This window comes from Aphelocoma coerulescens, chromosome 1, assembly GCF_041296385.1.
Source record: "Aphelocoma coerulescens isolate FSJ_1873_10779 chromosome 1, UR_Acoe_1.0, whole genome shotgun sequence".
Classification (NCBI taxonomy): domain Eukaryota; kingdom Metazoa; phylum Chordata; class Aves; order Passeriformes; family Corvidae; genus Aphelocoma; species Aphelocoma coerulescens.
This window is the reverse complement of record NC_091013.1, coordinates 82821865-82882812: the sequence shown is the minus strand read 5'-3', so window position 1 is coordinate 82882812 and position 60948 is coordinate 82821865. Positions and strand designations below refer to the sequence as shown.

The 60948-nt window shown below is 42.5% G+C and overlaps 1 protein-coding gene across 1 annotated transcript; it reads right to left on the bottom strand.

The window, feature by feature from the left end:
* Positions 1-258: 258 nt before the first annotated feature.
* Positions 259-43665, bottom strand: SESN3 (sestrin 3). Its single transcript, XM_069015071.1, has 10 exons — positions 43494-43665; positions 20243-20308; positions 17709-17906; positions 16842-17024; positions 16223-16459; positions 14524-14671; positions 12181-12296; positions 9617-9807; positions 8194-8338; positions 259-7326 (listed from the first exon to the last, which is right to left on the bottom strand). The coding sequence occupies exons 1-10, from the start codon at positions 43593-43595 to the stop codon at positions 7240-7242; spliced, it is 1473 nt and encodes a 490-aa protein (XP_068871172.1). The 5' UTR covers positions 43596-43665; the 3' UTR covers positions 259-7239.
* Positions 43666-60948: the final 17283 nt, after the last annotated feature.

Genomic DNA, 60948 nt, shown 5'->3' with positions numbered 1-60948 from the left:
AAGTTTGCTACTTTATGAATTAAAAAAACAAAACAAAACAACAAAACAAAAAACCAAACCCCAACAACTATAAATACAAAGACTCTCACACACCAGACACTTGCAGCCTGTGTGACTCATAAACTGCATCAATATTCTGTTAAAAAGCTTATTCTACTTAGAACTATACATAGTACAAGAGACCGAAAAGTGGCAGTCGTGTACGAGCACGCTACCTGCCCCAGGGTGGCCCACAGTCAGGTGCTTCCTAAAAAATCAAGGAGTTACAGTAACATGGCACAGGACTGCAAAGCCGATCACAGCTTCTGCTTACACTGCATACGAAGTACCAAGGGGAACACAAAAAAGAACTGGTGTTAATACTGATGGATTAAAGAGTAACTATAAAGATCAAAACAGACGTTCACAGCATGCTACATATATTGCTCACAAACTTTTTTTTTTAAAGGAAAAAAAAGGCTAATACAAAACAAGGAGTTGGCAGTCTGATTTTCAGTTATGTTGGATAGAAAGATAAAGCATATACATTCATCGTGTGGCTTTCCAGCAAAAGGAGAACAGGGTAAAACCGAGAGATTTCAAGTTTACCAAATTCCTATTTTTTTAAGCTACAGTTCATATCCAGTTCTGGTCACAGTCGTGAAAAGACCTCTGACTGCATTGCCTTGCAGAGTCCAAGGGCTGTAGCCTAAATATTATTATTTTCCCCCTAAAAATGGCCACATCACCCACCACCATGAGCGGGCTGCTCCGGCAGCCACCTGGGCATGTGGCAGCTGGGGTGGAGGGAAGAGGTTTGGGTCTGGTGGCACGACATGAGCATGAAGTGAGGAATGAGACACAGTTTTGGACTGTTGGTGTTTGGACCTGCTGCTGTTGCTGCCCCCAGACTCCTCAGCCGGAGACACAATGCTTAGTGATTGACCCATTTTGCCTCAAAACTCCCTTCAAACGGCTGATGGGGATGGGAAAATGCAATTCAACAGCAGCAAGTTTTTCTTGGGCAGAGCAGTTCCCTTCCCCTGCTCCATCTCTGGAGTAAGGAAAGGGTCCCAGCTCTTTTCCCAAAGAAACCCTCTGGACACCTTGGAAGGAGGCATCCTCCACCACCTCCCCTATGCACAGGCATACAAAAGAACCTCTCAGACACATCAGTGAAGTTGCTTCAACTGACCAACACCTCAACTCCTCCTGCTCTGGCTCCCTGGGAGCACCTGTGGTCTGTACCTCCTGATGCTGACAGCGTGGCTTGCTCCCCAAAATTACTGTAACAATTGGCATCTCCAGTACCTCTAACTACTGTCAGGAACAAGGTTTCTATTTTCCACAAGCCCTGATGATACTCAGTACCCACAGGAACATCCAACTCTGCCTCTGTCTCCAGCAGCCACTCCACAATGTGCATTTGGATTTTTTCCCATAGACAAATGAAAAACCCACATCCACTTATTCCAGAGGCTGGATGCACTCTGCCTGGCTGCAAAGTATCCAAGGGGCTGCCAACCTGATGGCCCTGTAAGCCTGCCTGGCAGAAGGGGACCTCAAATTCCCTGTTAGATGTCCCTCTGAGAAACCTGCACAGCTGAATAGCTCAAGCATGGGGTGTCTCACCAAAGAAAGCATTTCCTTAGTGGATCCACTGGATTTTTACTGTAACTCCAGAGATAGGTTTTGACACGCTACTGGCAAATGTTACCTAAATGTAACCAAATACTGAATTTCATCCTTTTGAACCACATTTAGAATTTTCCTGTCCAGAAATAACCTACTACGGCAAACAAGTGTTTCTAAATGTGAGAAAGAGCCTCTGCACTTAACAACAAGCAGTGATAGAGAAACCTTGTTTTCAAGGTTGAGGCTGGGAGGTTGTCCCTGCATGGCTGCTTGGGGTCAGGAACTGGGAAGACAGGAAGCACTTGATGAAAGACAGGGGTGATGGCAGGTTGGAAAATGACAATTTTTCCCCTGATGAGCAGCAAAGGATTAAATATCTGCAAGAGAGACCTGATGTGTATTGGGGGAGCAGCAGCACGACCACCTGCCAGGAAATGTGCTCTAAGGAATAAATTAACACTGATCAAGATGCTCCTAAAGTTTCCTCATACTACTGTGCTCTCTCCATCTCCTACACCTGTAATCTGTCCAGTAGGAATGAAATACTAAATTAGTTTTCATTTGGAGATAAAATGTTTCACTTACAATTTCCAAAAATAGAAAAGCTGGTGGATGCATCTCTTCAGACAAACACAGTGCTGGGGGACATGACAAACAGTAAATCTGAAGTTCAGGTAATGAAAACTGACATTTTGTCCAGCTCTTGGAATGATTGCTAACAGCCAACTATTTCTTACAGCTTTATAATCAGATCCGCTCTGGGAAAGTTCATTTACAATGAATCCACTCGCCTCTTCCTTTATTTTGGGCTACATCACCCCTTATTTATGGGAGAAGGATCCAAATATCTACAGAAAGTAACTGAAAGAACATCACTTGAGATCAAGAAGATTTGGATCCAAAAAGTTTTAGTTCAGGCCCATGCTATCCACTTACTACCACCAATGAATGTTTTCTGCAAGTGGAGGTTAAATAACCCAGCTCTTCTGAAAGGGATTCCAAATTCTGGATCATGAGCCTGAAATGCATGCCTATGTTCATGGAAAACACACATGAGAAACAGTGAGAACCTGTTCTGCAAGAGCAGTGACTTACAGTTTAACTGCTTTAGGAGAGATTTCTCTAAGTCTACATTAAGTCCCCAAAACAATCCATTTCATTAAGGATCACTACAAATCACATGGATCTGGTACATATTACTCCTTTAGTCTCTATGAAAATTAGTTTTATTCTATTTTATGTAGGTGACTCAGTTTCTTTAAAAATCTGACTCAAAAATTCAAGTGGGCACCTTCTAGGATTTTGCTGAGTGCCTGAGTGCTTAAATTCCCAATGAAGTTTAGGCAGCTAGCTGCTTTTTCCAAATCCTATGGAAATATCTATCAGTATCACTACAAACAAAAATACACTTGAAAAATCTGGTGCTTTGATTTTCTGCACTCAAGTAAGAGAGCAGCAAAATGTTTTCCTTTTTGTTCTCTTCTGATCTCTTCTAAATTTATACTTAAATTTATAATTGTTTACAAGCACTGATTTTCCTATCCTTAAAGCTTTTTTTTTTTTTTTAATACATAGGAAGAGCTGATAAGTGGCAATTCTTTAACTCTTACAGCTGAAGTATATCCTTTTCAAGGACCAAGGTGTTGGGCAAGGGAGGGATTGTCCCACTCTGCTCTGCTCTGGGGTGGCCTCACCTTGAGTCCTGTGTGCTGCTTTGGACACCACAATTTAAGAAAGATATTAAACTATTAGAGAGTGTCCAAAGGAGGGCAACAAAAGTGGTGCAGGGCCCTGAGGGGAAGCTGTACGAGGAGTGGCTGAGGTCACCTGGTCTGTTCAGCGTGGAGGAGACTGAGGGGCGACCTCACTGCAGTTACAACTTCCCGGTGAGGGGAAGAGGAGGGGCAGGCACTGATCTCTTCTCTGTGGTGACCAGTGGCAGGACCTGAGGCAGTGGCCTGAAGTTGAGTTAGGAATGGTTTAGATTGGATATTAGGAAAAGGTTCTTCCCCCCAGAGAGGAGCACTGGAACAGGCTCCCCAGGGCAGTGGTCACAGCACCAGCCTGACAGAGTTCAAGGAGCATTTAGACAATGCTGTCAGGCACATGGTGTGACTCTTGGGGATGTCCTGTGCAGGGTCAGGAGTTGGACTTGATGATTCTTGTGGGCCCCTTCCAACTCAGCAAATTCTGTGATTCTGTGATTGTCATTTTAATGAATGCTTTAGGACAAAGGATATATGTTTCAATTCAGCCTTGATGAAAATAAATCCATCTACAGCTCACCAAAATTCTCATAGGATACCACAGCACTAGCTGTAGTAGCTATAACTGCACCCGAATTCAAAATATTTATTTCTGTTTTAACAATTATTTCTGTTCTTGTATGATGACACTCTCATGAAGTTCAGCTGTGGGTAGAGTGTTCTGGGAAATGCAAATGCTTTCTCCAGTTGGCACCTTTTTCACTTCTCTTCATTACCAAAAAAACCAGAGCGATCTCAGCAAGGACATACTCTATCACAACACACATTTTAAGTGACTCTGCAATGATAAGAAGCTGTTCATGCTCAAAAGCTCTGTTCCCTACTCACAGTGTTCCCTGTGCTAGCTGCTTAATTTGTACCTACCAAGCTTTCTCTTCAGTAGTCAGGAGACTGTACACTTTGTTTTTATGTTGGTCACAGCTGGGATTTTGTAGACTAACATGAATGCTGGTAATTACCAATTCTAATGAAGGAACACAGAGGGAGAGGACCTACACTTCCGATGATTATGCTATTCTTAAGAAAAATATTAATGAACAAAGTGTGAAGATTCACATTCATGAGTGCTTTAAGAATGCAAAAAAATCCAAGTACACTTGCACATTAAAATTTGGCACAGTGTGAACCTAAAGCGTGCATAAAGTGTGTGGTAGCGCTGTCTGACTTTAAACACCTATTCTGAACAAACATCTACTAAAAATCCCAAATTTGTGTATAAAAACTAGGCTATAAATTGTTGCACTGTATATGCAGTACTTTGAAAAAAAATGCCACGTGGAAAACATTTCCAGATGTTTCAAGTTTGTGTTTAATGTTAAAGAAAAAAAAAAAGAGAGAAATAGCAAACTAGTTGTACAGTGACATTTCCTATGAATGGAATGTCTTGCAGGCCATATGGGACTTGATATGGCACTTAAAAAAAACCAAAACAAAACACTGGTTTACTACAAGTTTTATGAAGCAATCTATTTATGGTTTCTCTATTTCAAATCTGCTCATGTACTTTGCTCACGAAGGCATTTGAGCTGGCAAGTATATTTCATAAGGAAAGAAGTAAAGGCACTCATGTTTCCAAATGTAAAACTCAACCTACTCCAGAAGTCTTTGCATTTCTGAGGGGAAACGAAGCCATCATATTAGTTACCCAAATCTAGTTTCACCTCCTTTCCAGAGCTCAGCTGTGCTTCTTGAGAACTACTTGACTTTTCAATGCAAAGAAATTTAAAGTAGTACTGAACAGTTCCCATCACTTGAAAAAACAAAAGTATTGCATGAAAACTTCTCTCAGCAGAACTGCTTTATGCACAAAAGCCATTAGGTATGGCCACTACAATCACAAGAGGGGGGGAAAAAGGATCATAACAATTTGGAAAGTAAATCTAAGTTCATACATAGGAACATCTCAATATTTCTGAGAAATCTTTGCAGTTAGCTATACAAGATAAATAAATCTGATGTTCTACCCAATGCTCTCTAGAAGACAGACCAGTGCTGTCTGTTGGGTAGTTTTCTAAATAGCCAACATGACATTTAAAAAAATAATTACTGATTTCTTCCTCAAAAGGTTTTCACATGCAGAGTCTGCAGTCTGAAAGTGCAGAAAAGTGTACAATCATTGGGCTTTCCAATCTGGAACAGACAGATAAAGCAGAAAAAACCAACATGCAAAGTCAAAGCAAGGATCAGAAAAAGGGAAGAAAAGAGAAAACTAACTTTAGTAGAGTACTGGTCCATGGTTTTATAAATGAAAAGTGTCAAACTATGACTGGTAATATTTTTTCTAACTATTCTGCAATCACCAATGTAAAAAAAGTCCTGCATTAACTTCTACAATCCAACAGAACATTAAAAATAAACCTGTCCAGTTAGTTCTGAATGTATACCACAGAAATAAAGGTCACCCTCCTCAAAAGAAATATGAAAAGTCCAAACCAACAGACTAAAGTTGAAGCAGTTAACTTGTGTTCTACTGGGTAAGTTTAAGCATCTCTTTAGGCACTTCACTGGTTCATTAAATGCAATACAAAATAAAGCTATAAATATCAACATTTTGTGCTCTCAAAAATTAGTCAAAAGCAACAGAAAACAGCACAAAAGTGTGACATTTTTGGCAGCTTATTTCTTCCCTTCCCCAATATTACTGGTTGTCCAAAAATGCTTTGTTTTGGGGATGCTTTGGCATCTCAGTATCAGGTTGTCTTAAGCCGCAAAAGCTAAAACAAAACTGCTAGGCCTTAGACAATAAAGAAATTTGGTTTTAAAATTTCTTTATGGCTATATAAGAAGGACACTTTAGCAGTGGCATGTCAGGGAAAAAAGCTTGCTTTCTTTTTAAATATTGCACTTTTTTTTTTGTTCACTCACACTAATGCATAGAAACTTTTAAAACTTTGAATATTACAATTTCATGCTATGAAAAAGTTATGGGAAATAATTTCTATACATCCAATATGAAAGAGTAGATATACTAGCCTTCCTTTACTTTCCTTAGTTAAAACATTGACAAAGAAGAGAGTGCAAAAAACCCCACAACCCTGTTTTTGGTCAGCCTGTGTATTAATTTTGTAGGTGCCAACTAAACAAATTGCAACACGTGATGAGCATGGATATTGTCAGGACAACTGAGGGTGACTGTCAGTAAAACAAGACTATGCATGATTGAAACACAGTAAGTGTGGCTGAAATGGCAAATCGTGAGGCCTCTTCTCTTTGTGAAGGGGCACGACAAAGCGGATGAATTTCGCACTTCAGTAGCATGCTATAGGATTTACCAAGATTAATTTCACATTAAAGTGTGCTCGATGTTTGCATCCACATCTTGCATCACCTCCAATTGCTGTAGTAAGACAATGACTGGCAGCAGTCTCCAGGACACACAGGAGAATCCAGTGGGCAATTCAATGCAGCACAGCCCGCGCGTCTCTGTCACGAGTCACGATGTGGTGGTACATTCTCAGGACAGGCAGAACTGATCTTCTGCTGGACTCCACTAATCTGGAAAATGATTGCTTGGAAAAAGAAGTCTCTAAGCACTTCACTCCAGTGCTTAAAGAACAAAGCGCTAGGATTGGATACAGTAAAACCAGTTTCAGGATCCTGACCACTGCGCAGAAATCCAGCCGGAAACAATGCAGAGTAGTACTCCTCAGTGTTACTTTTGTTATCATTAGTAATGTTAAGCATCAAGAAAATAAAACACGTCATTGCACATTACAGCCGCCAAGAAGCACGGCTAAACTTTGACACTAGAGAATTGAATAAGCTGATGCTACAACACAAACAGCTTCTGGTGTGTATCTATTTCAAAAGGTCTTTACATACTCAGTAAAAGCTCCTGTACTCCTGGCCAGTGAGTGCTTCAGGTTAAGTGACGAGTTATGGCACGAAGGGCATACAGAAGTTCAGCTTGCATCCGAGCTTCCATTAGAAGTAGATTGACGTGAACCTGTGAAAAATTACGTCAGTCATTTAGCTCACCTCTGAATGGAACATGGTTTATTCATCCAGGCTGAAATTTCTAACCTTTAGTAAAGTATCGCTGCAAGAAAACTTTGTTTCTTCTCCCTGTACCCTGCTGCAGGACTACAGTTCCTCTAGAGACAGCTGTGTAGTGATGCCAACATGGACAACATCCCAGGACTGCAATGAGCTAGCCTCAACTGCTGCTTTAAGCAATCTTCCATCTGAGAAGTCCCCTTTAAACCTTTTTTCGTATCCTAATGGCATTTGTTCTTTCTGAATTATGTTTGGTTTTCTTTACCACTACCTGTGACCATTATATAGGAGCACAGAATAAGGGACAGTTTCCATGCCAGACAGGCTAGCAGGCACACGTGCTGAACCCTTCTCAGGAAGCACTTAATGTGATATCTGAAGGCCTGTTGGCATTTTTATTGCTGAAAAACACCATAAAGATTATACATATATATATATGAGTTTAGGTATTTCTTGATCTCCAAATCCCAAGTATTGGCATAGTTGACCACTTCTGCATTCTCAAGTTTATCCACTTTTCTTTTACAGTTGTCCATTCAATTTTATGGAGAACTCACTCAAAATAATAATAATAATAATAATAATAATAATAATAATAATAATAATAATAATAATAATAATAATAAAGTATTTCCAGCACAACTAAGAAGTATTTTTGTCAAATTGGTATCTAACACTCAAGGAATGAATCTCATTTGTTTTTCTCTGATTCAGAACAGTTCATTTGACAGATACTGCCATTTTAGGTGTCCCCATACTTTAATATTCAAGCAGCACAGGGGTCTCTGTGAAGCCACCTTGGCTTTGGAACACATACCTTCTCCGAGTGCTTGAACTGACGCCAGTAACTGTCGTACATGCGCTTGGTAGTTCTCTCTGGGTAGCAGGTCACTGTCTTTATGTAAACCTTCAGGCTGCGTTCAAGTAGCTGATTAACTTCTCCATAGTCATAGTCATCATACCTACACAACACGAGCAATCATTCTGTTTGATCTAAGTTTCTAAAAGCATTCTCTTCTGCAGCATTATGTTCTGAAGCTTGGGAACTGGAACATGGATCATACGTGACCAAAACCCACACGTTAAGAGAGGATCTGAAAGGCTTAGTAGGATCACAGAATTGACAAGGTTGGAAAAGACCTCTAAGATCATCAAATCCAATGGGTAACCCTGAACCACCACCATGTTCCCTATTAAACCACGTGCTCTATCCACATGTTTTTTGAACACTTCCAGGAATGGTGACTCCACCACTTCTGTGGGCTGTTCCAACACTTAACAAACCTTTCTGCAAAGAAATTTTTCCTAATATCCACACTAAACCTCCCCCGGTGCAGCCTGAAGCCATTTGTCCTCATCCTGTCACTGGTTACCTGGGAGAAGAGGCTGACCTCCACCTGGCGACAATCTCCTCTCAGGTTGTTGCAGACAGTGATAAGGTGCCCCTTCAGCCTCCAGACTAAACACTCCCAGCTCCCTCAGCTGCTCCTCACAGGACTTGTGCTCCAGCCCCTTCCCCAGCTCTGTTGCCCTTCTCTGGACACTCTCCAGCCCCTCAATGTCTTTCTGGAAATGAAGGGCCCAGAACTGAGCACAGGATTGGAGGTGTGGCCTCACCAGTGCTGAGTACAGGGGGACAATCACTGCCCTGGTCCTGCTGGCCACACCACTGCTGATCCAGGCCAGGTGCCATTGGCCTTCTTGGCCACCTGGGTACAGCTGGATCATGTTCAGCTGCTGTTGTCCAGCACTCCCAGAGCCTTTTCACCGAGCAGCTTCCCAGCCACTGCCCCCAGCCTGTAGCACTGCCTGGGGTTGTTGTGACTCAAGTGCAAAACCCAGCCCTTGGCATCATGGAACCTCGTATAATTGGCCTCGGCCCATTGATCCAGCCTGTCCAGAGCCCTCTGTAGGGCCTTCCTACCTCCTTCCAGCAAATCAACACTCCAGCCCAACTTGGTGTTGTCTGTGAACTTGTTTAGGGATGTTGTCTTTCCTGAATGAAGGATACAGGCTGGCTTCAGAGAAGACATTCCTGTAAAAATTTCCATCCTGACTCATTTTCTGCACTGCAAGGAAAAGTTATACTGACATGCCAGCAAAACCACTCTAACTTCCAGACAGAGGTACCATCTCCACTTTAAACACCCACAGTCTAAAATCATGCTTTACATATGGTTTATTTTTCTGTTCACATAGTTTTAAAATGTACTCCTAAGCCAGTGAATTTTTGTCCATACCTGATTCCATACATACAGTGGACATAGTTAAATAAAGCTCTTCTTAGTGTAGTTGTATCAACATCTTCATGTGTTGCCATAGTGTTATATGTGAGGTTATACACCATCCGAAACTTCTCATCCAGGAGATGTCCAATATCAGAATAAAGCCTGTTTACAAGGGAAAAGCCATGATTTTCCCAAGTATAGTCCTGCAGGAAGAGAAGGAAATATATAAAAGCACAAATGAAGTGAATTCCCTATGTCATCTTCTCTACAAGTCACCATTTTTGTTGTCTGATAGTTATGACTTTATTCCCTCCCAAAAGTTTGTATTTTGAATCCTTCATCCACATCACTTGCTCCATTCCCCCAGAATTCTTGACAATGTGTATCATGTTGCGACACCCCAATCCTGGATATCATTAGCCTACAGGAGAAAAAACCCCAAGCTTCTCCTGAAGTGCTGAGGGAATCTTCTTCTGCTTTGCCACTCTGACCAGTATCATTCCATGTGGGATTGGCCTGTAAGTTTAAAAACTTTTTCCTCTTGGAGGCTTTGATGCTTAGCTCCGAGCAGAGATGGAATCTTTACTTCCAGTCAGGATGTACAGTCATTGGGTAAAGTGCTGAACCACCCCTGAAAAATCTGATAAAATCCAGGCTGCTTTGGTCTTAGACAAGCACCTGGACTGCAAGATAAAAGCCTGCCTGCTTATATGAGGAATGGGAAATCTTTTCAGAGTGGTGGCACAGCAGGAAGAATCATCCTGCTCTGGAGCAGGGTGCAAGGGCGCTCTGCACTGCCATCACACTGAAGGTGAGAGTGTGCCCACATCCTTGTCAAGTGCTCAGTCATCCCATCAATGATGGCATCTTTACAATTGAGGGCATCATCTCCATGCCCTTCCTGTGTCTGGCTGTTTTCCAAAGGTACTGCTTGGCCAAGGTCCTCACCTGGGCACCTTGGAGCATGTCTACTGTCCTGTCCCCCTGAGTAGGACAGCAGGGAAGAGCACGACAGTGCTCCGTTGTCGTAGAGAGGCATCAGTGACACCTGAAACATGTCACAACATCACGTTCAGCCTCTGGCTGCCAGTACAAAAGACTGTAAGGCTCGTGAGAAATATGCCATACCCATCCAGCCCTGGAAAGGTGTCCAGGACATCACAAAAGCCTCTGAAAGCCAGAAGGTCCAGAGAGAGGAAAGTGTTGTTGACTAACAGCAATTGATCCATATTATCAGTGAAACCCCCCACCAAAAACAAGATTAAGGACATTCTGCTGTGCATAGAATACCTTTTTTCTATTAATAAATTTAAAACCATACAGATAAAGGTAGTTTTGTTTTATCAGGATAAGGATTAGATTTATTTCAGGTGTTTGGGATGCTACTGCAATTTAAGTATCATTAATAGCAGAGCATTTGGGAGGCTGTGGGTATATACATCCAACTGTTAAGAGTAGGACATAATAAAGTTAAATTATCAAGGTGACTCCTTTGAATGTAGGCCAGAAGCTGTCCTGCTTATTTAAGAGCAGAGATGTTTTAGTTCCAATTTCAACTTCTTTTGGAGCTTTTTTCCAAGGAAGCCTGCTGCTCCTAAAGTAGTTAGGCAGATTGTTTGATTTATAGGCACTGACTATGCCTTATTCTTTTTGGCAGTAATAACCTCAGGCTCATATAAAGACCACAGAGTAAATTATCCAGTTCAGCAGAGACTGCTATACAGCTAAATACATTTTCTGAGAGTGATCATGGATTCTTTATTTTACAGTCTTAGATACATCTTCTGACCATGGAGTTTTCCTGCACCCACTGTCATTTTAATTGAAGCTCTCTGATTTGGTTGAAGATTTCTTCCATTACTTTCCATTTATTTCTAGGCTGCTTATTAATGTACTCTGTAAGGTAGAACAGAACCACCTAGAATGTCCCTCCTGTTATACATAATACGAAGTTCATGATTCTGGTCATGGCAAAGGATGTCATTATATAAGACAATGTACAGGTAAAATGCATATTCTGTTCTTTCAACAGCACTGAGAAAAATATATTAAAATATAGCAAAAACTTCAGTAATCATATTTAGGAATTCCTTTTCTTTCCCAGCATTCCAGCTCCAGAGATTTGGTGCACATATGAGAACAATACTCCCAAATCATTTTCACAGACCTATATGTATGCACATATTGACAGCCACTGGACAGAGAGTACTTGGTAAAATGACAGGAATAAAGAGTTGCTCTGGTAGATTTTTTTTCTACAACATCTGGAGAGATGGGAAATAAATTCTTGCTTTTCTACCTCTCACTTTTATTTCAGATATGCTTTACAGGGTTCAAACATTAATACTGCTAATAACTGAAGTAAGATGGAAAGCCAAGTATTACCTTGCCAGTGACTGACAAATAGTAAAAGACTCCATCTCAGGGAGGTTTATGGAGTTATTTAATGTGAGTTATTTAATGAACCGGGACAAGAAAAGGAGCATGCACCAAACATGCCCCACTATAACCACTTTATGCCCTGTAGTGAGATATATAAACATTCTTTGAGTGAATGTGCTTTAAAGAGATGATACCTGAGCTCTGAATGTTGGCAGATGGTCTTCTCCTCGCCTTGCAAAATCTTTGTACCCAAACCCAGGATCTTCAATATAACGGGAGACGTCTGTAGAAACTATTTCATCATCAAACGCTGTGAATAAAACAGCAAAAAGCTTTGCTTTAGGCAAGAACATGAGTTAATGCCAACTTCCAAATACCACTCTACTATAGGACTAGAGGACAATTTTAGAAGTTATGCAAAAGAGAAGAGCGGTACAAAGGAAAGAAACATTTCAATTCTCTTCTGCTTGTATGGGATACATTGCTTTCATTGAGCCCATTAAATTCCAGCCTATATCAGATATCTAATATACTTCTACCAAAAGGGAAGAGATGGGCTACACTTCTGTCTGCAGGTTTGCTTTTCTCTCTGTTGACTTCTGAGGGAGGCTGGGTATCTTAAGTCAGGAAGAAGAACATCATTAGCAAAATCACTGTGTTGGCATAAGAAGCGAAAAAATGGATCCTTGACAGCAGGATTGTACTGAGCAGCCTTTGTGTCAGAAATCACACCAGCTCTGTTCTCTAAGCTGGAGTATGAGCACCAGAAACCAACGTAACACTCCACTTGTAAACATCAGCTGAAGATTATGTGAAAGCAAAGAGCTCTACAGTACAGCAGGGTGAAATTCTGCCAGAAGCTCTAGTAACTAAGCATCTTCCAAGAGCTCCAAAACATATCACTAAGCACACGCAGGTTCTCTATCAGGAATCAATCTTTCCCTCCCGAATAAACAGGTGGCTTGATTGTGTAACTACCTCTGCAGAAGGTGACTACTGCATAGCTGACTGCATTTGACCCTGATGATAAAATCATGGCTCGCTTACACATGCATTGACAGAACAGTTGCCATATGTCCACTGTTAGCACCTTGAAAAGTCAGTTAATCTAAGAATTGCAGAAGTGCTTTATCTCCTCTTTGCCTCATTAAACAATCAAAACATAACTGTGTAGGAAGAAGATTGAACAACATCTGCTACAGTAAATCCTCAGTGAAGAATAAAAAACCTGTACACATACACTCTTCTCCCCTGTCAAGGACTGGACTTCATGAAAGGGTAAAAGCCAACACACACAGACTCCTCAACTGAAATCAGCAAATGCTAAAGAGGGAAGAAAGTCAACAAAACTGTCAGCAACCCCATCCAAAAACCTCTCCTGTCTTGAATGACCCTTTTTCCTTAAAAACCTGAAGTTGCACAGATTAATGGAAGTCCTGATTTGATAATGAAACTGCAATGAGTGTCCATATATCTGCACTGCTGATACTGCCCAACCAAAGGAAAATACAGCAAGAATACACAATGTCCATTTCAAAAAATCCAGCTTGATGTTGCTGGATGTGTCTTCTTTCAGAGATTTTTCCATGTTCCTAGAGATCCACAAAACAATCTCTTTGCTGATCCGCAGTACATTCTTCCTCCCTTTTGGGCTCTTTGCACAATACCATTGGTTCTTTCAAACACATTTGGTCTGAAGCTACTGAGACCTAAATTCAGTAAGAACAGTACAGTAAAATGTGAAGCATTTTAGGGGTCACTTCTCAAAAAGACACAAGCAATCATCTTCAAGTAGCTTCTACTATGAGGAAATAGAGATTCTGATTGTCTTAATTATATTCTTTCTTCTAACACTTTCTTTGGGAAAAAACCCACCTCCCTGTCTGTATGAAGCAGACTTCATTTTGTGGTTTGTTAGAGATGAAGGCCTCCAGAGCATATGAAGAATATGGGAAAAGAAGGTTTCAGCTCAAAATTTGGAAAATTATTTAAGAATAAAAAAATGCTATGAATCTCTGTCACAAGACAGGCAGTGAACAGCACAGCAGTAAGATCACTCAGAACAGCAAGTTGGAAATGTCCTTTCCAGGTGGGCAGTAAATGGTAAAGTAGTTGAGTCTCATCATCTAATTCCTAAACTCAGTGTCATATCTGAAGGCTACTTATGAGTGTCATTGAAGTTCTAAGCACCACAGAACCTGTGAAATACTACTGAATATTTACATAAATTAATTATTTTGAAGATGCAGAACATATAAAGAAAGAGAAATGTACACCCTACTTTTTAAGGAAGCCTGCAGGCTTTGTTTTTTAATATACAAAAGCTAAATTTCAAGTAGTAGAAAGGATGATGTTATTTGTCAATCAAGAAGTCTTAAGGTGATGAAGGAAAAGGTAAGAGGAGCCTTACTACACTCCTCCTACATGAAGTGCCAGAATAAAGAAATGGACAGAAAAAGTTTCTAGTCACTGGACTAGCCTCAAGTATTTAATTCTTAAAAAGCACAAACAAAATTGAACTGGAAAAGCACAAATACCTCCACTAATTACTAGCAGACTCTCCTTCTTCTCCTTCTCAAAGCGAGTTGCCATTTCTTCCTGAGAGGCTTCTTCGTCCTCTTTATCTTCTTGTAGTCTCTTCATCCTTTCCATCAGGGCCTCCAGCTCACTTAAAGAATCTGCAATCTGCAAAAACACCATGACATTCTGAAAAATTAGAAGATAGACAACATGTGTCATCTTCGGATTTCATGCTTGACAACAAATGTTCCCAAAACCAGACAGCAGAGGCAAACACAAAAACTCAAGCCAGAATGCATTTTGTCACATACAGCACAGACAAACAGCTTTCAGACAGCAAGAAGACAGGAGCTGGGAAGTGTTAATGTAGCCTGCTGCAGTAATTTACTGCAGTGGGATTAACAGCAAAGAGGTGCTGTTTGAGTGTGGAAGCCAGTCACTCATATTCCACCGTGTAGATAGGTCAGGAAAATCCATCTGTGTGCCCTACATCTCTCATAAAACAACTTTTCATATTAAGGTAACAATAGTCAGTCCATTGGTAATGCAAAATATGTTTCTGAAGAGAGGCAGTGTAACACTGCCTTACAGAAACACAACCTGAGATGGCAAATCAGTGCTTTTCTTTCATTATGTGTGATTGAAATAGCCACTATGTGGACCCTTTTTCTTATTTTTGTGAGGAAAAAAGACCTCTTTTACTAGAAATACGTCAGAGTTTTGGGTGCCCTCTACATATCATTCAGATTTTTCCTAAGATAAATTGTTTGGTTTTTCTTTTCCATCTTTTTGAGTCTGTTTTGCCCATAGTTGCAACTGTTTCTGGTAGAATTGTTTCCTCACTGCTTAGCAATAGGCACAGTCAGCAGCAGCCCTCTGCCCACTACAAACAGGGAATAAGGCACCTCCGTGGCATGAGCTGGCATGTTTTACAGCCCAGAAATTTAAGATACAGCAACTGAACTGAGTGATGACATGTGTACATTCTACTGCTAATTGTAAAAATTTTATCTAGCAACTCTGCTCATAATCATGATCTTCCATAAAAGGCAATGAAGCGAATTCATCTGTCAGCATTAATTCAAGGGCACGTCTTCAAAAGAATTCTAGAGGACCTTTCAGGAAAAAAATGTCCAGTTAATTAACCAGTAATCAAATTAATCAGGTTAATTAACTAGTAATCAAAGTTCTCTGTTGATACAAGACTGGAACACCAGCATGAAGAATTAAGTAATTTTATTTCAGACATTTCCTCCCATCTACATGGAAGCATTTCAAACTGTTTCATGACTGTAGGCCTTGAAATAAAAATTATTATTATTACTACTGCTACTACTTCCATTTTTTTCCATTTCTTTTTTTTCATTCCCTGTGTTAGGAACATGGATGGCACAATGCTCCAGTCAATGCCACACTGCCTGAAGAAACTGGGACTTCAAGCCTTCTGCTGAAAGCAAAGTTTTAGTCTTGCCCAATGGGAGGTGAGATTAACTATCAAAATCATGTTGCTCTGACTTCCATTCACTGTTACAATGTGGTTTTCAACAGATTACACTGAAAATTGCCAAAGTGTATGTAAGAATTACCAGACTCAAGCATTCCTGTAAAGTAGACAAAAAATTTCAAACTACCCTAAAAATTTAAACAGGAAAGAATGGAAGAAAGTTTTCTAATGCAAAACAGAGGCAAGCAAAAGAATTTTCTTGCAACACTAACCCCGAAGTTGCTACTTGTGAGGGATGCATTTTCTATGTTGTTGTCATTGGCAAGATCACAGACACAGAAGTTGTTGACTGCTATAAGTCTGAGTCCATTAGATGTATCCGGATCTCTCTCTGGATTAATGCCACTACCAAAGACAAAACTTGCCAAGGCATGATAATGTGCCAACAGGACAACAGCATGCACCAGTTCAGGAAGAGACCAATTATTTTCCCCAGTCTTGACAAGTTTCTGAAATGAGAATAAAAAAAGTGTAAATCTAAAATGTCTTTTGGCCCCCAGCTTTTCTATAAAACACTATGCATTTTAAAAAGAGATCAATTCTTTCTTCCAATAATACCATATTCCCCTTGCACACAAACTCTCACTGGATAAAAAAAGAGACCCCTAATATATTACTTCTTTTCTGTTGGACTATTTTAGCCAATGCTATTGCTAAAATGAAAATCTTACTGGCTTTGTCACACAAGAGAATCACCTTGTTTGGTGCACTAGTACTTCCCAGAACTTTTAAACTCAGGGAGATGGAGCCTAACCAGACACTTGCACAGTTCTTGGCAGTTCTTTTTACCAGGCATTTACTGGTATTTACAGGGCATGACTGAAGAGGTACCTGGATGTGCTCTTTCGTGATCAGCCAGGGCCGGTGTGCAAGAAGTTTGTTTATTTCGTTCAGATTTTTCAGTCTTTGGGGAATGTATTCTAAACCATTCAGCCACTCTGCAATCCCACCAGTCTTCAGAAACTCATCCACGTGCATATTTATTAGGTAGGAACACTGATGTCTGGCAGCAGCCTGGAATAATTAAACACTGAGTGAACAGTGCAGCACATTAGTGTGTAATCTGATTTTGCTGTGGGTGGGAGACAGGTTAATAACACAAAACAAAAGTACAATGTCATTCCAAAGGGCCTTGTGCAAATGCATTGTGATGCATTTCTATACAGTATGGAGGATTCTCCAATAAAAATACATTTGATTACTCTGAACTAAAAAATATAATTTGGGTTGGAAGCAATCACTAGAAAAGAACCCTCCGCTCACAGGGCCGACTTAGTACTTGTTGCTTGGAGCCTTGTCCAGACAAGATCTTCACCCCTGGAGATCACAGAACCTTTCTTGGTTCCTGCTGCAGTGTCTCAACATCCTCACAGTGAAAACTGTTTTCCTAGTGTCTACCTGGAATTTCTTGTGACTCGAGTCCACTGCATCTCATCCTACTGCTGCACAGTGATGTGGGCATGTGAGAGATGTATCACTGTGGGAAACAGGGAATGATGTAGGTTGCCAATTCTCCCTTCTCATTGAAAACTTTCCAGCTAGGCACGCTTTATTGTGATAGAAATCTACTACAAAAATTCAGCTTCTGTCAAAGTACCACCCTAATTTCTCCTTTTTAAAATTCTTCTTTTTTTCTTCCTTTTTTAACTACAGAATGTCAGGGTGGCAGGAGAAGATACACAGCCTGTTGGTACGTACCATGATGGCAATGTAGTGCCTGTAGGGCAAAGGAAGGGGCCCATCCATGCGCAGCATATAGAACTGGCTGCGGAGGAAAGACTCCAGGTACTGAGTATGGATACTCATGACCTGTGTGATGTTGTCCAGGCGACCAGATGTAGAATATTCTTCCACAAGAAGGTTAGTACGTTCATCCAAACCATTTGCTTGCATAACCTTGAAAATAAGATGGAGAAATATTAACAGAGGGAGAGATTTTCTCTGGCTTTTGCCCTGGGGAGAAACACACTGTGGTGTGAAAGGTTTATCTGTGTACAGACTTAAAGACAATGATGGAGTTCTAGATATATATTTGCAAACATACATGCCTGCATGAATGCAAATACACACATACAGATCCTGCTTGTATACTGAGAATTGAAGAGCACTTCACACTGAACCTCTGTTATTTTTTTATATGTTTTTACAAAACCCCGAACCATTTTATATAGATCTTCTCGAAACAGTGGAGGTTGCAGATGCTGAAAGTCAAACCTGTACAGAGATCTGGAAGTAAGTAAAAGCTAAATGGAAAGTAAATTCTTTATGGAAGACAACCTGTACAGACACACACCACCTGAGTGCTCAGCCCTAAAATCAATTTCAAAATTAATGGAGAGGAACTGGATTATGTAACCAAATTATAGAAACAGCCTGGCAATCTACCCCTTCTGTGCTTGTATAATTGAAGAGGAGATCAAATGCTAATTTGTCCATAACATTCAGGTATTATTTAGAATAGGAATTTAATGCTTTCTTTAAACAAAACCTGTTCTTTAATTATTCCAACCAATCCAAACCTTGGGCACAAGATTAAATGAAACAGCAGAAGAGTAAGTAGCAGTTGCATTGCAAGCCCTGACACAGTATGAGTGCTATTACTCAGTGTTTATCACCAGGAATAGCCATTCTCAACATGTTCACCACTGAAGTTACAAGCACAAGACTAGAATACCCAGTATTTATTCCGACAACTGTGCAGTAATAAACCAGCCAGATTACTATTGCAAATACCATGAAATGAGAACACATTTTAGCTGTTTTACTGCACATGAAGCTAGAAAGTGCCTAAAACCAAGAAGCACAATGCCTTTGCTGAAATATTCTATTTAAAATATGTTTTCTTCTTTATGATGGGCTGATGAGTGGACTGTGTCTCAAATATTTTTCTATCGGATCATATATAGAAGATACATACAAAGAAACACAAACAACATACGACATTTTCATTTCTCACCACTGTACTTTCCTGTTTTAATTTGTGGGCTCAGAAAAAAAGGGAAGAAGCAGCTACACAGGCAGCTCCATCATTTTTACACATGTATCTTCACTATTGCAGCTTTTCTGTGTTTTATACCCCAAATGATGCCTTCTCAGTTTTCCTTAAGAATGTTTTTACCATCAGAATTTTATTCACACATTAGAGACCATTTCATCTCCCTGTATATACCTCCTAGGAGTCCCCCTTACTCTTCAGCAAGTGTATCTCCCATGTATTTAAGAGATTTTTGTCTCATTTAGTGGTTTCTTGGGGAAATCGTATTTTTTGTGTCTCTGGTAAGGTTTCTAATCTTCTCCAGCTTGTCAGGAATTTTTCCTTGTAACAGTGCAAGTTATAGCAAGAAATTCTGCTGACAGAATCAAAACATAATCCTGTAGGACTGTACTGTTGCTATGTTAGGCATAGCAATATGCCATATGACTATTTCTAAGATTTATCTCCATCTCTATTACTATCCTCTTCTTACTGTGCATGTACTTCCTCCTGATTTACTACCATCCACAGACATTTTTTTAAATTCTGCTTTTAAAGCCTTGTGGCATGTTAATAGGAACCTTTACAATTAAGTCATTATTTCTCTGCCCATATTCCTTCCATCACAACAATAAAGCAGCCTTTGACACCGGTAAGTGTTATTATCAAGATCTGTGAGGCATTCAGTGTGTTACTATTCTGTCACTAAACCCTCTCTATTCACGGTACTATTTCATGACAAGGAATGATGGAGAATGGTAGTCATTTGTTTAACAAACCACAGTCAGCATTTGCCATAGCAGGAATCTCGAGTCTGAAATCCAACCATACCTTTCAACCCTTAATTCTCTCAAGAGCCACAGATACAGTCTAAGGAGTGGAGTCATATTTGCAGGTTCTCTCAAACTGAAGGTCAGGCACTGCTCTGAGAGCTATATAATCACATTGCTGCAATACTGGACAGGCCTCCCCTCAGGTCTGGCATTATGAGTAATGTGTTCACACCCACCCGAGAAGAGCAGAGCTGTCACTCATGCCTGCCTCTGGAAATGCTGCTGACAGAAAAAATGTCAAACAGTACTACTTGTGTGAAAGGCTGGGGTGGTTCTTACCCACTGGAACCTGCTCCAGAGAAGCCATTGCTTTTGCTTTCAAGGGAGCTCATCTAAGTACCATGGAACAAGTAGGGTCATAGAACAGTCCCTTCAGTGTCATCATTTTCAAAGCCATCACCCAGCCCAGCTAACTGCAAACTTACTTCATTCTCTGGTATAAAGGCACTTGGTCCTCTTGTCAATGGTGGGGAGACTTGTACTCTCTTTTCCTGCAAAACAGTCACATAGTTCAGTCAGTGTCAGGAATTACATATTCACCTCACAAGATGAGATCTTCAAGGTCTGGATTCAGTTCTCTTCTCAAAGCCACCTGGGTGTCCACTGAGGAGGTATGGCACCATGGCACATTAAATCAGCTTTGCATCCCCTGTACTTTGCATGAAGGAATGGCAGCAATTTTGACAAGGAACAGCACCAGTTTTGGGCAGGGGTAAGGCAGAAACAAACCCCAAAACTCTAATCCCAGTTGGTTTACAGATCAGTTTGAAGATACACAGACAATAGCAACAAAACATCTCGCATGATGCTAAAATTAGCCATTCTACTTGATTGAATGGAAGTTTGAAAACAGGGGGAAAAAAACACACCCAGGAAACTATAAGCAAGATGCTGTTTTTTTCAATATCACCATCTGATGAGATCTTTAGTGTTGTGAAGTGCATAAGCACTATGTGTGCCAAATATTGGCATGAAAAGCACAGTCCAAGCAAACCAGCAAGACCCAGTTACAGAAACCTGTATTTTCCAGAAACCTGGTGAAAAGGCCACCTTGCTCACTGCTGAGCCTGGAGCACACTGCACGCAGCACAAGCCTTGGTGTGCAAACCCCAGCTACAAGGCAGGAGGATATATTTAGTACAGAACAAGCTGATAGTGTAACAAGAGCCAGAGGACTTTTTTGATTTATTAGGGATAAGAAACTGGATTAAGATAAACTGTGCTACCAGCCAGAGGAGTAAAGGGGACCTGGGGAGGCTGCCTGTTCCTCCGACTCACTGGGGACAGGACCAACACTGTCCACATGATTCCTGACCAATGTTGGTCCAATTCTCCTGGAGGCTTCTTCCTCTCCATGGGTCATTTATTTCAGTGACTAGCTCCTCAGATTGCTAAAGTTTTCCTAATGTCTAACCTGAATTTCCCTTGCAATAATTTAAAGCAGTTGCTTCTTGTCTTTTCTTCTTTTCCTCTTTATGATTATTTTCCAGCAATCTGGCTGGCTGCACACTTGTCTCAAGTCCCTAATTGCAACCACAGTGTTGGTGACTCTTAATATGTTATCCATAAACAGCAGTATTGGATTTGCATACTAAGTATTTCATGCCCCTAATGTAAAAGTCTGAAGTTTTCCATAACAAATGACCCTTAAATACCTCTACCAGGGGGGCTTTAAGCTTAACTGCCAACAGCAGTGCCAGTCCCATAATGAATGTGCCACCGATTTCCACACAGGAAAATTAAGCCACTGGAGCTGTGTAACTATTGTCCTGATCCTTAAAAACATCCTGTCCTTTCTAAATTAGATTAAGAAATAACATGCAAAAATCAGCAATGATTATTCAGGGAAGATGTTCCAAAGCAAACTCTCGCAGGACAATTGAATTTGTGACTTTGGAACAATTAGCTGCTAAAAGATGCAGAAATAAGCTGGATCAACCACATGAAGCCCAGCAGCCAGGAGACAACTTACTGCATCTGCTGCCTACTATCACAGCCCCAAAAATCCTGTAAAATACTTCTCATGTGTAAAAAATACTCAATCTAAAGTAAGAAGAAATGGTGGAGAGTCCTGAGAGTCCTGGTATCTGCACATGCAACCCCTTCCTCACAGAGTTACACAAGGCACAGGAAGACATCTTCTGCCTTCAAATACACAGTCTGCCAGCAGCCAGTCATTTCTGCCAAGAGTAAAGAAAAGAAATGCTTTCCAAGATTGGATCCAAGCTTGGATTTTACTTGTTTTATGAAGGTTATCTGGAAATTAAAGTTTAAACTTTTATTTCACACAATAATCTGGAGGAAGCACCTTGTGTGAGTGACACAACTTGGATACCTGGATCTCGCTGGAGCACAGGTCTAAACCAGAGGTGAACCTTCTCTATCCTGCTCTCTGATCTGTACCTTCTTCAGGCTCTGCAAAGCTGGTCTGTGAGGCCAGACCATGGGAAAAAAATGTTCCTATGTTGCTTCTAGCAGGATCTGGGCTCCATTCCACTGTTTTCCCATTCAGTATGACTCCTATTACTCCTTTGAGCCTGCAGATAAGGTACTGCTGAGGAAAGGAGGAAATAGTACTTGGGTGGATGAATATAGGCAAGTATCAACAGTTAATTCCTGTGAATGATGACAGAAAGCCCAGGAGATAGTCAGACATGAAAAATGTGTGTTAAATCTACTACCAAAAGAACAAAATCCAGCTCCTTTTGGGTGGAGGCAGTTTCAAAAAAACCCCAAGCCTGGGGAAAAAAAAAAAAAAGACAAACAACCAAAACAAGAACAAAACCCCAAAGGCCCGAACATGATCATTCAAGTTGATGAGCCTTATCACTGCACACTTCCAGGGAGCTGGGTTTTTTTGATATTAGAAGTGTATACTCTTCCCTTCCATCAACAAGAAAGATTATTTTGCTTTCCTGCCAATGCTTTTATTTTATTAAAACTGGTTAAAACAAGCTTGTGAGGAGAAAAGGAGCAAACATCATCTGGTTGCACAGGTTCTTAGGATGCTATTAATAAAAACATGTGAAGTTTACAAGCATTGAGAAAGATAATGTTGGCCTTGTTGAGCTGTAGATAAGAACCATTGCTTCTGGGCATGCTTTATCTATAACAGTGATTTAAGGTCTACCCAAGAACCCAAATATAAAAACCAGTATATGGGAATTAGAAAGTAACAGTGCAGCTATACGGTCCTTTATGGTGAAAGTTCTTGCAAAGCTTCTTGTTTTCCAAGAAAGCCATTTTGTTTTACTGTCCAAGTAGTCTTTGCAGGTTACATTAACTATCACTAAGTCAGCCAGGGTCCCAAGTATCTTATTTGAAATTGGATTCTTATGCTATGAGGCTGAAGCAAGAAGTGGGTTGCTCAGCAACTAAAATGCTGTATGCACATCTACCAGTCATTTTCTGCTTCACGATCCTCCAGAAACACATTTCTGGAGTAAGAGCAATTTCCATTTACATTAAGACTAACACCTTTTTGAGGGCTGTTTCCTCAGAAGGAGGCTTCAAAGCAGAAAAAGGTGTGCCTGAGCATGTTCCTAAGAGAGGGGCTGCTGCAAGCCAGAGCCTCAGAGCAGGTTTAGCAGCAGCACACTGCAGTGTCAGACAGAAGAACGAGACCTCTGCAGAGCACGGGAGAGCTGACGCAGGAATCCATGAAAAATCCTACCTAAGCTCTACCTGTGACTTCTTCCTGTCCTCAAACTGCACTTGCAATGGTGTCAGAAGCTTCATCAGGAATTTGAATGGTGACAAAGTAAGGAGCATTTCACCTTTGCCCAGCTATAAATTCTAAGAAATACCCATGTCCTTGGGCGAGCTCTGCACATGTTCCGATTTGTTCATACAAATCGGCAACGTGCCATCTCACGGGTTTATTTTCAGTTGTGGCAGTGACTGCACACCCTTCCTTCCAGAGCCAAGATGGGCACTGGGATGTGGCACCTGCATCTCAAATAGCTGGCAGGCTGCAGTGGCAGAGCAAGGAATGCCAGAGCCACTGGGGTTGGTGATTCAGGCCAAGTGGGAGCAAGCATGAGCCCAGCTGGCACTGGGATAGCACAGCAGCTTTCCTCCCAAAGCCTAAAGCAAAAGAAATAACCTTTCTTCCTCTTCCCCACCACATGAATCACCGTGTCCTCAGGCATTAAAGAAATGGCTATTTTTAGCAAGCTGTAAAAGGAGGCTGTTTTGTTTGAGAATGGAAGCGCTAGCTGGTGGGGCTGATCGAACAGCTGCTTTAGGAGGTACTCCTGAATATCTATGTATTCAGAAAACACAGCCAAGAAGCAAGTGGTTGCACTGCTACGGGTGCATGGGGGCTTCTTACACACACAGCACATAAAATCTAATTCATCCTGCACTTGACATCAAGGTGGTCATGCTTCAACGGGGTGGTGGGGAGGAAATCACAGGGAAGAAACATTCAAGAGGGAATTTTATGAGGCACGGCAATACTGCCACTTGTGTCCCTGCAAACTCCCAGAGCAGTGCAAGTGTCTGGGAAACACTCATGAAGGGGGTCAGAGCCTCCACTCTCACAATACCTGCCACCACTGTCAAGACATCAGGATAATAAACCTACCAGATCAAATATAAATCCTAAGGGCATCCCAAAATTAGCTTCTCCTGAGGAACAAACTCTTTTTCCTAAACAGGCAGAAATGTTTTTTGGGGGGAAGGTAATGAGTATATACTTATTATTTATTACACCTTTTCTTATATTATAAACTACAAGCAATTTTGCTACCATTTAGCATTTAGAAGGATCTTTGTTATTTAAATTCAACAGTCTATCTCTTTAAAACCCACATTATCATCTGCAGCAATAATCTGAGTCAAGTCTGTCACTGGGTGGGAGTGGAGAACTGGATTCCCTATCTGGGGCTAAACCAAAGGAATTGGTGTTTTTCCCAGTCTCAGCTCTATCTTACAGTTCTTCAAACTCAAAATATACCAGTTCAATCTCACAGACTTAATGCTATGGAGCCCACATTTGGTTTTCAGCTGACAGACGCAAATGCCTTGAATTTTACTTCACATTACAAGCAGCATTATTTGCTGCTGCTGCTGCTGGTTAAAACCCTACCTACAAACTGGTTTCGCCTACTCCCACTGTTGCTTACTGAACACAGTCTCACTTTCGGTTCTTGGATCCTGGAACAGGGTCTACCTTCACTGGCTCTAATCACAGTCAAATGCTCTGAGTTTCAGTAAATTGTAACGCAGTTTCAGTCATACAGTCATACTGGGCCACCTGCTTATTCCATCCTTGCTGAAAACAGAAGAAAACATTCAAAAAAAAAAGGTTATCTGAACACTGGTTGTGTCTTAGCATCTACTTTTATTCAAACTCTTCCTTAGGATGCAGGAGGGATTTTGTTTATTTCTGTGCATGCCAAGTTGCATTTTAATTTACCCACCCAACTTTGGCAGATGAAGAGCAGTTTGAAATGTGGCAGAAGTTTAGGATGCCTCCAATTCATTTTAGGTGATAACTTTATTATTTGTTGTAAATTTGAAGAGGATTAATATAATAGTTAAAGCTACACATAGTCTTGCTGACTAAAATGAAAACTCAATAGTCACAGTTTATCTTGTCTTCCCATGTCAGTACTCCTGGGAGACTCTGATTGACAAGAACAAAGAAGTATATTCAGCAAAGCTGTGAAATTTTGACATTTATTGACAACCATTTATTGATCATCATTTTTTAAAGAAAAAGAACAGTTTATGACAGCTATCGTAATAAAATTGGGAGCTTTATAGCTTCAGAACATATCTTCAATTAATCTCACATGAAATTTACACCGCAACTTCAAAAATTTAGATACACATTTGAAGGGTAAATGGTGTCGTTATTCAAAACAATTTCTGTAGAAAAAGAAAAACCAGAAGACAAAAATGTGAAGAGCAATGATGTGAAGGATGCACAACACTTTATTTGCTGACAGTGCAGAACTCCTCCTTACGGCTGACCCATTCCTATAATTAAACCCAGGATATAACTCCAGAAGCAATAAAAGAAATGTTCAGAACAAACAATGTCAAAATGTTAAAGAGTTCACAAAGCAAAAGTCCTAGCCTACGGTCATTTGTTAGGGGTATTTCAAGTGATTTTGCAACAGTTTCTTCCTCTTAGCAGACTGTCCAACTCCAAAAATGCAAACTCAGCCATAAAGATGAAAATTAGCAGAGGAAGTCAAACAGCAGGAAACCTTTTTTTTAATGGAACAGCATTTCAAAACACTTAAACCAGTAACTTTTAACATTAAGAATTTGGCATCTTTGTGCCTCGCAGCTGATGAAGTGGGGCAAACAGCTGGGAAGAGAGCCAACGTAGTACAATTGATGGAGAGCTTTCGCTCTGGTAACAGGTTACAGCCCTTTTGGATTTCACACAATAAAAGGAAGCCTATCCCAAGTTCCCATCCCTCTACCAGCTATTAAGAACACAATCCACACTAATTAGAAACCAAAGGTCAGCAATTTCTACCCAACCCAAGATGGATGGTCAGGCAGCAGAAGTCCCACAATGGTTCCTTGATCTTTGAAAGATATCCTGTACACTTGGCCTATGGGAGTAAAATTCAGCAGTGAACACGAAGTTACTGACACAGAAGCCTATCACCTTTTCCATACAGCACACCTATGTCTGCATCCTTACTACTCCTACTGTTGTATCTCTCTCCTTGTCCTGGAGATCATTGCTATGAACCAAAACCAACCCCCAACTGCAACTGGGAGCAGACAAACAAGGACCACAAGTCAAATGTCAGTGCAATAAGTATGCTGAAAAACACTTCTTTATTTAAGAAACCTGAACTGTATTTCGCAATTTTTTTTGGTCAGAATAGACCTAAATGTATCAAGTTAAAGACACACCTGTAACTTAATACTGACTGAAGTTGAGAGTACATCTAGCTGGGTAAGCAAGGCTGAGGCTCCGGGCTAGAAAAATGGAAAGAGCTTCACAAGAAAACCTGCTTAAATAATGCTGCCAAGCCAAACCTAAACATTGATTATTAACACATGAAAAGGATGACAGACAAGCAGCTACTTTTTCTATTTCCTTGTTGCTTGAGAATCACTTCCATTCAAACCTCAAAATCTGACTTCTTGTTCATGCCACATTCTCAGATACCAAGGATGAAACTCAACTGACCAAACACAGACACCCAAATCAGAGTTAGCCAGCTGCATGCTGGTTCAAACGAAAAAAGGAAGGGAATGTCTAACTCAGGATGAGATCAACTATGTCATGGAAAAGCTTGAATTTCCACCATAGACTAACAGGACTTCATGGCTAACCAGGTACTGGTCTGAAGACCAGCAACACACGTATCACCAACAGACAACAAATGGTCTTCTGGTCTACTTCAGCCTTCAAATAAACCCTCAAAAAAACAAACAAAAAAGCCAAAACCAAAATTATGGGGAGAACAGAAAAAAAGAGAAACAATGCTTCTCTCATTCATCCACGGAGAACTTCACCTCCTTCCCTCCCTGCACACCGAACAGTAACACTGGAGTTTGTGTGCTCCCCCAAGAACTGCCCTGAGGACAGAAGACCTTGTGAGTGAATGTCTTGATGACTCAATAAACTACAAGCATGGCAGAAGAGCATTTTCTATGTTTCAACAGCACAAGATATTAAGAGCAAAAGTTAGAAAACTTCAGTGGTTTTAGCTGGGACTTGTTTTATCTGTACTTTGGCTCCCTTCCACCTTCGGGTTTAGTCCACATCTGACATACTGAGACAGACCAGTATTATCTAGTTTGGAGAACATAGCCTTTAGCCATTAAGTTGGCAAACGTGCACTGAGTTAATCTGCCTCCTCATCAGCCAGGACAGGAGCACTGCATGTTCAGGGAGACTCTCTGAAGCAGCACAGCATATCCTTTAATCTGCTGCCTCCATGCAGAGGGCTGCCTTGTCCTGCCTGAGCACAGCCCATCTAACCAAGCCTGCTTTCGCTCTGCCAGAAGGGTCCCATGTGCTCAGGAGGCTGCAGGCTCAGTGTGGACAAGGGCAGTGACTGTGGTCACGCATGTGGCCTCCATTCTCCTATGGAGAGATCGTATTGAATGCCCCATTCGATCCACGCAGCAGAACACTGCCACCAGGTACAGCAAACGTTTGCTAGAAAGTACAGATAGAACAGCAGCTGCTTTGACAGGCCTGAATTAATACTAAATTAACGACTGAGAGCACAGCCTCTTTACTATACAGTAATTGAATGGTTAAAATACTTCAATTCATAAACACACACATTTGATTTATGGGGCATACTGCCAACTGGAGATTAAAAAACAAAAAGAGAGAAAGACCCCCTGGGGTTATGCAAATCCATCATGTATCTCTGGCAGAACTGTCTCCCAAGAATGCTCTACCGAATTTTTAATAGAAGTATTGTCTAAAAAGACATCCCTTGTAAGCAAGCAAAATGGAATGGTATTCATCCATACTGTAAATGCATAATGGCATCTTCTTACTGTTAAGAAAGTGGTCCATGGTATGGTGTTTTTTTTGTTGTTTGGTTTTGGTTTTTTGAAATATTTCAAAGATGCTAAATGATTGAAACACTAGATTAATATAAGGGTAGTACACTACACAACACGCTGACAATTTTTTAAAGAAAGTCTTGAAAGGACTCCACTGCAATGCACGCTAGAAAATCCTCACGTGCTACAGTGTTTCAGCAGAGACCATCATCACCAAGGGTTTATAGAAAAGAAGAAGCATTTAATAGCACGTTACTATAAAAACAGACTGGGTGAATTTTTAACTAGGGACCGTCATCAAGGCTGCATTCTCTCATCTCTCCGTTTTGTTACTGGCATTGCATTCATTATGACAAAGCACAGAGAGAGAGAGAGATTTTAGGCACAGTGTGCCCTAAAAGATTAAAATGTGGATTTTTACCAAGGTAAGACTGTTAAAGTCATGCCTACACTGCAGTTGCTAGCACAACTGCTGCTCTTCTACAAGTCAGCTTTAAAGAAGTCTTTGGTTTCACTGGTTTTGAAGGAGTCCTTGGTTAACAGTTCCTAAGTCAGGCAGGCACACGAAGCTCCGCTGCACAACTGGCTTGAGAAACCAGACAAATGTTAAGTCAGCCACTGCTGAGTTTCCAGTTGAAAAGAAGAAGCTTGACAGCTTGGAGGGAACAGTACCATAAAGAAATCTGCCCACAGCAAGTATGGAGTCCTACCTTTGCACTTGAATGGAAAAAATAATAACAATATCCTCCTCTGATTAGCATCTCAGTCCCCCGCAGCTGCAGGGGAGGAAGCTGGGCTCTGACCTCTGCACAGCTCACTAAAATAGTTTCCTTCCCAGCTTCAACTTACCTGCATGATAGACTATCAAAAGCAACAAGGTCTCCTGCACTGGTCTCCTGGCCACACAAAGTATTTGGCTGCCTGAGGTGCTAGTCAAGCAATGTTCATGACTAATGTCAAACACTACATGTTTACAGGCTACCAAACACTGAAAAATCTTCACAAGCTAAGTGTGGTGTAAATCCACCACAGAGTTTAACTCAAGAAGGCAAAGGCTGAGGACCTTTTCCATGTGAAAACCTGTTTGACCTGTAACTATGAGATTGTAGATCATACAGCCCAGCTTCCCAGGCATTCCCACTACTTTTCACCCTGCAATATCATTGTACAGCTTACTCTTCTTATAGCTGTTATTTTAAAATTCAGTAGGAGATGCACTCTGCCTGCTCCCCTGATTGGCCATTGAACCAGGACATATAAGTGGGAAGTTGGAATTTTATCAGAAGAGCAGCAAACCCGCTGCAGAGGCACATTTTGCTACCTGGAGTGTATCACAGGTGCTTCTTTGTTGCATTTCAGGGAACAGGTATGTGAGCAGAAGCCCCACACTCCAGAAATAAACTTAGCATATGTCCCTGCCAACACTCCTTCTTGATAAGTCTGTGTCCTTGTAGTGTTTTCAGCTCAATAAAAACGTCTAGAGCACCATCTATTTGCTCAGTAGTAAATGCTGCTGCAGACATATGCTCCTAAGCACCTTTCACTTACCAAGTACTACATAAAACCAAATTCTATTCAAACACATAAGAAAGTCAAGCAAATGGCTCAAGCATGGGCTTTCAAACTGCTTTTCCCACACATTTTATGTACCAAATGATCATAGCAGTTATTTTGAACTGTGTGCAGGAACTATCTTAAGCGTCATGGAAGTAACTTGCCCAAGTTCAGAAAACAAAATCCTCTCACACAGATTAAAGAGGGAAATGGGCTCTGCTCAGTACTGGAGCTGTCCCAGCTAGTTTTCTGCCATCTTTTTCAAATAGGATTGTGAAACACAGGAGCTTGAGTCCTGGAAACAGCAACTCTGAACTGCTGAGACTGCTGTCACAAGCATGTCAAATAATTTTAATTGATTGCCTCCTTGCTGTCACAGTCCACGCACAGTGTGCTTTTACCACCTCCAATAAAAAGACTGTGAACCAAACAGCATGTGACAAGCTCAAGCAGAGGTACTTAGCCTTTCCACAATGTGCAACTAAGCTGTGGAAATCCTTGCTGTAAGATGCTACAGACAAAAAGCCAGTGTGTGTTTAAAAGTGAAGTGTTTGAGTTCATGGAAGAGAAATGCAACAATGATTATTAAATATGGAGAATTCACCTCCAGCTCCAGACGTTTTCAAATGGCAAACACTTGGAGCCTGGGAGACAGTGTTGTGGGAGAGCATAACAAACTGCTCCATTTTGTGTCTTCTTTCCTCAATGTCTTCCCTTGGCCACTGTCAGATGACCGGAGTCTGAGTTTCAATCTGACCCACTGTATCTGCCCTAATGCAGTCACATCTCTGCAACAGACTGGTTCAAGATTACTACTTATTCTGTAAGTCCTATTTGAAAATGGAACCTATTTTCTAATAGAGAGAGGAATTGGCATCCCCCAAGCAATGAGGCATTTTAGCTAAACTGGACCCTTACAGAAACAAGCATTATACTAATCCAGTGTAGATGATGCCGGCCGTGTTATGAAGCTCCTTAGTGCCTGGGTGAGCACATTCCTACACTGCCTGTTCAGCACAGGTGGTATCATATAATTTACTTCAGAATCTTAAGTACATTACACTTCAATTCTTTACTAACACCGGTTTGAGGAAGCCAGTGTTATTATTCCTCTTTTCTGAATGCACCTCTTCAGAAATTCCCTCCATTTAGATTTGAAAAAGGTGAAGAAAAAAATGCCTATGCATTAAAACATAAAGACAATATACTTATGAACCCTCCCTACTCACCTGATGGGCAGATGATATTTGTTTAGATAGATGGTACTGGAGGAATACAAGCACATATTGGCTATACCACCTCATTATGAAGAACTTTAATTAAGCTGTTTGTGTTAACATTCAAGACAACATCAAAATATTAAAACATGAGTTTTAAGGTTTCTAATTTATAACAAACAAAATTTGTGGCCGATGTTCCTTAAAATTTTAAGTTAATCCACTGAAAAGCTTTTAAAAGAAAATGAGAAGCCCCCTTGGCACAAGTTTCTCAGACAAATGCTTATGTGCAACTGATGATCACTGACCATCTTTGCAACAGTTCAAATAATGTAAGGCATGCTGATGCTGTTGTCCTAGCTCTGCCAGGGAAGGGAGAGTCCTCCTGGACATCCAAAAGGAGTCATATCCTCCTGCTTTAAGAGCAGCAGCTTTTTTTGCCATCTTTCTTTGGTTGATGACTCAAACAGAGAGAATGTGCCAGATGAAAAATAAAATCTCCCTGACTAACACGCTTTACCTCTAGCCTAAAGGTACAATTTCCAAGAGCAAGCGCCTTGCTGTCTAAGGCAGGAGTTTAAGCCTCTTTTGATTAGTTGACTTGTAAGCATTTTTCAGAAGGAGGTGGCACCCACACCATACCTCTGAGTTTACTGAAGTAAGTCTTCTTACACAGTCTCCTTGAAGGAAGTCCAGAAAAATCTTATAGGTGCTACGGCCACAGATGGAAAACCACGGGTGAGCCCTTTTGATTTTTCATCTGATAGGAAATCCTAAAATGGTCACCAATTAGAACAAATTATTTCTCCAAGGAGTCTTGCTTGCAAAGGCAGGAGACTGTTTTACAATGAGCAGGGAGCTGACACACTGTTTTACATTTGATTAGTCTGGGAAAGTCTGGGCAAGAGACAGACAGAGGAAAGGCTTCATCTCAGTAGCACATTCGCAAGCCACCGACTTGCTGGAGCGACCATAAGAATACTTTCAGTCAGGCAGTTTCTTCCCCTTTCTTCTTCTTTCCTTTTTTTTTTTTTTCAAGAACATTTTGCATCTTAAGCTACATCTTACCAAAGTGAGTCATTAGTGAGATACAATCTCCAAAACACACTGACTTAATGTAGCTGAGCTGGTGGCAGCAAAGACCAAAGATACAAATGTATTTTCATGATGGAGCTTAAAAGAGATGCTGATTTTCAAAAATTAAGACTCCTAACTGTTAGAGAAGATTTATTGCATGTAAATACAGGACTTGTCCAGAGATAGATCAGCTACTCCTGCTCTCTCCAGCCACCCAGGCCAGCAGATCGACAGAATTTTAGATTTACCTGCAGCCTCTGCTAGCAGGTGCTACCATTTTCTCAGATCACTGCCTACACTTTTACTAAGAGGGCTTTTGCTACAGTTTGGTGGCTTAACGACTCTACAAAAAAAAAAGTAATAAAGAAATAATAAACTCACTTATTTTATGCCCTGCTTGAATAAAGACTTCTGTAGCTATGGAAGAGTGATTAACATGCACTGCCTAATAAGGTTCTCCATTGCCCTCCAGTCAACTTGCCCTTTTTCTTAATGAAGTCTCCCAACCTAAACAGAGACCTTTTCGTCAGAATAAGCCCAGCTCCCAAGAGACACATTCACAGCCTTTACTTGCAACAGCCTTACCTCTATACAGACAGAGGTTAGACCATGCAATTTTTTGTCCAACTTTTCTGGGAAACAAGAACTGAGGCCATAGACCTACCTTCTCAAACAAGACAAATTAATCATTTTGGATGGCTGGATGCTGCCTCTATGTATTCATGAGGCACAGCTTAACTCAAAGGAGTGTCCCATACCAAACAGCAACAGCACTGGATAGTCAAACTGCTTTTGCTTGTACGGCAAGTTTCTGTTGGATAAATAGGTCAACTAACTACACCTTTATCTAATACTTTTTGCATAAGTGGCCTAAAGAGCAGGGGCATGGAGGGAGACCCTCCTTCCACCTCCACTCCCCTCTTGGCTTTTCTAAGCCATGTGTGAAAGATGGTTCCAGCATACCCTCCATGGCTGCAGTCTGCTCTCCTTCCTCTTGGACTCTGCCCAGGTGGAAGAGGCACCAAGCCCCATCTCTCCTGAAGAACTACAATGGCAGCTGCAGGCTCCTTCAACCTTTAATTATGTTAAGTTGACCTTTTCAACCAACACACCTTTCCTCCTAACTACTTGTCAAGCACCAGCACAGAAGTGAGACAAGTTTTAAATTGCTGGAATAAAAGTCACTTATTTCAAAGCAGATTCTACTTGAATGACCCCCAATGTTACCACCTCATCCAGTCTTTCCCCAGTAACGCAAAACTTAAAATACTAATGTAATTGAACAGTTTGTTCAGGTTTTCTGGAGGGAACAAGAAGATGAAAATAATTTCTGAAGCATTAATATGGCATAAACTGGTTGGGAGTTTTTCTGGTTCAACCTTTCCACTGCATTTGTTTAAATGTGGTGACTGCCAAGATGTAAAAATATTAAATATGGTGGACAAATAGAACTAAAAAAAAAAATAAGGAAGAACACAAAAGACCATGTCTGATTCTAGTGAAATGCATTACAGCTTATCTTCTGGATTTCACAGGGAGAAGGCAACCAGTCAAAATGAACTGTTGACTAATGAACACCATGCACCTCAAGTGTTCCTCAAGTGTCTCCTACCACTAGGGACTGGAAGTTTCCACTACAGGATACTAACAGAGTGCCAATTTAGAGTTTTCTAGCCATAGTGGTCTGGAGTGCAAATGGCTGCAAATGAATTAAAGAGGACTTAAAACATGGGTGCTCAAACAGTTGCCACTGCACGTAATGGGTGTTGCAATCAGCTTTTGGAGGGAACTGAAGACATTCCTCATAATGGGGAGAGAAATGTGGTGCTTTAACTTTAAACTCTTATTCATAGAGTGTTGTTGCCACCTTATTACTAGACAACAACAGGGACAAATTGGGAACTTCAGCATGTTTTTACCTCATATACACACACCATGTTGTGCATAACATATGTGCACAACCACCTGAAGTCCAGATGACAAAGCTGTAGTATGGGTGCTTCTCTATAAAGAGCTACTTTAATTTTCTATCTCTAAGCCAGATATTGCAGTCAGGCAATCAGTGCTCACTGGAATAATCACATCCTGATACTGGTTTCCAGGGAGGCTCAAGGTTTGCTCTGTCTGCTGAATAGCCAGTGGGTATTTGCACTGCAGACAGCACACTGACTTCAAGACACAAAAGATATTGTAGTAAAGCAACATTTCAAGTGTTCTTCCACACTGGATGAGATCCAGCTGGTGCCAGGTAGAATATTTAGAGAGCATGTAAGAGCTCCATTTCATTAGAGTTCTAATCAAATTTCTAAATGCTAGAACAAATTACTATTTCCACACCTCTAATCAGCAATGAGGGTGCTTTACTGAGAGGAATGTCAATCAACTCAGAGGGGAATATTTTTTATTTTTTTAGTTAATAGGTATAATTACTTTAAAACAGATTTAGAACCATATGGCCAAAACCCCTCCAGATACATTTAGACAATAATGTAACTATATTCCCTTTACCACATGCTAAAGCAGGAGATATTAAACGTATTTACAAGCATGTGCTATTAAATTAGGTTCAACACTGTTAAGATACTGTCTTATTAAACAGTTTTTAACTGCAGAATTCATACAGAGGAGAGAACATACGCTGGCTTTCAATTGTTTTGTTGGTATCAGCCAGACCAAATCCAATGCAATAAGAAACTGCCCAGAGACAAATAAAGGATGATTTTGAGTAAGCAGCTGTGTACGGCTCTAGAATGGTTTACACCAAGACAGCTTGTACTCCCTCACTGTCATTAACATAACTTTGTTTTACTGAGGTTATGTGCAATTGCTCAGAAGCATGAGTTTTTCATTTGAAAATGTTAAGTGAGAAGTCATTCTTGCAACCATTCCTTTCTAAGGAACAATTTTAATCCATCCTATAAAGTGTCAAATGACTCTGAAAGAATTTACATGTCTCTCCAGTTTCATGACAAAACTAATTTCAAATTTAATATGCTTTAAAACAGATACACAATTACACAGTTTGATTCCAAACTGCAGCAACTGAGACACATTGACTGTATTTATTACTTTATTGCCCATTCTGAATAAATGAAAACCTGATTTTCAAGTTACCTTTTACTTTTCTTGTAAATGTGTTTTGCACTTGCAGAGATAGCAGAGACCTATGACTCCAAAGAATTCTCAAGAATGCGATTCCTCCTGGCTTTCATACCTGTTAACCTAACATCTGTATATGTTAGAAGACTTAAACCACAAGCCAAAGGGGGGTCCACACACTGACCACACCATATTCCCTTGTGATAAAGACTTATTACTTCTGTTCCAGCCTACTCCCAACACATGAAGCCAGGAATACTTCATATTCTGCTCCATTATTATTTTTTACCATCTGATCCCCTGAGGATGGGGACTGCAGGTAGGTTCACACTATTACCAAGTTCAAGAGGTTGGGGGCTGAGCTCAGAATCCATTAGAAATCTGTTGCTGGTCTAACAAAACAAAGATGCTTACCTTGAGAGTACTATGGGAGTCATTAACAACAACAAAAGGTCTTTAATCAGGAGGTTGTATCTGTTTATTTATCTTACCTTAATTCAGGTAAGCAGAGACATTCAGGAAAGATTTAAGATATCTTGCTAGATTAAGAGCACTGACTTCTGTCTCTTACCCTGAGCGCCATCACTTACATTCTGTTCAGCCTCTCCCTAACTTAAGTCCATGACTGTCACAAAGATTACGTCCTACAAGAAAAAAGCCCATGCTTCAAAACACCTTCCTTTCAATTTAACTAAGATGTGAGAGTGAAGATATTAGAGTAAATCAATGGTTGACGTGGTCTGTAACAGGAACAAAATAGTTTTTCAGCTTCATGAACACACAATATTAACTACCATCTATACCAGTATTTTGCCCCAAGTGATTAGTTAGATCTAATGTCTGATATGCAAGAAGCATCCTATAATACAAATTTGAAACTAGTAGTTAAGAGAGACATTTAAAATTAATACCCCTTGATCATGGCCTCCCCTATTATCAGTAACACTGGTCTGCCCAGGATGGCATACCAAGAACTACATAAAACTTCTTGAACTATCTGTAATGTGTTTCATGGACTGACTGATAGGCAAACCATCAGAAAAAGAAGTTTGCCCTGTAATGGCATTTCATAATTTGACTCATCTGCATTACGTTCCCTATAGCTTCTACTCAAAGCACAAAGACTACCAGGCTGGGCTGCAGAGAAAACAATGGGAAGGACCTCTGCATACAAACAGGAACACCTGCAAAGAACAGAGAAATTAAACAGAATAAATTATTTCCAAACAGGTTTTTCCAAAGCTGATGAGGTGCAATTTCTCATTAACTGAGGTCTCCCTCCTGACAATTCAAATTTCTTTTCTACTAAAAGTGCTCCATTTCCCCCCAGTCCATCCTGACCCACTTAGACAAAAAGCCAATATTCAGCCTGGCCATGCAAACTATGCTTGAGATCCCTCCTTATTCTCCAGCCCAGTAAATCGAAATCTGATAATAAAATCTCCAGACCCCAGCTATGCACAGCCAGGGCAGAATTATACCACTATCTTCTCTCTCTCATATCTCCCTAGCCAGGAAAAAAAGGTTCAAATAAAGAACTAAATGAGTATTAACAGCTCCCTCACCAATGTGGAAGAGAGCAAAAACCAAGGATGCTTAATGAACCATATTATTTTTTTCAGATTTCAAAACACTGCCATTTAAAGAGATGTGAGATTTGAAGCCCTAATTAAGTAATATGCATAAATTTAAAGCAAATGTTCACAGAGTCCACATCTCCAAACCACAGCCTGTGATTTGGCTAATGCAATGCTCCACTCCTACGAGTAGAAGTAAGTCTTAGCAGGGGACAACCTCCACGCTTGGCTAACTCAGTCCCAACACTAAACCTCAAGGTTTCTTCTGAAGAAAATCCTCCTGCCCACCTTCTTTCCTTTCTCACCTCCATTCCCTCCTTGTAATTCAGGGAAGACGGTGTTTTTGCTTTTGTTTTTTTAAATAGAATGAGTATTCTAAATGAGCCCAGTTGCTATGAGGCCACCTCTTGCAGCTTTTCATTGCAAAACAATGTCGTTCACCAGAGGTTCATTTCACTCATGCCACTCTCATTACAGGTCTAATGAAAATTTAATAATTCTGCCATCTCATTTTCAGCCCGTAAAAGTAGGAAAACACAAAGAAATTTCTTTATAGTAGTTTTTAAGGCAAAATTAGGAGAACCCAGGAAGCCTCAGGACCAGCATACATGTGCAAAGAGCAACACCGTCCTTTGATTTCAGGACACAAAGACTATAATTACGCTGGGGATGGGAGAAGAGTCAGTTAAATGGATCAGATTCTGAAAAGATACAAATTATTGAAACACTTGTGAGGATGGGGAAGGAGAGAAACCAGTCAGCTCTGGATTTTCACAGCATTTATTTCACAGGAAAGAACCCTGTTCTTAGTTGTCATTTTGTTGGGAGCTTTTTTATCAAAGGTTTCAAGAAAAAGTAAGAATGAAGTATGAGAGTGAGGAGCCTGTTGCTCTTGACTTTAACTGTCCTAAAAAGTTTGGTTTGTTGCTCTTGGTTCATAGCTTTACATTTTTGGACCCTAAGAAAACCCATCTTCTCCCCCCGAGCTGTGCATTCGGAATTAGTTGGAGGAGTGACCTGAGCTAGTTTCACCATGTTTCACCAGTGCTGCAGGGGACTGGAAGACACAAACACTGAAGGCAGACACAATGTTTTACACAACAGAATGTTGCTAATATTAGAACCAATGCAAGCAGAGTTGATTTTTCATGACAGACTTTGCAAATCATTTTGAGAACTCCTTTAGGAAGAAACACATTGGAGATTTAAAGCCATCTAGGCAGCCCCTCACATTCCCTACAATGTGAAGAGAGATTATTATTAAGAGGCATCAAACTATAGAAGATATAAATTGATTTTACAAATTAAGATTCTCTGTGACAGCCAACTAGACTACTTCCAAAGCCAACTAGACTATTCAACTCAGAAAAAAAGACGCTGCATTGTGGAAAAGCCAGGGTGTTTTCCAAGCAAAGGCATAGCAACTTTGATTTGCCTATGCTCAGAAGAGATTGAACCAGGCTGACTTCCCTCAAAATAGCTGAGATATCCTTGAAAGGCCTCTTGACTTTTACAGTGCAGGTAACAGCATCTCCATGCATCTTCATGACTCATGGTAACACATATTTTGCCTTACATGGGCTTATGAGACCTGACATTAAACTATTTTTGGTTCACTTTTGGGCTACTTTCTTATTCACCCACACAGAACAATAATGTGAATGAAAGTGTGCCTTTTTTTTTTTTTTTTTTTTTGGATATGACCTCAACTCCCTGAGCCTAGGCTAGTGCTATTGTAAGCACCACATCATTTAATGATGTTCACACATTTTTCTATCTTAAAAGTGGGTGCTTTTTTCTGGCAGCATCAGACCTAGAACAAACTCTTCCAGATCCTTGTACCTGTGGACAATTCAATTTTCCAGCCTAAATGTATTTATGAACATATTTCATCCATCTACTCTTGAGCTAATTTCTCCTCACTGGCTCTTACCATGAGATGTATTTATAGACATGGATCATATCCCCTCTCAGCCTTTTTTTCTGCTGGATTAAAAAAGCAAACTTTTTTAGTTTCCGTCTGCAAAATCAGTATGCCCTTTCTCCCAGCACCCAGGCAGCCAGCCTCTGTGCCTGTTTAATTAGGGCCTATCCTTCCCAGCTTCCCTCCTCTCCAACACCACAGCCCTGCAGGGTGACAGTAAGCTGCTGGTCCTCCTTCATCGACGTCCTTCTCCCTGCTCCTTCCAAGGAGCTGCTCTTATTAAAAGTGATGAGTAGCAAACAGCCAAGCCTGTAACTCTCACATTTCACACCACTGGACTTCACACCACTTTTACTATGTCAGTGCTCAAGGTCTCCCAGCTCTCCATGAAATGTCCCTCTCTCCCTGGAACAACAACATTTACCACTTGTGTTCTCCTCTCAGCACAGCGACTTCTCCTTTAAGCATGGCCCACCAAAATTCCCATTCTCATCAGTTCTGAATCACTGTAATTAACAGGAACAGAAAAACAGACAAATTGTGTCAGAACAAAGGTCCCTCCTGCCCAGTAACCTATCACTGCTAGGGGACAATGGGAGACGTGACACCCAGGAAAGCATACAGAAACTATACTGAGAGGTGTTGCTGTTTCATATTTACAGGTGTTGTTTAATTTTTCTGTTATGAATTCACCTAAATAATTTTCAAACCTAGTTAAACTTTTTGATATATAGAACATTTGATGTTAGTAAATACAAACATTTAATTTGCATTGACTTGCAGTGTCAAGTTCGACCTTTGATGTTACTTCAGATGTTTAATGACTACAGTGCAGTTTTAGTCCATTCAAAGCTTTTGGAACAGGACACTGTAGCAGCTGTCTTACCAACAGAAGACCACTACATTAGTCTAGCATGAACTGCTTCTGGTGATATCATGGCATATATATTTTTTCCTATTTGCTTTAGTAACTTTGTACAGGATTGAGACTTGTACTAAAGAAGGAGACTGGCATGGGAGGATGAGGAGCAAATTATATCACTCATTTTTATGGATATTTCCCCTCTCACAGGATCACTCTGAGTGGGTAGGTCTATAAATACCAGGAAAATCCTGGATTCCATATGCCTTTATGCTGCACTCCAGCACAGACACTGGTTCAAGCCAGGAGGGTCAGGTAAGTTGGGTCCACTTCCACCTTGCCAACACTAAAGGTTGCTTTTAAACCACACTCCCCCATCACTCATCTTGCCACTGCCCTTCTATCTGCCTCACTGAAATCTAACACAAACCAAATATTTAATCCTGGAACCATGTTTATACTTCTTTTCTATCCTACTGACTTGTATGTACACGTAAAAGAACCTTTTACTTCACATGCTTTGCAATTTGCAACTAAGTTTGAATAGTTGGCAAATCTTCCCTGTTCCTACATTTCCTGACATATCAGGACTTTTCTATCCCCCGAAGACTTTTTGCTTATTCCTAAAAGCCTTCCTGAAGCAGTTATCTGTCCAAAGAAATACTGAGCTCTTCCTATATATTCTCTTCTTTCTTTCTTGGGATATTGATTCTGTTTAGGCAGGAGAACCTTGGATTTCCATCAGGCTCCAGGATAACACCCTGGAGCTCCCCTGCCGAGGGACTCCCCTACATGTTGCATTTTCAAAGGAGGGAGCTGGAGCTGTCCTGGTTACTGAAATGGCAGCAACTCTCAACCACCTCTAGGAAAGACTTGGCAACAGCACTCATATGCCATGTTTAACACTTTGCCCTACTGGTATGCCACAGTTTTGTTACAAAGGCTGCCCATCCATCCCATGAACCAGAGCTGCTCATGTTGTTTTGGTCATTCTCCCATTTGTTAAACTGAGCTAAAGCATTGCCTTGGTTGTGTGCTCAACAAGCTCCCTGATCAAACTCAAGACAGCATCACCTACTACTGGTTGTCCTTTTTTGTTTTTCTCCTAAACCAAATAATGATGCAGTTGTCGTATCTATGACTGTCTAAGCCCTTCTGATTAGCAACAACTGTTCTGCAAGTAGATCTGGTTATCTAAAGAGTACCATAACAATAAACCCAACTGGAAACTGTATCCTTTTAATATGAGAAGCAGTCTTCATAGGCAAATTTAATCCATGAATATGTAGCAAGATTCTCAGTGCTGCCCTCATAGAACTTTCCATAATAAAACGTAACTTTGATTAATCTGAAATCGGCCAAAGCATAAAGTGCTGCATCTAGCTTTTCCTGTTTCCCAGCTGAAAGAGAAACTTACCTTCATCCATAAGAATCCAAAACATGCTAGACTATTTCAAATTTCATTATATGCCACTGAGTTGAAAGCTATCTTTGCTCCTTATGATTTTGACAACAGCACTACCTAAACTGTGAGCATTCAAATGACTTCAAATAAAGACTTAAGACTGAGGAGGGCAGAAGAGATTCAACATGTTTCAAGGCCAATCATTTTTTCCAGTATATTATCACATGATCATTAGAAAAAAACCCAATACCATCAAAAGAACAGATGAGGCAGCACTTATCTGAAGATTATTACTCTGAGACTCAGGTCAAATTTGCATCTCGCTTCTATCAAGCATTTTTTTTTTCCTCGTGTTTTCTACTTGCATGCTTGCCAATGAGGTGCAAAAGGTTAAAATTTACAGTGATTTTTATTACGCCAACCTTTAAATAATGACAGATGTAGTGAAGCTTTGCACTTCTATTTTTATTGTCCAGCCTACAACAGAGATGGAACAATGTCCCAGTACAACCACTGAAAGCACAGAACACCTATGTTTCAAGAGGGTTTCACAGGCTGTCACTCAGTTTCTTTATTCTTCCCCAATTTTGTATGGTTGAAATGACCACAGCCAAAGCAGAGCAGCACTAAGTTGCCTTCTCAACAGACCCAACTGGTGCCTACGTTTCACCATCATCCCTAAACTACTTTAAAATAAAATAAAAAAACAACAATAAATCAAATCCAGCAAGTTTCCTGTTACCAGAAAAGTACCATCTAACCCTGTCCCCGCCTCCTACCTCCCACTGATATTAAAGAGGTATACAAAAAAAGTCCTACCCAGCAGGATGGGAATACGGCTTCAAAAAAATTCAATAACTTAAATTTAATTTTAGATCTACAAGTGCTGCCAAGCACCACTTTATTTGTCAACAAAACATTTTGATTATTTGGCAGAACAAAGCAAGCTCCCTCCCTGCTTTTTCTACAGACATATTTGGCACTGGTTAATTTGTATGTCTTTAGACATATGTCAAGTCTGAAGCTGTTTCAGGCTTTAACCCTGCAGAACTTCTCTTTTAAGTACTTGTTTTTCTTAAAGCCAGAACAGCAGCAAGCTAAAGCCAAGAAGGGATTCGATCCTGCAACGAAATGGTTAAAAATCAGACTCTGCTGATGTGTGCTTCTCTGATCCATTACATTTCTTGCAAGCTGAGCTAAGAGCTGAGCACCAAGTATCAACTGTAATATGATCCAAGAGTTTATGGAAAAAATAACTGCACATACCAAGCATGCACATTTAATAAGATTTTGTTTCCATTAAAATATTCAAGAAACATGATTTTTAAGACCTGCTTCTCTCTCTGACCGATTTTTAACGTTTCTCCTCCCCCTCCCCTAAATACACACCTCCTTTCCAAAAACCAAACCCTTAAAAAAAAAAAAAAAAAAAAAAAAAGGAAGAAAGAAAAAAGCAGTCCTACTGCAGGGAAGAGAGGCTTGAAAAACAACTTTGATTGGCACTTGGCCTGACCCACAGAGGAAGAAAAACAGTTTTTGGACAAAGAGCGCAAATATTTGAGCTCATTGACTTACAGGCTTTCTTAGCATTTGCAAGAACCAACCTGGAGCAAAATGTGTTGGGAGAGATTGAATTAAAATAAAACCAAAACCGGCGTCGCGTTCATCTTGGGCGCTCGGAGACTCGGCGCATTTGAACAACTCAGCAATTTTAATTCATTTGCACTGGACAAACAAAAAGCACCTCCACTAATGCTCCCCGTGAGGCAGATGTCGGGAGCAGGGGGTGCAGCCACCGCACCCTCCGGGGGCACGGGGGGGTCCGCAGGGAAGCGGCCGGGCACTGCAGGGATGTGGTTCAGCGAGCTGGGGGGCTGGGAATTCTTTGGTGCTTTTCTTACATTTTTAAAGCTCTGATGTCAGATTCCCCCCCGCACAAAGACTTGACGGAGATCGCGGTGATGAATTTCGCCGGTGAAATATGTGGATAATAAACTTTACAAGCGTGGCTGGGCCCCAAGTCAAGCCCCGCAATGCCACCGGAGAGGCCGGGTCCCCCCCCCAAGCCCTCGGGATGCAGGGGGCAGCCTGGGACAAGGGCAAGTGACAGCCGTCCCAAGGGGGATGGGGGCGATGGGGGCGCGGGACTTGGCACCCTCGGCACCCCCTGGGCCCACGTCCCCCTCGCCCTGCACCCCTCTCCTGCCCCCCACCCCACGCTCCCCAGGCAATCACCTCCTGGAAAGCCCTCCATGCACGCCCCCACCCCACTGCTCCCCTCTATTCCCCCGCCCCACTGCTGCCCTATTGCCCATTTCTCCTCAGCCACTGTCGCCGTCCGTGTCCCCCCCCCCCGCCGCCAAGCCTCTGTCCCACCGCTCCTCGCTTCCCCAATCTCCTCTACAAGCCTCTCCCGCAGCTCCCGCCTCCTCTGAGCGGGCGCCCCCCGATACCTGTCTCGGCACCTTCCGGCAATTGCCGCACACCCGGTACTGCCCGGCGGCGGCGGCAGCGGCGGCGGCGCTGCCCACAGGTCCGGAGCCGAGGCGGTTCATGGTGGCGGGGATGGCGGCGAGGGCCGGGCGGGACGGGGAGGCGCAGGACGCTCCGCGCCGCTCAGCTGCCCGCGCCGCCGGCCGCCCCCATCCCCGGCCGCGGCCCCAGCGCCCGCTCCGCGCCACCGCCCCCCGCGCACACCCCCGCCGGCCCCGCCAATCCGCGCCGCCCGCCCCGCCCACCGCCGCCGCCGCCGGCCAACCCCGACGGGCCGCCCGCCGCCGGCCAATGGGCAGCGCCCGCTGCGGCTCCCATCTCCGGGCAGCCTGCGAGAGGGGGCGGGGAGAGGGGCGTGGCCGGCGGCGTCTCTGGGCAGCCTTGGGGACAGAGGGGCGGAGCCGGCGCTTCGGCGCGTGCCTTCCGCTGGCCAATAAGGTGCGCGCCATGCAAATGAGGCGCGGAGGCCACGCCCCCAGGGCCGGGGTCTCGGCGGCCGCGGCTCCCCCGGGCCGGTCCCGCTCCCGCTGCCCCAGGAGCGTCCCCGAGGGTCCCGTTCGGGGTCCCCGGTGTGAGGAGGGGCCGGCCTCAGCTCCCCATCCCACCTGCCTGCCGACCCCGCGGCCAGACCCTGTCCCTGGGCATCGCCAGCCTCATCCTCCCGGGATACCCCCGTTCCCGGGGCGGGGGCGAGCTGCTCTCGCTGCCAGAGCGGCGGGTTGCACATGCAGGGACACGACTGCGCTGCTGCCCGGCGGAGCAGGATGAGGTGTTTGCTCTAGGGGAAGTTGGGAGCACGCATGCGAGTGTGTGTGTGTGTGTGTGTGTGTGTGTGTGTGTGGTTGCCTCAGGTCGCCGGGATTGTTAGGGATGATGAGTCAGGTTTTCTAGGCTCCATGCTAATGCACGGAGATGGAGTGTATAATTAGGACAGAGGCAAATCTATTATCTGCAGCCTCGGAGAGCTGGGGTATGAACCTCTTTTTTGCATCACGGCATCACTGCAGTTTCCCTTGCCTGTGTGCTCTTTAGCTTTTAAATGTGCACAGATGAGCTTCAGCATAAGTAGTCCCACCGACGTCAATAAAAGTTCATTAAATGTCGAGCGTTATATAATTCCTATTTTGAAAGATGATGATACAGAAGGATTTTATTTTTTATTTTTTAATGGCAACAGAATGCTATTACGCTATGAATTTTCTAAGCAGATTTGGGATGTTACATTGTTTTCAAGGTTTCTCCCAGAGAAACATTCTTAAACCAGCTGCTTGAGAACTGTGATTTGCTTTGCCTGGGAATACTTTCTATTTTTACAAAATGAAGCGTTGTATAATTTAGTCAACTGACTGGCTAAAAAGGACACAATGCAATTAGTAATTTACATATCTTAAAGGAGACTGATTGAACCTAGATCTGTCTTTGAGAACTACCGAAAAGTTTCTCAGATCAGACTTTGCCAGCATGAGTAAAACCACATCCACAGGAATATTCTCCTCCATCCTTTCCCTTCTGTCCATTTCAAAAGGGATCTTTTCCCCAGGCAGAGCAGCCTTCAACAGACGGACACTCTGTGGACTCCACTGTTGGGAATACATCCAAATGTTACAGTCACAGGCAGCAATACAAAATGCTTGGAGAAGAATACATGAAAGGGGGTTGTTTTGTTTTTGTTTTGGTGTTTTGGGGGTTTCTCCCCCAAACAGTGTACTAGAAAAGGCATCCCAACATGAGAAAACAGTTTGTTTCCCTGAGTGCAGGTACTTGCTGTGCCGTGTCTGAATCCCACACACTGCAGCATGGTGCTATTTAAACCAGGGGAAAAGGGTAGCCAAACAGGTTAGTTTTCATCATGTAATCTGAATGTAATGCTAAAATTTAAGTAAACTATGTGAATGATATAAACAGCTTTTTATTTCTTGCCAAACTCCACGATAATGTTATCTGAAATAAGAATTTTAAAAGAAACAGTAGAGGATTGGTGTTATTAAGCCACAAGCAAAGAGGAGTTCACTCTTCAGTTCAAGTAAGATCACTTTGAGTCATTTGCTGTTAAAATGTCTGGTTCAAAACTCAAACCCATTGGCAAGGATGGTAGCAGACAAGTTTGAAAAACAGGTAAGAGAAAGATTTTGGCTGAATTACTCCTAATATTTGACATCGGAACATTCGCAAATACTCAGATTTCAGTGATAGCATCCATTCATTTATTTTATATCCACAGTGTCAAGTACACATGACTAAATATTCTTAGAAATGTGGTTGGGTCCCACTCCCCTGCTGAAATTATTTCTGCCTTGAGTGACATCTTCAGATCTTTAGCAAAGTCCATTAAACCCAGGAAAATTTTCCATTAGTCTGGTGTGAAAGTTAGGCTGACTGGTAAGGCAGTTTAAAATTAGAGAAATTTGGTATCTAGTCTCTGTTCTGCCACAAACATCTTGTGAAAAAAAGCAGGACATGCATGCCCAGATGCTTAAGTATTTGGTTGACTAACCCTTAATTAAACAAGAAGCACTTAAGTACCTTTGTGGCTCCCAGTCTTGCATTTCAGTACTTTAGTATCTGAGAAATGTCAAGAGAAACATAAACTTTGAAAGTGTTTCATTGTTTTTGGAAACAATACAGCAAATAGAAGTTGCCTAAAACCCTTTCTTGTCCTCAAACAAAAGTTCTATTGGATATCTTTTCTGGAGTTCATTTTTCCCCTCTGCAATTTATTTTTTTTTTTTAATAAAGAGTTTTAGTGCCTAATAGAGATCAGACGTTTACTTAACAGGGCCAGTGCTTACTCGGTGTCAGTCTTAGAAAATTAGTGTATACATTAGAGACAATATGACAATTTTCAAAACACCTCAACTCTGTTTAGATGCGGTGTTTGGAAATGAACTGCTGGGCTCTGTGTGGCAATGCTCCTGTAAAATGCCATTTTTGTGCTCTGCTTACAGCATCTGCAGAGTCCTGCTGCCTGCAAAAGCTTGTGCATGTGAGCCTGATTTTGAGCTCTTGGATCATTCCATTTTGAGTTAAATGTGCATAAGTTCTGCCGAGTAAGAGCCTGTCTTTGTACAAGCTGGTTTCTTGGTGAACATATCCACATTCTTGAAAGTTCTCCTTGTAAGCTTATTGCTGAAATGAAGTATTCAAAAATATCCAGTGCTCCCTTCACAATTGTCTGGCAGTTTTTATGATTCAACTGTACCTCACTTGCCATCCACTGCTGTGGATTTCCTTCAGTTTTTTCCCAGCTACTGAGTCATAAAGGAAAGCAGAATGCTGACATTAAGAGGTACTTGAGTTACAAAGAGCATGGCATCTTGACCAGCCTGTAAATTTTACAAAGATTGCCAGTTCTGTAAACCCAATCAGTTCTCTCTGCTGAGGTCACCTAGACAGGCTGTGAACTATTGCTGTATAAGGGTAATGGGGAGATTTTTTTTAATCTTGATGATATGGAGCGTATTGGCTTGAGACCATCACATCCTTTGACAGAGGTTACTGACCTGCTGGGATAGAGTTGCACAAGTGGCTACTGGTTTAAACAGATTTTTATCATCAATGATCATAACTTTTGCAAAGTTTAAGAAACAAACACTATGATGAAACAACGAGGTGGGAACAAACTTCCAAAGGAAGTAAGGATTTCTCTGCCTCCTGAAATCATCAGATGCATTTTTGGCAGACACATTGCAGCCAGGCGTGGACTGCTGCCCTTGTCCTACACTTGTAGGAGTGGCTGAGATGTGATGGCCTTTGTTAGAAGGTCAAATTTCTCCTAATGCCTTATGCAGCCTTCAAGTTAACTTTGTTGAAACAGACTGGCTGAGAGACCCAGGTGCATCCAAACACTGAGCCACCTTCACCTCCCAGAGCATATACTCATGCTGTGTTTTAGCAGTGTGATACCAGCTTTGAACTCCTGCTGAGGCTGCAATATTTCCACCTGGAACTTGGACAAAATGCATCTCCACTGTCTTCCAGAAAGCATCACACCCAACAACCGTCTGCTGCACAACCATTCTGTAAGGCAGCACAGAGGGATAAACACACACTTTTTTCAAGAGCAGTAAGAAGATGATCTGTAGGTTGACTGTACTGACCATACTGTGTGTCCCAGAACAGTCAGCCTGGTGGCAATGTGCTGTGCAGGTGCTGTGGGATGCTCACAAAATCTACATGATGCTTCCCTAAATTATGCACCTACTCTACAAGTGTGCAGTGCTTCTGTTGTTCATACATTATTGAACAGCTTGATGCTTCCTGAAAAGGATAGATTGACAAGATCAAGTGCTGTAAAATCGAACTTGCTATGCAGTGGAAACGTTTGTTATTCATAGACATCCAGCAGCTTGGAGAGAGAGGACGGGAGGGGGCAGCTGCTGTGCAATAGCTCTGACTGGATTGCTGCCAGACTAGAAATCCCACACAAAATTAAAAGATCCTCAAGTTCTGCCCAGAAGCAGGAAGAGAGAGTATACCTGAGCACCCAGCTCTGGAGCCTTACTCAGCCTCCCTGACTGCCATAGTAAAGTGCTCTATGCATGATTAAATGAGCTGATTGACACATGTCACATGCCTTACATTTCATGACCCCATGAGTCATTCAGTAAAGCCATACTGAACATGTATGCACAGGCAAATAGATGTAGTTTCTTCAGGCCAAAAATCCAGCCTGTTGACATTATGTCAAATGAGTGACAGTCCTGCCTTCATTATCATAATTTTTGTTGCACTCTTCTAATATCATTTGCACAGCATTTATATTATATTGTTAGGGGAAGGAAGGGAAACAGATAAAATTTGTGCCCTGACTGATGTTACACACACTTAGACACTATAAAATGACTTCTCATCCTTACTATTACACATCCTAATCTGCAAAATGGGTGTTCAGATAATTGTGTGAGATAGGGAGATGTAATAGTTTGTGGAATTCTTCCTTGAGGGTGGGGGTGCACACCTTTTCATTTGCAGGGTTTAAACCCTAACTAGATAAAGTACTTGAAATTATGTTTATCATAAGAAACAATTATGGCCTGGCCCAGGAAAGCTGAGCTCACTGACCTAATAAGCCTTTTTAAGATCTGATTTCTTTGACAGAAAACATGAAATCACTACCCAACCAAGAAACCTCTTCTCCTCTCTCTTCATGTTCTTCTGTGGTTTGCATGATAATTCACTAAATATATTTCAACATGTTGTTTACTTCAATTCAGCCTTCTGAGACCACACTGGCCAGTGCTGTGAGCCCATAAATAGGGATCATCTGGAACAAAAATACTTTATGCTTCAAGTTAAAGTTGGAAATGTTTCAGCCTGTACAATTTTTGGGAGTGATACAGAGGGGAAGTATATTAAATGAAAAAAACTGCATCTGAAAATCAGGACAAAGGCAGCCTGATCTTACTCCCTGCAAAAGGAGAAATGCAAGTAATCATTTGCAATGTATTCCTATTAGTATTGAAGGTAGTCCTACAAAACAGATGTAAAAACAGTCCTACAAAACAGCAGGACTACCTGTGGAGACAGAAAACTCTCTCCCCTCCAGGACTGGAGGTGGAGTTCATGGGGTGGACAGGGATGCCTGGGGTCATACATGTGGAGCAGGGACAAGGCTGGGTCTCAGCACTGGCTGCACAGCTGCTACAAAAGGCACCAATTCCAGCACTGGTAAGGATGTGCCCGAAGTTTCATCCCTCTCCTAAACATGTGTACCTGCATCAAAGCTGCACTTATGACATCTCTGTGAGATGCAAGCGTCCTCTGGCACTGTGGACCAGTGGCAAGATTTCCTCAAGAAGACAGAAATGCTGCTGGCCTTTGGGTGGAAAGTGGGAGTTCCTGCCTTGGCTCCCAGCTACCATGCATATCACTGAAGAGTACAGCCTAAACACAACTGTAGGTCAGGCTGGGTAAAACACCTCGAGCTTTTCTTTTGCAGCCAGGATACCATGAGGCCAAGAGCTCAAAAGCCAAGGAGCCAGAGGAGGGCAAGCAGGAGGCAGCTGGCTGGGGAGGAGAACTGGAACCTGGGGGTTTGCTGCCTGTTTCCTCCCACTGCCTTGGCTCAGTTTTATGCCTGGCCAATGCAAAGCGCACAAATGTCTTTTTCTGACTGAAAAACTGTAATGTTTCTCAAGCAGAAGAACTTGTCTGTTTGTATTTTGCAAATGAAACACTTGGTACAGCATGGTGCCACATTAAGGATGGAGCTGATCAGTGAAATTAGCTTCCGGTATTCATTGGAAAAGTTATGGCTTCCATTATTTTCAAATACAAATACAAAAATCCAAATACAAAACTTAGCAGCTTTTGGGATATGGCACATAGTTTAGCTCCATTTCTCATTGAAACCCATAAGATATGAACACAAATATGTTGGAAGGTCAGGCAAAATTATGGCAGAGTTTTATTCCTTGTTTTTAGACAAAGAAGAACTGAAATGCTGAAAGATTTGCATCTGTCATGGACTTGGCTTATTTTTATATTAAAAATGCTTTCACCCTATTTCATTCTTTTCCCAGTGGTTACACCCTGAAAAACCAGAGCGTCAGTGCAAGTGGGATTTTCTCAGAAGGTACCACACTTAGAAGCAATTAGGCGTGTGAGTGGAGGCAGTTAGCACATGGGATCTTCCCCAGCAAAATCAGATGAGTGCTGAAAGCTTGTTTGCATGGTGTATTTTCTTCTTTCATTCATCTCTGTCTGGATGCTGGGGACGTTCTTGGACAGGAGAGGTGTTGAGATTCAGCCTTAAAGAAAGACCCCTGCAGGGGAGTTGGCTGACTGAATCAGCAGCACAATTTGCCTGTGCAGAGCCTCACAACCTGCTAACCTTGGCACTTCCTCCTCCCTCCCTCCTGCACAGCCAGGCAGTGATACACCAAAATGCAGCAAGCAGGATGGGACCAGCCATCTGGCACTGCAGAGTAAGAGAAAAGGAGCAGCAGTTTCCTGGACCTACATCAGCCAACTCCTTTCTGCTTCTGTCTCCTCTAGCCTGCTGGTTGTCTGCTGCCGGATGGAAATTCATGACTCCTGCATGTAGATTTTTCTTTGAAGACTCCCTGACCTATTTCAGCCCAGTGTTGCAGCAGACATGAGCTCTGTTTATCACGTCAGAAGAGGGGAAAGAGAGGGTCAGTCTGGAAGGAAAAAAGGGTGTAATCAATGCACCTTGCTCTGCTGGTGAAGCACTGGCAGTCACCCCTTCAGTGCTGGGTCTCCTGAGCTGGAAAGGGCAGAAGCCAGCTCCTGTTTGGGCAAATAAATGAATAATAACATGGGTCATTGCATCTTGCTCTGCTAACTTCCAGATCTGTCTGGTATAACTGAACCTCAGGCACAGACTGGACTATTTACTATGGCCACTGAAGCATTTATATTGATGAAGATTCATGAGAATACTGGACAGTAGAAGCAGAAACTGCTTTAAAGGTGAAGTGATGTCTTTGTACAGCACAGGATCTGAGATGGAAAATATGAAAGGATTGTATTTCCAGAGCAAGGTCATGTCTTAAGAATTTTATTTGTCCTCATTTCTATTAAAAGGTCATTTTACCGGGAGAAATAACTTATTTTAGTCAGGTTGTATTGCTCCTGAACTTAACGTTCCTCTAGCTGGACTCCAAATCACTGGAGATCATGGATTTTCTTGTAAACAGACTTCAGACCAGCTTCCTTCTTTGCATTATTTGACTCCCTTATTTCAGAAAGAGTATGGACCAAATTCTTTCCTGGCATAGCTCCAGTCCTAGTACTCCTATTCTGAGAATGTTGGGCCAAATTCCCACTCCCTGTTTTGTCAATATACGTTCAGATCAACTCTGCTATAACCGCTGGAGTCATATATCATTAGCATTAATCTACTGCTGAGCAGAATGTAACACTCTCTATAAATATCACTTTGGTGAAGGGAAGTAAGGAAAATAATGGTGAATGTGGCCTTAAATATATTACTTACTCTGTTGAAAGATCATTCACTTTTGGCTTAACTTATTTCAAGCATGACAGTTCAAGAGAAAATGTATATCTGTGAGTGGAATAAGAGTCAATAAGGCCCGGTGTTATGTGGTATTAATAAATGTATATTTGTGCTGAAGCATGCTAAACCTCAAAGGCTGGGTATAAATATCAATGTCTATTGAATTTCAGGAAGAGATGGCTGGCGGTAACCACGCTCGATGTCATTCTGCAATAAGCAATCTGTGTTTACACAGTGGCTATTCATAGGCACGTTCCTGCTGGCAGGCAGAGAATTTGCCTCTTTCTAGTCAGTTTATGAGAAGTGAATTTCTTCCCTTACTTCCCTGGCAGGATGGTTAGATTTCCTTTGAGTAAAGCAGCAGTGATGTGCTATCCTGCAAGTAATGTGTGAGCCGAAAGCGCTGGAGAAAGAGTGCCAAGCAGTCCACTACTGGATGAGGACAGCACTTGGCTAAAGGCAAAGGGGGTCCTGGTGGCTGAAACGAGTTTCTGCAGCTGGTGGGCAAAGCATCCTCTGTGCAGACTGGGGATCCTCTGAACATCCGCAGTGACTTCTACCCGCAATAAAACATGGTATTCATGCATTTAATCAGAAAGTGTGTCGTAAGCGGTGGGGACAAGTCATACTGCAACAGAAGGATGTGGTTTCCAAGTGGTGTCTGTAACAAGATTAAGCTCAGAGAGCAGAAGAAAGTGGTTGGTAACTGTTTGTCAGTGCAGTGAACAACTTGCAACTGTGCCAGGTAATTTTGTTGGTTGTGTTCTTAGCTGCCATGTGCAGCTGTTGTTAAAGCATCGCCAATTTGTTTGGCTATGGGTGGGAGAGAGGGTCACAAGTGAATAAATCACACCTTCGAGTTTGCATACCTGTAGCCAGCTGTCCCAAAGTAGTCAAGCTGACACTTAATATGTAAGAGACTGGAAAAAAATATTGTCTGGTAAAAAAAAAAACAAACGAGGCATGTCCTGTCTGTAGCATGTTTTCCTTTTCCCCACTGGGATGATGGACATGAGAGACTATTCAGAAGCAAAAAGGTATGCTGGTCAGCTGCTTTGAAGGCACCTGTCCCTGTCTGTGGCAGGTACCTGGGCACCATGGCAGCAGTGAAAATCCGAAGTGCTAAAAAACTGTCATCTTCCCAAGCCTCCTGGTACCTGACCCCAAGTCTCCACTGCCTCTGTGTGGTGAGGGGTCACTGTTAAAATAAGGCACAGAAGGCTGGGACAGCTGACTGCTGCCTTCTGGGACTGCCACAGACTTCTTGTGTCTTCTTCTGTATGAGAATTATTTTCTAGAGACACAATGCTCACCAGCATACAACTTCCTCATGAAAAGCAGACAGGATTTGTAATTCTGTGAAACTGGGTTTTCCTTTCCCACACCTCAAAGTGCTTTGCAGGTCTTTAAGCTTTATGTTATTATGAAGGGCAGCACGAGGTATGGGAGAATCAGACCCCATCTGCCTCCAGATACTCACTTCCAGGACTTCCTGAAGTACCTGGAGATACACTCATGTAAGATGCTTCATGAACAGTGAAAATAAAAGTCCAGAAAGAGCAGTTATCTGTGGAGTTATCAAAGAACAGTGCCTGTACTCGATAAGCTGCAGAGAAAGTAAAACAGGAAAATACTCAAACTGAAGACAAAGCTGATGTGGCTGCTGAGCTCTTGATAATAGCATGAATGGGAAGAACCCAACAGATCATGCACAGTGTGTCTGAAGTTATCTGAGTGATAGATGGAAATTTTATTCTTCTCACCAAGAAAGGCAGTGTGATAGCTTGAATGTGATCTCATTTTCTTCTGCTATCCAGAGTTTTCTTGCAGTTTATGCTGAAATTATTAGCCAAGTCAGGGTTTCCTAGGAGAGCCACAAGGCATGGTGGGACATTTGCCATCTAATTACCTGCCCCTGGTTAGTGCAGGGAGAAAGCTGAGCAGCAACTTTTCTCTCCCTCTCAGTACCATGGTTGCATCCATCCCTGAAAGCTGGGATGCCGTCAGAAGAGCAGAATACTCCTTGTCTTGAGGAAGCCAAAGCATGGCCATAGCCTGTGCTGGAGCATGGTGCCCAGACTCACAAGCTTGTGTTTCCTAGAGTTTGTACTGACACACAGGACAGTGGTGTGCTGGGGGTGATTAATGAGCAGAGCCAGTTAGCTTCCCCAACTCTGGGTTGAATGCCTAACCCTCTTCCAGCCCTTGAGCAGAGCCATTGAGCAGCACCACAAGCCTTAATCCCATCATAACCTGTTCCTTGAGAGGACAAATACCTATCTGAGAAGAGCCTGTAGGAAGGCAGGCAGGGCCTCTGAGTTTTCCTGCATGCCTTGCCTAATTGCTGCAAAATTTCCAGGGGACTTGGAGTTAAGGTGATCTATTCCAATGCCAAGCTTCCCATGAGAACTGCAATGGCCACCATTTTTTTGGGTGCTTTACTGATCTGCCAAGTTTCCATTTGGACCTGATCACACCCACAGCACTGCAATGATGTGACAGGGGGTTTCCACCCCCAACTCCCATGCACTGCCGCTGAAATGTGATAGCTGAAATCAGAAACAGACCTACTCTGTGCAGCAGCATTATGGGCACGTGGTGGGCTTGCCATTTTCCCGCACAATCTGTTGTGTTACCATGCCTTGCTCTTCACCTTTTACGAAGAGGTGCGTGCTGTGGGCTCCTTACACCACTGAAGGTATTGGCAAATGCTTGGGGTTGGCTGAAGAGCTATTAAAAGCTGCTGGCTGAAGTCAGATGGATGCTCATGGTATAATGAAAACCAAAGGTGGTACACATCTAGCAGAATATCCTGACCAGCACCAGGAGATTTGCGTAAGTTCTTGCACAAATATTCATTGGAGGGAAGAAATCCCCAAATAGTTGTGTTTAATGCTTTCTTTTGCACTTCTGTACATGAAGACTCACAGCAGACTTGCAGCCTGGGGTGGCTAGAAACTTTCCTCTTTGATTAGGAAGCAAAAAAAGAAGAAAACAGGAAGACCCTCCAGAGGTGAGGACAGGCACTCTGCCATCACAGGCAGTATTCAAATGACACTGTAATCAAAACTGTGCTTCACAGCAAGTGAGGTCGCAGCAGTGAATTTGAAAGAAACTGCAGGAAGAACCGGACATTTCAAGCAAACTGTGCTGTTTCTAGGTCTCCTGTGGCTTATCCAAATGGCCCCTGCTCCAAAGGTTCCCCATGGCCAGAGGCTGCAGTGCTGTGAAGCAACAGTCTTGTCGGTAATTGCAGAGGTCAGGCAAGTGCAAGGCATTTGGCTTTTGGCTGGTGAAAATGGGACTCTCAAGCCGCAGATGAGAAACAGTGATACTGAAACTTCATCTGAGACAATCGCTACCAGGAAGATGAAACCAGCAGTTAAGGGTGCCGGCGTGAAATGAAGCAGCCAAAGAGGCGCGTTGGCTTCAGGCACCTATGAACAAAAGGCCGTTTCATGAAGACGATGCCCTGGGAACAGTGCTGGTGGGGGGAGGAGGGCAGAAATCAAAGAGTGGGCAAAAAATAAGGTGGCTGGATATCAGTGGACAGGGTGACTCCAAAGACTGCCAGTCCTCCCAGCTGAGATGAATGGTTTCTTTCTATTTACGTAGATCCGTATGCAGAAAAACATTATAACTATGATCTAAGCAGAGTCACAGACATTTTGGCGCCTGGGCTGGTTCCCTCCTCCCACTTCAACAAGCAGGGCTTGACCCGAGTGGTGAAACGCATCCCGCAAGCCCTGAGCGTGTCACCCCACGCCATGCTGAGCCCTGGGAGCAGCACGGGCCGCCCTTCACCCGCCACTTCCCACTCGGCCTCCTCTGGAGGGCTGCTTGCACTGGGTGACCACATTGCTTGGGGGGAGGATGCGTGGGCAACACATCCCCCCTGCCCTACCAGTGCTGCAGACCTCTCCCATATCCCACACCTTTACAACGCATCCCTGCATGCATTTCACTTTGGATCCAACAAAGCCAACAGAACCCCAGTTGCCATCCCAAGCTGAGCATGTGCTGGCTGAAGTGCTCTGGGAGCAGCCAGCTGAATCATAAGCCGATCCAGCAATTCCTATTCAAAGGCTGCTGTCTCTGCCCTTGTGGAAAATGCATTTATTGTTTTGGTTTTTTTCTTCTTTGTGCTAAGGTTCAAGCAGTGCTTTACTTGTTATTGCATGTAATGGTTTGCACGCAGCACACCAGCCCAGTGAGGGCTGATGCCAGGTTGCAGCAGTGCTGGGACTGAGCAGGTACCCTTCGTGGAGCACAGCACAGCTGTGGCTGGCACAGTGGAGCTGCACCGGGCACCCCATCAGCATCAGATAAAATGGGAAACTCAGGAACTACCAAGCTAGGATGGATCTGAGCACAAAGCTACCAAAGTGAGCAATTTTACTTGCTTTCCTCAAGACTGAATTTATCGAATTGCTTATCTCAAGATTAAATTTATCAAATTATTTGTAAGGTAAAATGTTTTCCCCTCTGCAGTCTCAAGGTGTAATGTGCAGATGGATAAGATCTGAGGAAGGTCTCATCTCCTCTCTCCCTTCACAAATCTGCCTGCAGGCTGGACTTTGCCACAGGTTCCAGGGGTGACCCTAGGGTAAGTAATTTCACCTCTCACTTTAGGAGGGGCAATTCCATAAAACCACTTTTGTATTTTATTCGTGCAAATGAACACAATGGGAGGCATCTGGCTGTGGACTGGAGCCCTGCCCCTGGACTTCCCATCTCTCCCCAGTGCATTGCACTGTGCTCAACCTTCTGGGGTGGTGATTCCCTTCCCAGAACCTCTCCGAAATGTCTGTGTGAGGTGGCTTTTGGGTGCTGTCACCTTGCTGGCGTGGCTTACATCCACCGTCCATGGCCCCAAACACTGACCCCAGCTGCTTGGCAGTCACTCCTTGTCACCCACCCTGGGCAATCTGCATCACCTGCTGGCAATCAGGGTTCCAGGAGGAAAATTAAATAAAGATGCACGTTGTTACTGGCAGAATAATGACTCGTTATCCCCATTTTAGAGGCAGGCTAGCAGGCCACCACACTCCATAAGAAGCCAGCCATGGAATCAACAACAATAAAATAGAAAGTCTATGTTTCCTCCTTGCCAGCCCTTTTTCTTACTCCCTGGAGGGCTGCCCTGTGCAGTGCATAGGGAGCAGGCAGATTTTGGCTCAGCAGTGCTGTTTGGAGGAGGGGAGGAGTGCTGGGCCGCCAGCATTGTGTGCGGCAGAGTGCAGAGAAGCGTGGGGCTGGCTGATAAAAAGGGTAAAAACCCCCACTGACAACCCCATGGCCTTTGAATGGCAGCATCCTCCTTTGTAAACAGAATATGCGGATATATGATGTAACTCCTCGTAAATTAACTGGTTTTCCATACTGTTAAAACATGGTAATTAGATGTTTCTTGTCTATTGCCTTTGCAACAGGAACATTTTGACTCTCTACTGCTTTTACTGTTGTGGCTATGTCATTCGTACCTTTTCTGTGTTTCTGCCATTCTGCTAACACCAAATGTTAAAAATAACACCACCTCACCTCTACATGTATTGTCAAGTATTAATTTCTAGTGCAAGCCTTTTCAAGCTTGCCTGAAAATCTGCTGTTCTTTGAAATGAAAAATTTATTCAGTGCAACATGCCAAGAAAGGAGACTTCATGACAGCCTCCGAACATGCAGACTTTCACTAAATCCCCAAGACCTGGTAACATTGGCAGTGCCAAGAGACACAAATCAGGCTGACAGCTCTGGTTTAGTATGTATTGTACAAACACAATGAAACTCATCTGCCCAGATCACTAACTGTAGAGTTAAATGCAAAAAGGTTGGAACGGAAAAGGAAGCATGAGAAGATGAAGTGACTTGGCACAGGTCACAGCACAGGTCATGGGCACAGCTGACAACTGAACTTTTGAATCTGTCTTTCTAAAGTGGTGCACTCTAGAAACAATTTGATTTGACTGTACTCTTACTTAGGTTGTACTGTGAGCTCTCTCCCACCAGCAGAGAAATCAATTCCCATCAGAGATGCCTTTTAGTTAGGGGTATCACACAGGATATCCCAGTGATACTGCAAAATCATCATCCAAAGGGATATCCAAAAAGTCAGATGGAGATTTTGAACAATAATACTTTTATAGCAGCCGCTGTTAAGAGAAGTCCTTCTTGTTCATGTTTCTGCCTAGTTGCTGCAAATAAAGCAGGTCCTTGGATGTAAACCTTATTTGAAAAATCTACAATAGAAGGTGGTGTTCAAATGTCTGATCTTATTGAATATATGCAACAGTAGCACTTTGCTGCCAGCTACTCTGGTTGGTGTCTGGTCACTTCTGCTGCAGCTGCTGAAACATAGAGTGTGGTGAGGGACACGACTCACAAAGTATTTAGAGGGTGCTGCACTTCCCCTGCTTACTCTCTACATTTGTCCATCACACAAGAATGTGTGTAGGAAGAGGTAGGATTTAAAAAAAACATGCTTAGGCAACTTCAAAACTGAATTTATATTTAAAAAAAAGTCTCAGGCTTTCTTTCAAATCAAACTGCATCTTACTTTGTGGTTCATACCCTCCTTTTGCCACCTGTTTCAAAATGCTACTGCATCAAGGGCCCCTGTTTGGCACAAAAAGCTGATCTCTTTTCCTAGTCCATCACTATTCTTGAGCCAAATTCCTTGACCTGTTTTAACGTTTAATGTTTACAGTGCACCAGATAAGAGTTCAAGGAATGAATAAGCATTTTCCTCTCAGGAGTTCAGTGTGTGTTTGCACAGGTTCATGGACAATTCTTGGGCATTATTCAGCTCACCTAAGCTATGTGCAGGAGGTGTTTAAGTTAGGACCACAGATATGCTGGACTCACTTTGCAGTGAACTTGGAAGGATGGTTCTTTCCAAGGGGTAAACCAGCCCATTTGACTTCCCAAGAATCACTGGAAATTCCTATAACTGTGGGTGATATAGGAAGAGTCTAAGTCTTACAGCATGTCATTATTTCAGGGTTCACTTGTGTCTGATGCTGGCCTTTGGGTTCCACCGTTTGCCTGGGTGAGCATCCCTGCTAATCCTGTAGGTTCCATGCATGTAGCCATGCTCTCCCTCATACTGCAGTCTGCATGGTCTGGGGACACCCCATGGCTTCTGGGTTGTTCTGTGGCTGTGTCCTGATGGCCAACTCTGTACAACATGAGAGCAAGGGTTGAGTCTCTCCAGCACTCTGGGCAGGTCAGTCCCTCAGGCTTTAGCTCAGTAAACACTTGAGGTCACCACTGGTAGCCATGCTCCAGCCATGGGTCCAGGGCAGGAAGGCAACCCAAGTCTTGGTGTTGGTGAGTCTTGTCTGGATATAGGCAGGAGAAATCAGGAGCCACAGTGCAGTGCAGACTTTACTGATTGCCACTTACTGGCCTGAGCCTTGATGGCCTTACTTCAGTAGGAGGTCACACAGGCTGGTGAAGGGGAGGTGAGTGGTATGGGTTTTAATAGACATATTACAGCACACTAACATGGGATGAATAGCAGCGGGTCCCAAACACCACTCTGTGTGTTCAGCCAAAGGAAGCTGAACAGCTGAACTCCTCCATCCATTCAATAAACAGAAGATCTTCAGCCAAACCCCTGCACCTGGCCTGACTGGCCCAGCCCTGCAGGAGGTGATGAGGATTCAGGGTGCTGCAGAGGCTTAAGGGGTGCTCTAGACAGCCAACCTGATTGCTGTCTCAAATCTGTCCTCCCATTTCCAGCTCTGAGTTCTTGTTCCCATCCTTTTTGAGATCCCAGAACAGCCCTTTGTCAACTGCAGTAGTTATTTATAAAGACAAATGATATTAGGAAAGAGTTTGATATCTTTTAAATTGCATCTGATGAAATCTGCCTGCAATGGCCACATGGGTGAGAAAGTCCCCTTGGCCCCCTTGGTGCCTTTTGGCTCTCAGTGCTGGGCTCATACATCACAGCCACTCCATTAGTCCTAGCTTAGGGCCCTCAACTTCACATGGAGAAGTCCCTGCCCTCTCAGCATCCATGAACCCTTTCTCCAGTTCATCCCACATTCACCTCAAAGCTGGTGCTTTGGCCACTGCAAAGGGCAGTGACTAACTCATGGGCCAAGGCCAAAGCTGGAAGGCTCAGAATTTTTTTTCTTACATGTAAGAAGTATCCAGCATTCTTGGGAAGTCAGTAAAAGACTTTCAGGTGACCTTACCTTGCCTTAGTTCTGACCTCAGATTTGAAATTAATTTTTGAGCCAGTCCCATTAGAATCCAGTGAATAATGTACTTTGTACAAGCTGACCATCCTCACCTCAAATATACATACACAGACCTGGGAGGAGAGAGAGGTAGAAAAAATAATAAAGTGAATATAACAGAAGTAAATCAATATGAAAAAAAATAAGGGTTCAATCTTAATTTCAAACATTATTAGAAATGACATGACATGAAGAGGTGAAACTGTTTCCCTCACAGGCAGCCTACAGACAACCCAAAGATGACCATGTTGTTAAATGTGTTCCTATTCTATCAATGGCAAAGAAGCTCAAATTAAAACAGAGCCCCATTTTCCTATGTGCTTTCCAAATCCAGGGTTTTTCCTGCCCTGTCTCCTTGCACCCTGTTTCCAGGGTGGTGAGCTGTAAAACAAGGTGCCTGTATTGCTTGGTGGATGTTCCTGCCCTCCCTTGGTGCCAGGATGGGCATGTGGCTGCACCCATGATTACCTGAGCCAGCAGGAGACAAATCTCTCTCCTAGACTTCTTCATTGCTGCATCTCAGCTAATTTGAGTGAAATTTATGTGTATTATTGTACTTAATCCCCTAGTTGCTCCAACCTGCAAAAACTCCTGTGAAGCTTGAGGCATAGCTGAGACCTAGCTTTCCAAAGTGACAGGCACCAGCAAGTTTCATTGCTGCTTGGTGGATTTGGGAATGCAAGATGATTGGGAAATTATGGGTGCAGATGCTCTGTGTAGGTAGAAGATACAATTCATGGCATCTAATTTTGGTAATCTGTAAGCCAAGTGATGGGTTTTGGTGGCCCATCTCCTCCGGTCACCTGCAGAAGCAGGAGTCCTCAGCAGATGGTTTATCTCTTCTATTTAAGATGGTCAGGACCATGCGAGTCACTGCTTCTCTCTGTGGATTTGGAGGGCTCATGGTGGGTTACTCGTCCTGCAGCACCATCGCTGTCCCCAGTCACGGAGGGATGTTAGGTGACTCTCAGAACAGCTGCTTAAATTTGGGCCAGACCACACCAGGGGAGAGAGTAACGGAGCTGTGCTGGCCAGACCTGGGGAGCTGGGCTGGTTTTCTGCTGATGTGAAAAGAGAATCTGCTCTCTTGCTCCTATCCAGGACTGTGAGCAAGGGCACACGCTGTGCTCTGCATTCACCAAGCAGGTTCAAGGTCTCCCTTTTCTGCTCACCTTACAGGAGTGCTAA

Bases quoted from the DNA above. Each gene is read 5' to 3' on its own strand.
- SESN3 (XM_069015071.1), bottom strand. From the start codon at position 43,595: ATGAACCGCCTCGGCTCCGGACCTGTGGGCAGCGCCGCCGCCGCTGCC. The intron at 20,309-43,493 runs GTATCGGGGGGC...ACTGTTTTGCAG, and splicing joins GCCGGAAGGTGCCGAGACAG to GAAAAGAGAGTACAAGTCTC. The intron at 9,808-12,180 runs GTATCATCTCTT...CTCTTCCTGCAG, and splicing joins TGCCAACATTCAGAGCTCAG to GACTATACTTGGGAAAATCA.